At 36.6% G+C, this 72,089-nt stretch overlaps 4 protein-coding genes across 5 annotated transcripts; 1 reads left to right on the top strand and 3 right to left on the bottom strand.

The window, feature by feature from the left end:
* Positions 1 to 16,492: 16,492 nt before the first annotated feature.
* LOC113308157 (homogentisate 1,2-dioxygenase-like) lies at positions 16,493 to 20,868 on the bottom strand. 2 transcript variants are annotated; one of them, XM_026556641.1, is made up of 9 exons: positions 20,486 to 20,868; positions 20,168 to 20,398; positions 19,939 to 20,018; positions 19,053 to 19,220; positions 18,751 to 18,926; positions 18,540 to 18,609; positions 18,256 to 18,434; positions 17,356 to 17,439; positions 16,493 to 16,978 (listed from the first exon to the last, which is right to left on the bottom strand). In XM_026556641.1, exons 1-9 carry the CDS (start codon positions 20,683 to 20,685, stop codon positions 16,760 to 16,762), a joined length of 1,407 nt encoding a protein of 468 aa, XP_026412426.1. In that variant the 5' UTR covers positions 20,686 to 20,868; the 3' UTR covers positions 16,493 to 16,759. The 2 variants fall into 2 exon arrangements, with proteins under 2 accessions (XP_026412426.1, XP_026412427.1); XM_026556642.1 differs by having other exon boundaries at positions 18,256 to 18,410; positions 20,486 to 20,865.
* A 30,269-nt stretch (positions 20,869 to 51,137) lies between these two features.
* On the top strand, positions 51,138 to 56,319 carry LOC113308148 (cell division control protein 48 homolog C-like). The gene is made up of 10 exons (XM_026556630.1): positions 51,138 to 52,354; positions 52,668 to 53,272; positions 53,611 to 53,763; positions 54,311 to 54,427; positions 54,534 to 54,638; positions 55,171 to 55,236; positions 55,326 to 55,390; positions 55,517 to 55,718; positions 55,807 to 55,944; positions 56,036 to 56,319. The coding sequence occupies exons 1-10, from the start codon at positions 51,385 to 51,387 to the stop codon at positions 56,060 to 56,062; spliced, it is 2,448 nt and encodes an 815-aa protein (XP_026412415.1). The 5' UTR covers positions 51,138 to 51,384; the 3' UTR covers positions 56,063 to 56,319.
* Positions 56,320 to 59,808: 3,489 nt separating this feature from the next.
* On the bottom strand, positions 59,809 to 62,294 carry LOC113334129 (ATP synthase mitochondrial F1 complex assembly factor 1-like). The gene is made up of 4 exons (XM_026580484.1): positions 61,846 to 62,294; positions 60,894 to 60,973; positions 60,748 to 60,806; positions 59,809 to 60,437 (listed from the first exon to the last, which is right to left on the bottom strand). Exons 1-4 carry the CDS (start codon positions 62,182 to 62,184, stop codon positions 60,133 to 60,135), a joined length of 783 nt encoding a protein of 260 aa, XP_026436269.1. The 5' UTR covers positions 62,185 to 62,294; the 3' UTR covers positions 59,809 to 60,132.
* A 6,300-nt stretch (positions 62,295 to 68,594) lies between these two features.
* On the bottom strand, positions 68,595 to 69,744 carry LOC113354139. The gene is made up of 2 exons (XM_026597571.1): positions 69,225 to 69,744; positions 68,595 to 69,040 (listed from the first exon to the last, which is right to left on the bottom strand). The coding sequence occupies exons 1-2, from the start codon at positions 69,742 to 69,744 to the stop codon at positions 68,595 to 68,597; spliced, it is 966 nt and encodes a 321-aa protein (XP_026453356.1).
* Between the last annotated feature and the right edge of the window lie 2,345 nt (positions 69,745 to 72,089).

Below are 72,089 nucleotides of genomic sequence, written 5' to 3'. Positions count from 1 at the left end.
AACAGTCTTGAAATACAGGGAAACCAATTCTAAACTTTTTTGGAAGTGTGGTATGACTGATTCCAAGAATGTAAATCCATGTAAATATGAAATAAGGAATTACAGTGAAAGGATGTCAACATACTTTGAACACGAACAGTAACTCTTATCGTTTATTGTTCAAAGATATTCCTTAGTACTCAAGGTGATCCTGTGCCAAAATAAATTGAGAATCTTTTAATTAAGGTTTTTAGTTTTATATGCTTTAATTACCAGCAATTAAAAGCATATCTCTAGAGAATAAAAATTAGTAATGTGCATTTACTAATTGGAGATTTTCTATTGAGAGATTTCGGAAATATTGGACAAGCTTTTGTTGGAATTGTGAAAACCGAATTTTTCCATTCATTGCACATCTTGATAATATTTTCGGTTTGGAAATTCCTTGATGTCCAAACATCCTTGGTCTATAAATACCTAAGTTTGCATTTCTAGCAAACTATCCTAAGATCCATGCAAAATTTATTTCTTGTTTTTGGTGGAGCCGTCTATTCGGAGAGAAAAGTATCCTAATTATGTGAAATCTCTTACGACACTCTCGTTTTAAGACTTCCGTGGGATAAAGAAGCTCTACGAGTATCGTTGGTAGGAAATTAGATAATTGCAGTGTTATTAGTATTCGATTGATTTGATTGACTAACGGTTGTTCAAACTTTGATTGCACCTAGTTTGTTTATTCTTGAGAATCTTCTCTTATGATATAAGATTCACTCAAACTAGATCGAAGTATCGACGAGATCTTTAAAACTATTGTTAGATCTAAAGACAACTTGTGATAATCCACTGTTGACATACTCCGTTCTGTACGTGATTGATCACAAGAGATTCAAGTGGTATTGTGCAGGTTATTGAAGATTAAAGAAGATTGAAAGACGAAGAAGATTTCTTTTTGGTTTTCGTATCTTGTGAATTGTGTGCACAAACCTTGATCGGCTGGGATCCAACTAGAATCAGATTTATTCGATTAATTAGTTGGGTGAGATCGACATCCCTTTATAGTTTCTCTTTGAGATATATATTGATTGATTGCGAATCTATACTTGACTATTTAGATACTTAAAGTTAGATTGATCTCACCATGCAAAAGAGTTTATTAGATTAAAGGTAAGAGCCTTTGCGTATTACTTAAGATATCTTTATCTATTACTAAACAGATTTGTTGTTCCTTTACTGTTTGAAATACAATCCAAAGGAATTGTACCGGTGCGTGACTCTTGAAGTCGGAAGCACGGGGATACAAAGGGAACTAAGTAGCTAGGGGTAGTCTGCTTGGTCTCAGCTATACGAAGTTGGTTTAGATTTTGTATAACGACTTAATTCTGAAAGTATTTAATTCTAGACTAGGTCCCGGGGTTTTTCTGGAATTGCAGTTTCCTCGTTAAAAAAATCTTGTTGTATCTTTTACTTTGATTTCCACATTATAATTGTTATTATAATAATGTAAAATACACATATGTTAACTCCGTCATACTTGATAGTGATCCTATAGAGTTTGGTTATTACCGAATCTATTATCAAGTATCACACTTTGTTTGTTGTATTGTCTCGATCTTGTATCCATAGACGATCACACAAAGTGTGAATACCGAAGTTGTTGTATTGTCTTGAATTTTTCCATAGACGATCACACTTGGTAAGACGACTTATAGGTTGAAACAAAAAGATTGTGGTGTATTTGGGTACCCTCGTCTTTTCAAGCACTTCTGATAAAAACACAGACATTCAAACATCTCAAAGGTTCACAACTGGAGATAATAAAACCACCAACACATTAAAGGAGAATCAAGTATTTTTTACTCTTTCACCTTTCTCAAATCTAGTTTCTACTCATAAATTCCATTATTACTACTAGTATATCCTTTTTCGTTTATTTTTTTTAATTACATATTATCCTTTGTTTTATCACCTGTTTTCTTTATAAGCATTGTATTTGCATTGGCAATTAATTTTTTTTATCTTTCTGTTTATTTATTTCTCAGTCAATAGTAAAAGTGATTTGTTTACAATGAAGATCATCTCGTTGAATGTCCAAGGTTTCAATAATTCCACTATTAGAAATCATCTCAGGGATTTGATAAGATCCCAAAACTCTGACATGATTTTTTGTGTGAAACAAAAACTGGCTAAGCCAAGAGTAAACCACTCATAAATCAGTTTTATTACCCTAACTTTGCTTTTATTGAACATGAAGGTTTATCTGGAGGTCTAGTTTTACTTTGGAAAAATGGATTTCCTTGTGACATTGTTGGTGAATATAATAACATGATTAATGTGCTTATTCAAGCTGACCCTAGTAAGCCTGAATTTCTTCTCACTTGCAGTAGGGTTACTTTAGTTATGATAAGAAAAAAGATCAATGGAACTACATCCAATAAATTGGTAGGGATAATAGCAACCCATGGATTCTCATAGGCGACCTCAATTTACATTTATTAGATAGTGATAGTAGCGCATCATCTTATACAGATGGACGAGTAAACACAATTGTCTTTAATTATGGTTTAGAGGATATAGGCTTTGTAAACAAAGACTACACTTGGACCTGCAATAACTTAGGCACTGAAATTAGAAGATCCAAGATAGATATGGTTTTAGAAAATGATAACTGGAATATAAACGTTCTTAATTCCAAACTTTTTTACTTAACTCAAGTTGGTAGTGGTCATAGTCTAGTAGTGCTTGTGACAGATGCTACGATACCCAATTGATGAAAACCTTTTCAGTGTTTTCTAACTTGGCTAAATAATTATTCCGATGCCATTGTGATTGCTAGTGCTTGGAAAACTAGAGTCAATCGCTCATCCGTCTTTCTTCTTGTCAAGAAGCTTCAAACAACCAGAAGAGATTTATCTATGTTGAATAAAGAGCACTTTGGTGACATTAACCAAAAGTAGACAACTTACAGAAGGATTTAAATTCCCTTCAAGAACAAATGCCAGACTCAAGCACTCACAATAATCAACAAAGAGCTGAATAAATGAATAAAGTCAAAAGTGAATTTTATCAGCAGAAATCTAGAGATCACTTCATCAAGAATACGGAAAACAACAGTAAATACTTCCATACAAGGACTAACATGAAAATAACTAAAAACAACATTGATTCCATTAAAGATCATGACAACAACTGGCTGCAAACCAGAGACCAAATTGTACACCATCTCGCATATCACTTCAGGAACATAAGTGTTTCTATTATGCATGTTCTGGATGAAAGCCTTTATAATGTGTTGCTTACCATAGTTAATGTTGAAGACAATGTAATTCTTATCGGATTTCCTTCTCATCAAGAAACTCATTCAACAGTTAAGTGTATGGAAAACTGGAGTACACCTGGTCCAGAAGGTTTTCAAGCTAGTTTTTATAAGAGACAATGAGACATTGTAGAAGAAGATATTTGTATGATGGTGATTAGGTTTTTCGAACCAAGCACATTCTCAAACAAATCAATAAAACCTACATATCTCTCATTCCTAAGAAGAAAAGTCTATTCGTGCTGCATACTACAGGTTAATTGGACTGTGTAATACTTCAAATAAAATCATATCCAAGATCTTTTGTCAGAGCATTGCTCGGTCGAACTCGCAAGCGTTGATATCTCAAGCTTGTTTGTCAAGTTTAGTTGATCAAAACTATATACTTGATTTCTAATCTACTTATAGCTATGTCTCGGATTAGGATAAAAGTATGTGGTTGAGCTTTAGACTTCACGACGTTCACCAATTAAAGAAGAAGATCTACTGAATAGTTGGAGGAACTTCATCAACAAAAGGTATGTGGAGACTAAAATTTATCTATCACTCAAAAGTTTATTCTACTATATCTTCTAAAGAGACTAAGTCGTAAAGCTATATAGACTTTTACATTATACACAATTGAAATCGAGTTTATCTCGTCTATATATTTCTCGAAATATGTGTTGGAAGCTTTTAGCTTTAGCTTAAACTTCATCATCTACTTGACGAGTTTAGTTGTAGATAATTTATTTGTTGGAAACTAAAGGTTAAGTCAAAATGATCATGTGAAAATTACCCTGAACATCTTACATGATTTGTGTGAGACAATCATTTGATATTAACTTGGGAAGTTTCGTATTGGTCGATTAATCACTTGAAAATTACTTGAAGCTAGTGGTATGTGTAAGATTACCATTGTTGCCTTCTAAGGATGTTTCAATGATTAAATGAGAGTTTTAGAACGACTACCAATGCCTGGATATATCACAGTATGTATTCCCTTTTATGTGCACTGTGAAGTTCTAGTTCAGGTCCGGAACTCTTGTTTGCGAACTAATTTACCTGTGAAAAGGTCTGGAGCTATTGCTCGCGTACTCTGTTTGCGAACGACTAGACAAGGATAAGTTCGGAACTGTGGTTCGCGTACTTTGTTTGCGACGACATGACTAGGCCAAAGTTCAGAACTATGGTTCGCGTACTCTGTTTGCGAACACAGTGGTTAGGTTCTAAAATCGGTAAGTATGACTTTTCATACTCATGAACTCAGGTTCGTTTGCGAACTAAAGTCCCTGGAACTTGAATGAAATAAGGTATGCAAACTTGTTTTGCAAAACGTGGCATTATGTTCATGAATTGGTTATTGTATAAGTATTTTGTACAATTACAAACCAAACCGAATATGTTTCAAATGGTTCATATATATTTATATAAGATGATGAACATTTGAACAACTCTATTAAAACACAATTAGATTCGTTTGATTATTTATCATGATTGATTTATCATCATATTTGATTTAGAGGTGTTAGATGAATGTGGCTAAACTAGAAGTGTTCATGTGGCTAACTTCGGTTAATTTTTATTGAGCCAACAGGTTATACACGTTTAGGTATGGTTCATCCATATCTAAATATAGGTATATTTCATTTGTGTGTATCAAGCTAATACCATATAACGGTGGATATTGATTGCTTAGTTTCTAAGCAGACTTAGCTTGAATCTTAAATCAGGATTTCATCTAACGGTGAATATCAATTGCTTTGTTACTAAGATATCTTAGCTTTGATTGAAAGCAACCCCGATTTAAAAGACTATATAAGGGAGAACTCTAGCGTTTGGAAAACCTAATCCCGACACACTTGTGTGTCCTAGTTGCAAACTAGAGTCGACTCTCCATTAACCTAGGTTTTCCAAAACCATTATTAGGTTAAGGACTTGAAGACTTCATTTGGGATTCGTGAAGCCAGATCCAACTATTTTCTCTGTAGTTGCGTATTCTCTTCTTAATTTTTCTATAGTATTCGGTTTTATCTTCTATAAGATTTACTCGACATTTATCTCCGATATGTAAGGTATAAAAAGTAATCGCAACAGTTCTTCCTCTCAGACTCTTGTGATTCCGCAGTAATTTCTTCTGTTAATCGGTTAAGTTATTGTGAGGTGACTAATATTTCTAGGCTGCTCTTCGGGAGTATAAGACCGGATTATCAGTTGAGTTTCCCGTTCACCTTGGTTTATCTAAAGTCAGAAACAAAACCAGAATAGACTTATATGTGGGAGACAGATTTGTTTATAAGTCATTGACTTCGGGTCGTAGCAACTCTTAGCTGTATGTGAGATCAGCTAAGGGAATCAAGTGCACAGAGTGCTGCTGGGATTCAAGAGGTGTAAAGAACACGACTATACCTTAATCCGTGTGAGACTTGGTTAGGACTCAACTACATTCCAGTCCCAAGTTAACTTGTAGTAGGATAAAGTCTGTAGCGGCTTAATACAATGCGGTGTTCAAATCTAGATTAGGTCCTGGGGTTTTTCTGCATTTGCGTTTTCCTCGTTAACAAAATTTCTAGTGTCTGTGTTATTTCTTTTCGGCATTATATTTGTTCATATAATCGAAATATCATAGGTTGTGTGTTGTTCAATCACATGTGATAAATCCGACCTTGGTTTTTGGATAGAACTTGATTGACACTCGGATATTAGTCTTTGGTACCATCCGAGTTATTCTCATATCAATCAGTCTCACGGATTTCTATCTAGTTGATTTACTGATTGTATTGAGAAAGAGATAAAGTTCTTTGATATATTTCTTGATTGAGTCTCTCTTTTAGTTGGTGCTCTCGGAATTATATTGGTGTTTAGTCCATACAGATCGCCGAACGAAATATTGGGTGTGGTTGTTATACCCCCGTATTTTCATCCTTGTCAACAGAATGAAGCCATCAATGGACAAAATTATCTCCCCTTATCAAGCTACATATATCTCTGGAAGGTAAATCATTGACAAAGACATATCACTAGAAACCATACATTCTATGAAAAAGAAAAGAGGACATATATGATAAATGGCCTTAAAAGTAGATATGCCAAAAGCATTTTACAGGTTGGAGTAGAACTTCTTAATAAAATTTCCTAAATACTTAGGTTTCTTCAACGGTTTATGTGGTCTAATCTATCAATGAATTAACACTACCTCATTATTTGTTATGCTAAATGGATATCCTAGTGAAAATTCTACCCAGCTATAGGCATAAGGCAAGGTGATCCGCAACATTATCAAAGGTATTAAAGTGGCTGCATAATCATCAACCATTAATCATTTTCGTTTTTGCAGATGACTGCTTGATCTTCACTCAAGCAAATTTTACGTCATAATTTACTGGAGTTACTTCACAATTTCAGTTCTCAATCAGGTTAGGTTATAAATTTTGACAAGTCTGCATTTCATTTCAGCAAGTACATTAAACCTGAGGGTGTTGAAACTCTGACTCACATTCTGAGAGCCAAGACTATGATTATCATTTTTTTTTGGCAAATCCAAATTGTATTAACAAATCACATATTTACATCAAGGAAAAAACATAATTTGTAAGAAAAAAAGCCAAGGCCTCAAAAACTTACAACCTATTTAAAACGATAATATATACATTTGGATATTCACCTGAAATTAGGAAAAAAGGGCCTCCATCATAACTTATCCCCTTACCATTTTGCAAAACACAACTTCTCTTTGTCATTGCATCAACGACAACATTTGCTTCACGAAAAGTATGACCAAACCTGACATAAGCAAAACTAGCGTAAATAGAACTCCATTTTTGCCTGGCATCCACGGCTGCCATTGAGTTTGAACGAATACAGACCTTATCCATACCCTCATTTTCTAGACCACTCAAGACCTATAATAACTCCATATATCTCTGCCAAATAATTTGAGGCTACTCCTAGCCCGATACCCATTGCACCCATGACGTTTGCATCTTCACCTCGTGAAAACCACACACGCGCTCCCAACACCTGGATTGCCACGAACTTCCCCATCACAACATCATGCTCTGGCACCCTCCAGCTGCAGTCAACTGGTTTGGTCATCTTAACACGCATATGCGCCACATTAAATAAATTCATAACTTTCAGATTAAGCACATAATTAAACACTCTCTTTCTAACAGAAACCCCAACTCACCTTCTTGTTTTCATACACGAAACTATTCCTTGAAATCCAAAGCTCGGACCTGATCACTAAGAAGCGAGCAACCAAAGAACCCTAAGAGCCCGTTTCGTACAATATTTAAAAACAGTTTTTAAAAATAGTTTTCTACTATTTTTAAAACATACCCTTTTTCCTTGTTTTCATTTTCTAAAAATTGTTCGGTAAGATAAAAACTGTTTTTGAAAACAAGAAAAATCAATGAAATCACATCAAATGTAAAGACTCGTCTAAGAGATAGTGATACTGGCCATGACTCACTTGCAGTTATTCCCCCGATCTCTTACTTTGTTCTAAAAAGAAAAAGAAGGAACAAAAAAAGAAAAAAGAGAAAACACAGAAAACAATAATTTGTTGTTTTCATTTTTTTGTTTTCAAAAACAGAAAACAAATAGAAAATATTTTCTGAAAATGTCTTTACCAAACGCGTTTTCTGCTGTTTTCTGTTTTTGAAAACTATACCAAACAGGTTCTAAATATTCTGCTTGTACCTTTAGCAACCCCACAAGAAGTTACTAAATTGAAGTGTGGCAGTAAGCCAGTAACCCAAATACATCAGAAATCCAATTCTATGTTGTAGCAGCAAAGCTACAATGCCATAAAATGTGTTGCAAAGATTCCTCCGCAGCATTATACAAGCAACATTGTTAATTAACAAACTATATTTTGAATCTTCTTTTTATCCCATCAAGTATTGTGCAAGCCTCGCCCAAAATTCTCCAGTTACGAGCAACCAAAAATGGGTATATCGATTGTCTCCAAATGAGCCGAGAACCCTCAAGCATAGGATATCTCCTACAAATAAGTGATTTAGCCGATCTTACCATGAAAATGCCCTTGTAGTCTGGTTTTCATACCCTATAATATGGACCTCCTAAAGGGTTTGGAAAATCAAGAATATTCACACCTGGTTCAAGTAATCTATCTCTGCAATTGTCAGTAACAACTCAGTTGCCATCTACTAACATATCATCTACCAAAGTAGTACGATCTAGTTTCTGATTGCCAAAAATGTTAGTTACAGAATCACCCCCCACCCAAACATCATAAATCAAAGATGTGTTCCTTCCAGCACCGGGGATCATAGGAGTCAAAACTATGAATTTTATGGAAAAGTATCTTGGTTATCCTCGTATTCTTGGTCAATCAAAGCAATAATCTTTCAGGTCAATCAGGGAAAATTTTGAGAACATGTTGTCTACTTGGACTTCTACTTCTCTTACTCAGGCAGGAAAATCTACCATGATCAAACATGTCCTTAATTCAGTTAAGAATTTTCTTCTGAGGGGGACTAATCATATTGCTTGGCACAAAGTATGTAAACCTAAAGATATAGGAGGTTTAACATTTAGGGATCTAGAAAAGAGCTTTATCTAGCTTTTCTCACTATGCTAGCTTGGAGAATATGCACTGAGTCAAGTCATCAAAAGTGGAGATATTCTTCATCAAAACTTTGAAGCTAAGAATTGCTCCTATACTTGGAATTGTATTACTAAAGAGTTACAAATTGTACACCGGAATTACTTCATGGAGATTAACAATGGCAGGAAAACTAAAATTTGGTTGGACATATAGATTCTAGGCATGAATCAACCTCCAACTCCAAACAATGATTTATTTAGATTCTATGAAGCAGTTGCAGAATTACTTATATCTGACACTAATCTATGGAATGTTGATGTTCATACTTCTAGCAAAATACAAAATTTATATATTGATTCTACTAAACATGATGTGATGCTCTGGATGCCTGCTAAGGATGGTAAGTTCTCAATTAAACATATTTACAAGATGCTATCTATGTGCAATAGAGAAGTTCAAGTTGATGGGGTAACTACTAACTATTGAGCCTTCAGTATGGAAAAGTTTATGGAGATGCATTACTGCTTATAGAATAAAACTCTTTGCATAGAAATGCATTAGAGATCTAAATACTACCAGATGCAAGCTTGCTCTTTACAATGGTAGTATTGATACTTAATGTGGCATATGTGGAAGCAATGAAGAAATTATGGAGCACTTAGTATTTGAAATTCAGGCATGCTAGACCAGTTTGGAGAGGTATTAACATCGACATTGACTCAGTCAAAAGCAATTTTAGTAGTGTATCTGAATGGGTTCTCAGCTGGTTCTCCTCACGCAAAATATGGTTATATACTCTGATAATAGGAGCATGGGTATCATGGAAAGATGAAATGTGAAATCTGTATTTCAGGGAGTCTCACTTAACCCTTAGGGAAATTTCTATGGGAATGAACAAACCCATCTTTTTGTTGAGCCAGGTGGATGGCCAAACAGGGGTTTCCACTATGGTAAAGGACTGGGCGTTAGATAACTTAGCGCGCGAGTGACAGACAAACACTGGAGTTTGTAGGTAAAGCGCCGGCGTTGAAAGGACAAGCGCTGGGGCTCAAAGCTTCAACGCGGCGCTTGAACGCATGACGCTGGCGTTTGTAACAAAAATGCCAAAGGGTAGTTTTTTAAAATTCAAAATTCACTTTTTACCTCTATAAAATACCATCAATTTCAAACAATTCACTCACATCAAAATTCACTTCTCTTGAATTTTCTTTTCTAAAATTTATTTCTCAATGGCTGAAAAGGAAATCACACTTGAAGCTGTTGTTTCTAAGATATGTGGGAGTTTTAAAAAGATTGAAAATTGTAAGAGGAAAGTGCAAGTTTTTGAAGTTGCTCCAAGAAATTGTTCCGCTAAAAGGCAAAGAAGAGCTCCAGTTTTGAAAGTTAACATCAAAAAATTCAAAAACAAAGGCGAAACTGTCAAAGAGCGTGTTGAATGGAAGATACGTCCAATGAAGATAAACAGGAGGCCAAAACTTGTACTCGATTTTTGTTGAAGTTGTTTAGTACGTTTTATTATTGCCTAAGTTTATATCTTGTAAAAGAATTGGCATCAATGAATGAAAATATTTAGATTTTAAAATAGAGATTCCCACTTCAGATTAAGCGAAATTTAGGCTAACCCATATGGGATAGATTGAACTGCTAGATTGGCCAAAAAGTGTTGTAAATAAAAAAAAAGTGTGGTCTAAAATTTAACACTAGCATTTGCTAGTTCTCTCTCCTAACATTTTCTTCAACTAGCAGCGAGATTGAAACGATGAACTGTTCGGCGCTCAAAAAGTGACACTTAACGCTGAATCATCCAGCGCTCCAAAAAAGTTACCCACATGTAACAGAGAGAGAAATAAAAAAGTTGCATGAAATCAGTGTATTTGAGTCGCGTGTCATGTATAGAGGTGGTATGCATTGTGATGATGTTAGTAGCCGTACAATTATAATTAAATTAATAGTAAAAGAAAAGATAGAAGAAAAGGAGATGCTTGTTGTGTCAGGTGGAGTTCTCAAGGAATGTACTTTTAACCCCTTCTTCTTCTTGAACGAAGAAACACACATAGAGAGATGAAAAATGTTGTAAAATGGTCACATAATGATAGATAGAGAATGATAAAAGTATATATTTTTTTTAATCTAATGTTTGACGCGTTGTTCCATTCAGCGTTCCTAGCTGCTAGATTACACATACCATAGGACTTAGGAGATTGCCCTAGCTGACGTGGACTGCCAATCTAGCTGCTAGATTAGAAGACCATAGGACTTAGCCTTATTACAATTTAAACTTGCAAATAACATCAAACCACATTTTAATAAACCATAACAAAAACATCAAACTACATCAAATCCAGCGACATTCTCTTTGTAGAGTCCATAACATTCAAAATGCTTAAACTCTCTTCCGCTTTCTTCAGTAAACTTGGTCTGAGCGATGGTTTTCTATAAAACAAATAAACAACAAGTTCAGATATTTATGATGCAGTTGATCAGTGAGGACAAAGGTAAGATACTCACCAGTTCTTCGTTGGATAATCCAGAATAGCTACGGTGAACCATCCGCAAAACTTTTGTATAATGTTTGACTTCCTTAGTGATGAATGCAATTCTTAGTTCTAGGCTCTTACTGTTTCTTATGGTTTCGGTCCGCGATGCTACAAAATGTCCCAATACTCTTTCCCAAAAATAGTCATTGTTCATTGGTCTCATCAAACGATGTAAAACATCGAACAAGAGTAACATCTTCTTCCATTGTAAAGACCGGGTGCGGAATTCGAGTGTAGTAAGAATGTGCTTGAGATTGACCATCTTTCAGAATTCTAAAACATGCTTCGTAACGAAAAGGTTTTCCGTGAGCTTCCTCCCAATTATCAAGAGATGCTTGGATCACTTCATCTTCAGTTACACCGATGAACTTTTCTCGATCAATTTCCATTACCAGAGAAACAAATGGCTGGACTGTAAGCCTAATAGATTGAAAATGAGCACGCAATCGACGAGCATCTCGGTTTCCTGGGTTTCCCGTCAATGAGACGAACATTGAATAAACGTTCTCTCAAAAAGAACCGTCTTGAAAGACCATACCAGTGATTACTCTATGAAAAAAATATGCTTTGCATATAGTTATATCCTCTTCTTCAGTAAACTTGGGACCACGATTTCTAACAGACATTTCTGTAGAGTGAGAAAGATTAAGAGTTTTATAAAAGAAGAAGAAGAAGAATAAGAAGAAGATGTGATTTTGGAGATGAGAAGAATGAAATTTATAGGTCGAGAAAGAAAATCGAGTCGTTGGAAATGTAGTCGTTGGCGTTGGTAGTAAAACCGCGCAACTTTCCTTTAAGCGCCCGTTTGAATTACCATATGAGTTGGCGTTTGTAGTAAAACCGCGCGACTTTAATAAAATCGCCCGTTTGAATTACCAACGCCTATTTTTTGTTATAAATACAACACTAGGGGTGGCCTCTCAACCAAGCCAACACTATGCATTTGCGGACTTCTTATGAAGAAGACACATATGGAAGGCATTTCTGGGAATGTCCTAAGTGTTTTTTGGTGGAGTGGGCTGATTGAAGTTGAAGGACAAATAGATTCACTATGGTATTATGTTATTTAATTTGTTGTTTATTTTGTGTTATTACGATTATCTAAAACCATCAATATCATAAGTAATTTAAACTTTTCCTCGATTAAACATTGCACCATCAATTTCATAAATAAAAACATACTGCATTGAACAACCACATCATACATGAGAATAAAAGAAAACATTAAATTAAAACAACTACTACATAGGCGTCGATTCTCGACGGGTGGTGGAATTCCTAGGGCGATGTAGGGATCGTATATGTTGAGCACCCTAAGAATGTTGAAACAAGCATGGAAGTCGAAAGGACGACCGCGGTGAGATGCTGGCCACATCGCTAGAGTTCTGGGCAACACTTCATGTTCCGCTTCACCGTTGAGCTTATTTTTGTGATTCTCCATTAGTTAGGCGACGAACTCCAATTCATTCATACTAAGTACACTAAAACGATGCGACAATCCATGAGAATCACGCCCATGGATGTTCCCAGTTTCAGCGGTGAACATTCTGTAAACTTTCTTGTTAGAGCATTGCTCGGTCGAACTCGCATGCATTGATATCTCAAGCATGTTTGTCAATGTTAGTGATCAAAACTATAAGTCTTGATTTCTAGCCTATATAGCTAAAGGTCTCGGACTAGGATAGAAAGTGTAGTTGAGCTAAAGACTCCATGACAATCATCATACAAGAGGAAGGACTACTCAAGGAACTGGTGGATCTTCATCGACTAAAAGGTATGTGGAGACTTGAAGTTATATGTCACTCAAAATTCTATCTCCTACTCTTGAGACAAAAGTCGTGCTGATGTATAGACTTTCATTATACACATTTGCCATTTCGAGCCGAGTTTAACTCACCTATCTATTTCTCGAAATATGTGTTGGTAAGCTTTCGCTTTAGCCAAATTCATCTTTACCTAGTGACGAATGTCATGTTATGTTTCAATCACTTTGGAAATTGCTCTGACGAAAAATGGTATGTGAATAACGGCTATATAACGTCCTCTGAGAATGTTTCAATGATTGAAATGAGAGTTTAGATTACGTAACCATTGGTAGGATATAAGCATTGTTATGGAAACACATATATGTATAATTCCTTATTCCTTGAACCAAAGTTTGCAAACTTTGTTGATCAAGAGAAACGGAATGTGGCGTGAGCCAAGTCCGCGGACTCAGTCCACGAACTGGCGGAAGTTCTCGACCCGAGAATTTCTGCTGGAGTTTGTGAACTCCTTCCGTGAGCTTAAGTCCGCGAACCCAGTCCGCGAACTTGAGCAGTTTATATCTAAAACCGATTGTTCTTGAACTCATGTTTATATAAACTAAGGAATGCTTTTGCAAACCGTGGCTATAAAGTTCATGAACCGATTCGAGTGAATCAAACCGTTTTTGCTTCGATTATGTCTTTTGTAGTTACATAAGATCTAAGCAATTGAAGAAATCTCTAACTAGTTCATTTGAGTCATTTGAACTAGTTATGGTGAAGAATAATATGGTGGATATGAAAGTTCTCATATGGATAACCATTTGGTTAACTATTGTTGAACCAACAAATGCTAATGTTTGGGAACGGTTCGTAAACCCAAAATTGGACATTTCATTTGTGTGTAACAAGCTAAGTTTTCGATCCAATGGTTGAGAAATATTAGCTTGAATCTAATCAGGTTTTCATCTAACGGTGAATATTGAATTCTTTGTTACCAAGCTAACATTGATTGCAAACCCTGATTTGAAAGACTATATAAGGGAGAACTCTAGCAACTGGGAAACCTAATCCCCACACCTTACGTGTGATACTAGTTGCATAGCTAGAGTGGATTCTCCTTTAACCTTTGGTTTCTTCTTTTAAAACCAGGTTAACGACTTAAAGACTTCATTGGGATTGTGAAGCCAAACCGATACTATTTTTCTTGTAGTTGTGTGATCTGATCTTGCATCTTCTATCATTACGAGTACGATTGTAATAATTGGCTCGAGATTTATATCTCCGATAGGCAAGATAGAAAAGTAATCACAAACACTTCCTCTCATCGTTTGTGATTCCACAATATCTTTTTCGCTGCGTCGATTAGGATTATTGTGAGGTGATTGATAATACTAGGTTGTTCTTCGGGAATATAAGTCCGGTTTATCAATTGGTTCCTGTTCACCTTGATTTATCAAAAGACGGAACAAAACTCATAGGTATATTCGTGGGAGATGGATTTATCTATCACCGTAGACTTTTCTGTGTGATACATATTTGTTTATTAAAGTCTTCGACTTTGGGTCGTAGCAACTCTTAGTTGTGGGTGAGATCAGCTAAAGGAATCAAGTACGTAGCATCCTGCTGGGATCAGAGGTGTAGGAGCATAACTGTACCTTGGATCAGTGTGAGATTGATTGGGTTCAAGTACAGTCCAGACCGAAGTTAGTTTGGAGTAGGCTAGTGTCTGTAGCGGCTTAATACAGTGTATGTTCAATCTGGACTAGGTCCCAGGGTTTTTCTGCATTTGCGGTTTCCTCGTTAACAAAATTCTGGTGTCTGTGTTATTTTTTTTTTCGCATTATATTTTGTTATATAATTGAAATATCACAGGTTGTGTGTTGTTCAATCAATTAGAATATCCGACCTTTTGGTTGTTGATTTAAATTAATTGACACTTGGATATTGGTCTTTGGTACCATCCAAGTTATCTCTCTAGTATTTGTTAAAGACTCGCAGATTTCTATTTGCTTGAGTATATATCAAATCGAGAGATAGAGATATAAACTCTTTGATATACTTTTTATCTAGATTGAGTCTGACTGTCTAGTTGATTCTCTAAAAAGTATATTGGAGTTTGTCCATACAGATTGCTAAGCGAAATATTGGGTGTGGTTGTTGTACCCCCACTTTTTTATTTCTCCCAGAAAGTCAACGTCGAATCGGCTACATTACTCATGACAACATCTTCTGTGTGAAAAACAAAGGCTCTACAAATAGCTAAATCCTCTTGTTAAGTGAATCTAACACCACGAACTCTGGGAGGCATTTTTGTAGATGATTTGAGAGTGAAGAATGTGTAGAATGTGTGAATTTGGAGTTGAAATGAGAAGTATTTATAGAACTCAAAAATTATAGCCGTTAGATTACAAGAGTTTTCAGCCGTCCAGAACCGTTGGCGCTTCTATGAAAAACGCGACGCTGGAAGGACAAGCTCTGGCGCTTTAATCAAGACCGCGCGCAGGAAAGAAAAGCGCCAGCGCTTTTGTCTCAAACGCCAGCGTTTGAGGCAAGCTCGCCCGACCTATCATCAAACGCTCGCTACATCCTCCAACTCAATGAATAAACCAACAAATTTGTTGATTTGAACGTCCATTTTCCATGTTTGTCGAGTCCATAGTGGGAACAAAACGAACAAACTTGGTAGTTTGTTCATTCCACAGGAACTGCTCTTATAAGTCTATGTATAAGATTCGTTATCATTTAACTTCTCACTTGCATGATACAAAAAGCATTTTCACAAGCACTAGTTTCAACAGATATTCTAGACGGATACCTCCTTTAGAAGGGATATAAAAATTAAATGTTGATGCATCTCTCGACCATGAAACTAATCAACTCGATACTGGTATTGTTTTGCGTGATGATACAAGTTTCTGTCAGGGCATCAAAAGACAATATGCAAATGGAATATCGAGTCTAGAAATAAATGCATGGCTGTATGAGAAGCTTTGTTATGGGCAAAAAGAAAGCAACAAATAAGGATAAGGATTCACGTTGAAGCTGATACAAAAGTGGTCATTCAATCCATTGCTCGAGATTCATTACTCATTCAATGGGAGAACCGGAATATTATTAAGGATATCAAACATTTCGCCTAGTGATGATAATTAGGTAGCAGATTCCATTGCTAATACAGTTAAAGAGACTGCTTCTGCAGTAGAAGCTTATGATAATTTCTCTGTTGCTATTAGTAGTCTTCTGGCAAAAGATCAAAACTCCTCTACCACCTGAAGCTAATAAAATTTCAGTTTATCCAAAAAAACAGAACCACAAAGAAGTATTTCCTTGAAAGCCGCAACAATACCAAGACTCATATTCATGAATCATGCAAAAGAAAAGCACAATCTTTATTCAAAAGCTGGATGTTTTCTTCTCCGGGGTATATTTGCTATTTACAAGCATCATATATACACTGTTTGTACTAGTCGCAACAAGGAAGTATCGACTAGAGATACAATGTCAATAAAATGTTCCCTACAATTCTAATCTAATAAGGAGAAAATCAGCTGCGTCTACTTTGTATCTCTTTGTTGTAGAAATGTGACCCTATGCTGAGACTTCAATTCTTATCTAATAAAGGAGAAATTTAGCTGTGCTTACTTTGTATCTCTTTGTTGTAACAATCCGACCCTTCGTGTGAGAAGTAAGATTTCAAACCCATCCAACACTGATAGTAGTTGTGATCCATACGAGGAGATTCAAGGGCCCATGGACAGACTCTAGGAATCAAACTTGATTCAAACATGAAAGCCATGGTTTCTGTTATTTTGGATGGTGTTTCATCCGTTCCACGGCTCACTGTTGTCTGTCAACATCCAAATAGAAAATTAGAGTGTCCTAGCGAGCGAGAAAGTTAAGCAAATTTTGTTCAGAAGCCGAAAACAAATCTCAAGAACTAAAAGGAATCGTTTTCTGTTGTTTGTATTTTCAATTACCGAGAACATGAGAATACTTCTAGTATAATTCAATAAACTGAGTAGTTTGCTGAAATCATTTATAAACAAACATGTTTTGTAAACAGAGAAAAACGTCACAGATATGGCTAATTTCAGGCTGTATTCAAAGACTACTTTTTCAAACGAATTTAGGAACAGCCATCTTTCGTTTTGGGAAAACCGAAGACTGTTAACTGGATTACAAACAAAAATCCTGCAGCAGTCACTAGTTTGGAGAAATTTGTACCTCAAATGTATTTGTATCAGGTCCATGAGGAGTCATGCAGCTATGAAGACTTGCTCCACCTGGGAGAAATCCATCAACTTTAGCCTACAACCACCTCAGAAAACTCACGTGTGTTAGTCAGAAAATTATGCACTGTTAGAGCAACTGCAGTGGTGCGATCAAAACCAAAGATCAAAGATCAAAAAAAAGATCAAATTTTGGGTTTAGTCCGTGTTGTCACGTAACGGTGGCGATTAAAATTTGGTCGCGCGTAATTTAAAGATCCGCCCCAAAAAAATTTCATCGGGCGTATCTCAAATGTTCGCCCAATCAATCACCAGGCGGACTTTAAGTTTACGCCTGTCAAGAGGCGTACTTTAAGTTTACGCCTCATTTTTTTTTTTTTTTTTTTGAATTTGAATTTTCATCGGGCGTAATTTAAATCTCCGCCCGTTAACAAGCGTACTTTAAATTTACGCCCAGCAACAAGCGTACTTTAAATTTACGCCCGACTATATTAGGATTTGGTATTTGGTCGCGACCAAATATGGTCTGGAATTTGATCTTTGGCTGGGATTTGATCTTTACTCCGTCCCACTGTGTCACGATCTCATCCCAAATTTTTGGTTATACTCGCCCACTGTGGATGCTCTTAGCACACTAATATTGGAAAAAAAATATATAACGAGCTAACATAGGAACTAAAATGGCATATTAACATAGAAGAACCCTTATCCTTATTTCAAGAAGGAGCTATACATTATGTATACAGTAGTTCATGGTACTAAGATGCCATCTTCTGGTCAGTTTCCAACCAATATATGCTAGAATGGTTGATCTCTCTTTATTTTTCTTTATTTTTCATAAATGACAATCTTATGGTGAATTCATTCCAGAAGATTAAACAGCGTGAGGCTTTACCTCATATTTTCCATATACCAGACCCATGAATTCACTCATACAATTGCGATGGTAATATGGAGGGCGAAATGTGTGCTCAGCAACCAACCATCTAGGTGGGAAAATAACATAATCAAGCAATGCTACTCCAGGTTTATCAGTTGGTGCAGTCAATACTGAAATCAGTGGACATAGGTATACTGTTAAAAATGAAAGAAATAACTTAAGGAGGAAAAAGAAGGGAAAGAAGATGACTTTTTTCATGATGACTTAATCCAGATAGGTGAGACCTGTAGGATACCTACCTGTGTTTACTGAAGGATCACCATGATCTATCAAGACGGTGTTAAATGGGCAGAACTTATGTAGATCATACTGTAGGCACATCATGAAGGAGATCTCAAGATATTAGTCACAACTATTTTGTTAAGCTAGACAAATAGAAGAGCTAAAATTTCATGAAAATTCTAATGTAATGCCGATACAGCGAAGGATGCTATTGGCACGAATTCTCACCTTATAAGGTACATAATTCCCATGCCATGCTACCACATTGAATGGCGAAAAATTCTGTTTTGCAGTGAATAATTCACCCCCAAATTTTTGGACAATAATGTACCCAGGATGAACTTCATCTTCAAACCAGGCAGTGGGTACAAGAAAATCCCTTGTAGCAGCAAGACCATTAGCACCTAAAAAGAAAATCATAATATATGCTTCGTAATTGCAGCTTCAAGTTGGAGCCATTGAATAAAACCTCGAATGGATGAAACAATTTGTATATTTGCCCCCGGTGAGATGCTCAGTAAAATCAATACCTATTGGGCCTAGATCGGGAAGCTGAAAATGAGTACCGAAAACCTCAGCCACATAACCACGTGAGGGTCCATCTGGAAGGTCAATAGAAAATCGGAATCCTTGAGGCAAGACAACTATTTCACCAGGACATACGTGCAATTTCCCACACTCAGTTGTGATCGATAATCCTGGTTAGGCAACAACATTTTGAGATATTAATGTTAGTAAAGTACTTTTAACAAGAAATAAGTAGTCATTCTTAGTTGGTTACATGACTTCTAGGTAGACCTATATAAGTTGCGACCTGCTCAGAACTTTCTGCAGTCCTTTAGTTCTATGGTAGCTAGTCTTACGACAACCTCTCGTTGATAACAAGATGTTACATAACATTGATACTTCAACTTAAAAATTGAAGTTACCACTTGGACACAAGAAGATCATTTTAAGTGCTCTTCCACAAGTCACATTGGTAACAAGCTGAAGCAGACAAATTTCACACACCACAAGGAGTTTGATAATGTCATTGAGAGGCATACAATAACTATCACTTTTTTCATCTTATTTTCGTAGAAGTATTAATAGTCAGACATAAGTGCAACCCATTTAGCGAGGTACATATCCTGTGAGTTTCAATAAGATTAGCAAAGCTTTTCACTCCCTGGAACTCTAGGGTGCACGCTCTTTTCGTGCACGTACCCACTTAGATAGCTTAATCACAGTTAAATGGACAACCCAATAGAGTGAATCTGAAAATCAACAGTGATTAGAGGGTTGCGTCTAGTTGTGCGGGTAACCCCCGAGCAACTAGTGTGGTCTCCATCATTCCCAGAAACTTAGGCTGCTTTCAAACCAAAGAGGACAATGAAGCAGTTCCCAAAATTTAGTTCAGATTCAAGAGTTACTTACTTCCTTTTTCAGGAACTATCAAGAAGTCACCATCAGCATTGCAAAACGCACAGTTTTCCATTGACTTGTTAGCAGAGTACCTACACGACATAGCATGCATCTGGCTATCAACAATTTTCTTCAAAAATCAGCCAATCATAGAATTCTCTCAATCACTAAATTGATAATACTAATTCCAAATATAAAAACTGCACTTAAGAAGGAATTCCAATTAAGAAGTAGCACTTACATGTGAATAGCAAATCCATGACGAAGGAAAGAGCTCCCGGCTCCACAAATCGTGTAAAGCCCATCGATAAAATCAGTTGGTGAATCAGGAATCTCTTCAGGCTTCCACCTCAACTGAGTAGGTGTAGCAGAACTTGTACTTTGATTAAATTCACTCACAAGTTTCTTGTGAGTTGGAGTTCGAGGTTTGAATGGCTCATGGGTAACTGATGGCTTGATTCGATACAACCAACTAAACAACAGATTAAAGCAAAACAACATAAATTACCTAATAGAAATTCAAAAGATGAAATCTTGAAATGAAACTAAAAAGTCAGACCTTCTTTGATTAAGTTTACGGGGAGCAGTAAAAGCTGTGCCTGAAATTTGTTCAGCATAGAGACCAAATGGACATACAAGTGGGTTATTTTGTCCTTGAGGTAAAGCTCCTTGAATCGCTTCAGATGAGAAACTGTTACCGAATCCAGATTGATAAAGTAATTCCTTAGCACCAGTAGAAATCTGTTCTTGTTTTTCCATTTTTTGATCAAAAACGTTAAGTAATTTAGGGCAGTAAACTAGAGGAATAGAAAGAAAAAAAAAAGACAACTCAAGTTTACATCTGATAAACCTGCCGGTAAATTATATCGTCGTATCTGGATTCTGGCAATTAATTTGTATTATCTGCTTCATTTGTCGGGGAGTGAGGATAAGGAAGCATGATGAATCTAGGATCATTAGCGTGGTGTAGTTGATGACGCAGACTCACATGGCAAGAATTGTGATGGTTTACGACTTGAGAGTCTGACACCTAGTTTGTTTGCGGCTGACTCGACGTCTGGGTCTGAGTCAATCTCTGACTCGCGCCGAGTCAGCAGTTAGACTGTTTGTTTTTTAAATTTGGCAACTCTTGACTCGGCATCTGAGTCAGACTCAACCCCTGACTCGGGCCTTATGGAGTCAGGTATAGAAATGTTGCTGAGTGGATGGCCCAAACCCCTGATTCGTTAAAATTGACAAAAATGCCTTCGACGTTTTAGCATTTCCTTTCTCATTTTCTTCGTTTGTTCCGTCGGAAGCAGATATGGGAGATGAAGAACCAAAACCTAGATCTATTATCAACTGATATCTCCATCATTTCTCTCAACAAATCCACTAATTTCTATCTCCGTCGTCACTCTCATCTCATCTTTCCATCTTTTTCAAATGATCTAAAAGCTTCTTTTAGAATTATCATCATCTTCAGGTATAATTTTTCATCCATATTTATTTTCATATGGGTTTTATGTGATTTGGAACATGGGTTCTTATTCATATTTTCTTTTCAAACATGGGTTTTATTTGATCTAGAACATGGGTTTTATTGATTTAGAACATGGGTTTTTATTTATATTTTCTGGTTGAATATTTGATGGTGTTTATGAAAATGCCAAGGAGAAAATCATAACTGATAGAAAATGGGTTTTTCCTTTTTATAGTTAAGATACTTGGCCATACAACCAGGGATTTCATTTTTTTTTCCTTTTATACTTATTTATGAGCTGTTTGTGTAATTTGTGGTGATTGGAGGTGGTGTGGGTGGTGATTTGGTGGTATACTATGTTTGGATATTGTTGTCAGTGTCAATCTAGTATGGAAAGTGTGAAATTTTTGGAAGACGAGAAAATATATATGAACAATTTACGCGATGAGATATCTAGTCTCCTTTAGATTTTATTGTTTCTTTTATGTTTTTAGGACTTAAATCTTTAGATTTTATTGTTTTGGGATGTGGAATATGTTAAATTCCATTAAAAAGGAAAGTTGCTTAGGGTGCAATGGAACAACATGTGATGTTCTAGTAGATGTTATGGTTTAAAATGTGGAACAGTTTGCAATGGAACAGTTTGTGGAAGACGTTATGGTTTAAAATGTGCACAATGGCATTTTCTGTCAAAAAAAAAAAGTCAGTTGAGTCAGGTCTGACTCACAAAACAAACATGTTTTCTGACTCAGACCTTAATTGATTCAGATGCAGATGAGTCAGGTGATTTCACTCAGATCCAGACGATTCAGATCCAGATGACTCAGATGAGTCAGCCGCAAACAAACAAGGTGTGAGTCTCTGAGACATGTCACTTGTTTCTACAAAACTTTCTAGTGCCAACGGCCGAGATGAAATGCAATAGCTATAATGTAGTCCTATTGTCAATGGCGGGTACCATAGCCGTGTCCTCTTTTAAAGCATCTTCAAGGGAGTTTTTCAAAGAAACCTGTTAGGCCAGTTCCTATAGGTGTGGCAAACCAAAAAGTTTGCCATTTTTGCACCCACTATGGAGCTGGCAAACCGCCACTTAGCCAGACCAGGTTAAGTTTCTACCGATTGGTCGAGTCTCGACCGCTCGATCAAGTCTACACCGTTAGGTGTTTACTACACCTCCAGCGGCTCTTATAAGATCGGACAGTCTAGTTTACATCGCTGAGTAGAATCTGATCCAACGGCCATAAATCTTCCCCCTATAAATACCACATCCCTCTACCATTTTAACTCACACTTTCTTCCTATTTTCTTAGATTTTTCAATGGCTCAAAACATGTTTATGGCTCAATTCATAGAAGAGCAACATGCAGCCGAAAATCAAAGAGTTGCACTTCGAGCTAGTGTGCAAAATGAATTAAGAAGAGAAAATAGTTGGAGAGTTGCACGGCAGCGCAATTTTAGCACGTTAGAAGATGAATATATCTTCAGGAATTATGTTTTCTACACTAATCATCCAATCCATGATGGCGCATTACGGCTTATTCCATTTTGGGAACGCGTTTTAATGAAATTTGAAGAAGAAACAACGAACCTCAACAATTGCAATTCAATGGTGGTGGGTGCCCGGTTCTCCATAATTTCCAAGAATGTTAACAAGTATATTTGTATGATAAGGGAAGAGGCTCGAAACATGAGAAGTGGTGAAACCCTGCTGGAGATTGGTCAAATATGTCGTGCAAAGTGGCTTTGTGACAACGGAGAGAAGTTCCGATATGCAAACTTGTCCTAACATCCTAGAGCTGTCAAACGGGGCAAGATAGGGTCAACCCGGCCCTAGCTTTCCAACCTGTATTAGGGTTAGGGTCAGCCCTAACCCTAGTACTATTCACGAACAAGCTCAAAACCCCAACCCTAGTCCTAGGAGGGTCAGCTCTGGCGGGTTAACGGGTTGGCTGGTTAATGGTATCTATTCAAAAATGAAAATAAAAACTGACTTTGGTAAGGGTCGAACTTAGCTTAGGCTTAGATCAATTTGGTGTTTAGTTAACAGCCCAACCACTGGGATGTGAAGTGGACGTCCATAGTCCCACTTAATCAACACTATAACTAGCGAATGCACTTTAGATTCTTAGGAACGAAACCCTAACATTAACTGAGCACTTCATTTTTCTATCATTTAATTAGTTTAATGTCGGTGAGACTAACCACGGTTTAAGTTTTTTTTCCCGTGGTTGTTCTCTTTTTCTCATTTGTAAACAATCCTCTATCACTTAATATCTATTCTCCTGTCTCAATTTTATATTTCAACTTTTACAGTCGATAATTATATATATATATATATATATATATATATATGAGAAAGATCTGCATCAATTTTTCATCATTTAATATTTCCCTTGCCATTGATCACTCCTCCGCTCTACTAAAATCAACTATCAGGAATATTGAAAGCACCTGCATAAAAAGAATAAAATATGCGCTTATGTGTTTATTAAGATCTTTCTTTGTTATGCTACTCTTCTTATAGATTTGGGGCATCCTGAATAGATATTTGATTAATGAATCAAAGTTTTTATTTGATTTATTGATTGATATTTGAAACCTAAAATTGTAATATATGTTTGGTTAGATCTTAAATTAACTAAATTTATTGATTTAAAATGAACTAAATTGTAATATATGTATACAAGTCAGGGATTTTAAACAGTTGGTAGGGATGAAGGATGTATTTATTAATTTTGACGGGTTGGCGGGTAACCCGCGGGTTAGACCTAGCCCGGCTTGTTTTCTAGTAGGGTTGTATATGCCAACCCTAACCAGGCCCGTTTAGACAACAAGCCAAGCCGGGTCGGGTTGAAACAAGTCGGGTTAGGGTCAACCCGCGGGTCGGGTTACAAATTGACAGCTCTATAACATCCATAATACAAAAATCCGTTCAATCTCGGGATAATCTTCAGCCGTGTTTATCCCCTTGGCATGGTAACGGCTCAAAAAAGCCTTCAACCCAGACACTCTTAATCCATATGAGTGTAAGTCTCTGGATTCTGGATTTCCTCCAGTATCATTTGAGTACAAGGGGAGTAATTGTTTCCATCTTCCTTCTGATATCCACTTTAATTGGTTAAATTGTACTATTTCACCCTCACTTTTTATTCCAGTCAACATATACAAATCTAACGGTGTGAACCCTAAAAACAACATGGTCATAAAATTAAAGTTTGTATGTGGAACTAAAATTTGTATCAAACTAAAAAATTGAATCTCTAAAAATTAAAATTTGTTTCTAAACTAAAAATTAAACTATTGAATGGAAGAAATAGAACTTACCACACTCAAAATCCTTGAAAAAGAACGTATTTGCAGTGTTCCACCAACGTTCACAAATAACTCGCACAATTTAAGTCCTGTGGTTTTTTCCTTTCATGAAATATAAACGCTGCCAAGGATATCTTCTCAAGGATTCTCGAACAGGTTCGGGGAGTAACTCATAAATTTTACTTAGCTCAGACCACCCACCTCTTAATTTAGGTAACAAAACTCGCTCGGGATGGTTACATAAATGCGTAGATGTTACACCAGATCCAACTAGTTGCCTAACATTAGCGAACTCGTGTTGTTTATCCTGAACCCATACGATATCACTATATGCAATAGATTTTCCTTTTTCTTTCCTGTTTCTTTTCCTTTATCTATCTTTTTTGGAACTACTCATTTTAAAAGATCGCTCTGGTCTGCTCTCTAGAGAAGGGAAGAAAGAATTTTTTTTTTGTGAATGAAAACTGAAGGGAATAGGGGTATTTATAGGCGGTAGAGCACCGACCGTGGATGGTCGAGATTAAACCGCTAGCGGTGTAATCTAGACCTGACGGTCTCTAGACTCGATCGCTTATCTTCCCCATTTTGGCGCGGCCAGTTTGCCAGGCCACCTGGCTTGGCAAATGGGTGGGTTAGCCACCCCCCATAGGAACCGGCCTTATAGGGCTCCAAGAAAAAGTTTTGAGGGCTCACAAGATGAAAAAACATGAGTTTCCAAATAGTAACCAACAAATCCCCTTGTCCAACTATTTTATGTATTGGCTAAAATTCCCTCTATGAATTACTCGATTTATAGTCAGTTTCTGAAAATCATAATATCAAGATTAGTGAAGGAAGAAGAAAAAGTTTGAGAAAAACCTAGAAATTTAGGTTTTCTCAATCCAAATGAGTGGCTCTAGTAAGATTAGTGAGGTAGGTGAATCTTCATCTACCAAATCAAGCAAAAATCCTCAAACTCCTATAGATAATCAAGAATTTCTAACTCCACCACAAGCTCAACCAATACATGAAGAATATGAACAATATTATGAATTTGAAGAACCCAAAGAAGATGAATATCCAGAACCAAATGCTCAACAGAGTGAGTTATACTTCTAACTTAACTCCAATAACAATTTTTTTTGCTTTTAATCGCATGAAGTACGTAGAAAGTTGGATTTTTTTGTTTTTTAAAAACCCCCAAATCTGAACCGTAAGTATCATACGGTATGGAAAAAGTTATCGACCAAACCGTATACTAAAGATACGGTTTGGGAATATGAATGTTCCAAACCGTAAGCCATTTTGAACCCAGTTCATACGGTTTGGAAATATGAACTCCAAACCGTAGCTACACATACGGTGTGGAAAACCGCCGTAGATGCATGCAAAAAATTAAATGTTATTCATGATTATACGGTGACAAATCCACACTGTAGATAATCCCAGGGTAATATACAACACGCATACGGTTTGTTTTCCATACCGTAGCCTAGGTTACGGTATGGAATTCCCCATCGTATGTTATCTTACGGTTTGTTTTCCAAACCGTATATTTCTTTTTCCAAATGCATATTTTTATAATTTTGCTATATTTTTCATATTTATAGCTCGATCTTCTACTTGAACCAATGGAAGATCAACCTGTGGCTATGGATATTTTGTCTGAAGATACAAGTGCTCACTATGCCAACAACTTTGAATTGAAAGATTTAAATGATGCAAAGAAGTGGGCTCGAGAACAAGGGTTGAAGAAGAAGTTTATCATAATCCAAAATAAACAAGTTAAAACATATAGCTTTCAAATGGTTTGCGAGTCTAGTGGGAAATATGAAAGTCATCAAAGAAAAGGTTATGAGTATCAACCAAAGACCACGAGGAAAAAAAAAGTTATTCATACAAAGAAAACTGGGTGTCCTTTAAACTTTTATTTAATTTCAACCAAGACAAGAAAGTGTGGTAAATGAGTGAAGTTAAATCGGGTTATCATAACCATCATATCCCGAAGAGTTTGCTTAATCATCCTTATCCGGCAAGGCTCAACCCCGAAGAAAAGAAGCTAGTAAAAGTGTTAACTAAAAAAATAACAAGACCTATTGATATTTTTAGCTAGTGTGGAGGTATTAAATGAAAATAACACACCTATCTTGTCTACCATCTACAATGAAAGAGAAAAAAATTAGGAATAGGAAGATAGACTACTTATGCAACAACTATTGTATTTGACGAGAAAGGGCAACTACTCGGTAGCCTATGACGTAAATGAGAAAAAGGAGGTGACACATCTTTTAATTGCTCATCCGGAATCCGTAAGGTTGGCGAGATGCTTCCATCAAATACTTTTCATGGATTGCACCTATAAAACGAATAAGTAAAATATGCCGATGTTGAACTTTGTGGGGCAAACATCTACAAAAGCGCCATTTAGTGTCGGTTTTTGTTTATTGAGAGACGAAACGAAGGAGAGTTATTTGTGGGCATTAGGAAAGGTAAAGTTATTGTACCAAGAAAGTTATACTCCTAAGGTATTGATCACAGATACAGAGAAATCATTGATGTCGGCGATAGGACGTGTTTTTCCCGACGGACATCATCATCTTTGCACGTTTCATTGATGGAACAATGTGCAAACAAGTTGCAAGAACATGATTCAACCACCAAGGAAAACCGTGATGGAGATGATCAAGAAACTCCCGTTGGATAAACAACAAGAAGACAAAGAGAAATTTGTTGAAGATGACAAAGTCGCCGCGGTTAAATGGGCTAGCTTCCAAGAAGAGTGGGATAAGTTGACATGGTCGACCACGGAAGGAATGTATTTTGCGAGGGAGCTTATTCTATTTGCCAATTGGGAAAGCTACCCGGAGGTGATAGCATATTTGAAGAATGAAATATTGGATCCCCACAAGGAAAAATTCGTTAGTGCGTGGGTAAACAAGCATAAACATTATGACAACTCTAGGATCAGAATCTCGCAGCAATAACGTCTCAGCGAAATTATTAACAACACAACACGACAGTGTCGTAGAACAACTTCAAAAACGACATAATAAATGACATCAGCCAAATCATGAGAAAAGTGTGACGATTCTGCGAAAATAAGGAAGTTTGCGAGATTGGTATTTGTAAGGTTGCGAGAATGTCGCAAACCATATCCGAAAATAAATGACAGATTAGCTGTCATCCACTATGTAATTTCCTATAAATAGCCATTCAGTTGTAAAGGAAAAGGGAGAGAGATCTTTTCTGAGTGAGAAGCAAGTAAATAGGAGAGAGAAAATCTAGAGCAGTGGTTATTCTTGATTCCTTTATCTTTTCTTGTAAGATTGTTCAAAGATTCATCAATAATATTAAGATTGTTAATCCAAAAATGAGTTGAATGTTAATGAAATCTTGTGAGGGGTGTAGTGTAGGATTTCCTGCAACTACATAATGGCGCTAGAAACAGAGACTGAAGGTTGAAAGTTGAAGATTGTTGTTGAGATCGTTCAAATCAAGAAAGTGATTAGACAAACCAGTGAACCAGTTAAAAGAAAAATGATTAGATTCAATGAAGATGACAAAAGATTGGAGTGTAATATGATAACAAAAACAATGGTTAATGAATTCCATGAAAACATCAAAGGAAGGATACATAAACGAGATTTTGAAGGAAGGAAGGTTATGGCGGTAGAAAAGACATCACCCTTGAAAGATTGGGAAAATCAAAAAATCATATTCATGGCAGCAGAAATACCAAAAGAAAATTTGAGCCACACATCTCCATTGGTTGTTACAGTACCTATTACACGAAAAGAGAAGGGGACAACAACAAAATCCACAGAAGAATGGATATTGAACAGAACTTTAGTCGATACAGGAAGTTCAGTGGATATAATATTCTATCATGCGTTCAAAGGAATGGGATTCAAAGATGAAGAAATGTCTTGTTCAACATATCTTGTTCATGGCTTTGGAAAATCCACAACAAAACCTAAAGGAGAAATAGTGGTGCGAATTCCACTAGGAGAGATCGAAACACAAGTGACACTATGCGTAGTGGATATGGAATCACCATATAAGATGTTGTTGGGGAGGCCATGGATACACGCAATTAAAGTTGTAGCATCAACGTTGCATCAATGCATCAGGTTCCCCATGCCAAATGGAGTAGGTGAAATTAGAGGAGATATTGACAATGCGAAATTATGTTATCAAATTGAAGTAAAGCATTATGAAGGACGAGCAAAAAAACGACAATTTCGCAGAAAAATAGCAAAGGAGGCAAAGAAAGAAGAAGAATTTAGAGTGTACATGATAAGAGCAAAAGAAGGTAAAGGAATACCCAGCGAAATTTCGGAGGAAGGAGATGGACCTGCGAAGATGATAAAAGAGCCAACACCAATGGGAGAACCCAAGGCCAGTTACACTGCGGCAGAACCAACAAAAGAAGTAAATGTTGGGACTATGGAAGAACCCCTAATACTGAGGATTGGAACCAAGATGGATGCAGAAGAGGAAAAAAGAACTGTCAATCTTTTACGGGAATATAAAGATATTTTCGCAGGGAGCATGGATGAGATACCTGGAATAGATCCTTCAATTGCATGTCATAAGTTGGAGATTAACAAAAATGTGAGACCATTTAAACAAAGAATAAGAAAAATTGCAACGACCTACCATCCTCAAATAGAAGAAGAATTATAGAAAATGCTTGAGGCGGGAATTATAAGAGAAGGTAAATACCCAGAGTGGATAGCAAACATGGTTGTTGTTCCAAAGAAAAATAAAGGGATAAAAATTTTCATAAATTTCACTGATTTAAACAAGGCTTGGCCTAAAGATAGTTTTCCATTGCCGGATATTCCTCAAATTGCGGAATCAACAGCGGGAAACGATAGAGTATCTTCTTTAGATGGGTACAAAGGTTATAACCAAATCCCTCTCGCTGAAGAAGATCAAGAGCATACTGTTTTTTCCCTCCAAGAGGTTTATACTGTTATACAAAAATGCCGTTTGGTTTGCGAAATGCAGGACCAACATATCAAAGAATGGTAGAGAAGGTGTTCGCGAAATGGATACACAAAACATTAGAGGTGTACGTGGATGACATGTTGGTGAAGAGTAAAGAAGCCAAAGATCATGTACAAGATTTGAGGGAGATTTTTGAACAGATGCGGCATCATAACATTAAACTAAACCCTGAAAAATGCATTTTTGGGGTTGCATCGGGAAAATTTTTAGGCTACATTGTATCAAAAGAAGGAATACAAGTTGATCCAGAAAAGGTACAAGCAGTTCGTGACATGCCAACACCAGCAACGATAAAGGATGTACAAAAATTGAATGGACTTTTAGCTTCGCTAGGAATATTCATTTCGCGATCATCAGACAAATGTAAACATTTTTTAAATATACTCAAGAAGGGTGCGAAATTCAAATGGACTGATGAATGTGAAAAAGCTTTTCAAGGGATCAAAGAACACCTTATGAATACATCTATTTTACAAAAGGCAGAACCAGGAGAAGAACTATTGATCTATCTTGCGACAACATCACATGCTTTAAGCGTTGTGTTATTGCGAACGGACGCAAGAGTGGAAAAGCCCATTTATTACATCAGCAAAACATTTAATGCCGCGGAGAGGAATTATTCAAAGACTGAGAAACTAATTTTAGCATTAGTATACGCCGCATTTAAACTTCACATATATTTTCAAGCACACAAAATAAGGGTGCTAACAAAAGTACAAATTGAATCAGTGATGAAGAATTCAAAAAGATCAGGTAGGGTGGAGAGATGGAATGCACAAGTAGGACATTTCGAAATCAAGTATGAAATATTATCTTCACCAAAATCATAAGTTGTCGCAGATTTCTTAGCAGAATTTCCTTTAGAAAATGATGAAGCAATGGAGGAGATGATGGATATAGAAGAAGAACATGGAGATCCAAAAGACTTATTAACAGAACCAAATAGATGGGAGATATTGGTAGATGGATCATCAAATGGGGAAGGCAATCGAGTTGGAATTGTTTTAATTCACCAGAAGGAGCGAAGATGGCTTTTTTCATTCAGATTGGAATTCACATCCACTAATAACGAAACGGAATATGAAGCTGTGGTACATGCCTTAAAGTTCGCAATAGAAATGAAACTAGAAAATGCCAGGATCACTAGTGATTCACAGCTAGTTATTCGCCAAATAAAGGGAGAGTACACTACAAATGAACCATCTTTGAAGAAATACAAGAAGCTCATTGAAGAATTGTCAGCGAAAATCCCAAAGATAAAATGGAGGCACTTTTCAAGGAAGGATAACAGACTCGCAGACGCTTTTGCTTTCATCTCAAGCATGATGACAGATCCAACTGCGAGATGCATAAAAATACAGACACTTCTGTCACCATCAATCAATAAAGAAGAAGAAGAAGCGAGCGTAATGATGATAGAAGGTGGAGAAGAAGAACAAACGAACAATATCGCAGATTGGAGAACAAAACTTCATGCATATTTGGAGAAAGGAGAAACACCAAGAAACATATTGGAAGCACACAAGTTGAAAATCCGCACAACAAATTATAAATTAAGAGATGGACTGCTATACCGAAAATCCTTTAGTGGACCATCACTCAGATGTTTGACACGAGAAGAAGGAGAAAATGTGCTAAAAATGTTACATAGTGGGGATGCTGGCAATCATAGCGGGGGAATATCTTTGGCACATAGAGCCAAAATGCAAGGCTATTACTGGCCATACATGCACGAAGATGAAAACAAATATCAAGACGTTGCGAAGATTTTCAGCGGCACGGAAAGAAAATACATGCACCTGGAGCACCATTGTCATCTTCAACCAGTGTATGGCCTTTTGGAAAGTGGGGCTTAGATATTGTGGGGTCATTTTTACCAGGATCCGGAAAAAGAAGATACTTAATAGTCGCAACTGATTATTTCACAAAATGGACAGAAGTAAAGGCAGTACAGCATATTCGCGACAAAGATATCTTTACATTCATATTCGAAAATATCATTTGCAGATTCGGAATTCCCGCGCAGTTGGTATCTGATAATGGGAAACAGTTTGAAGGACAGAACATAGAAATGTTACTTAATGCATTTATGATATAATGTGGAAAGTCTACTCCTCTGTAACCACAAGCTAATGGACAGGCAGAGGCAACAAACAAAACAATTGCAGATATATTAAAGAAAAAATTAGAAGGACATCATAGAACATGGTGCGAACAAGTACATAATGCAGTATGGGATTATAACACAACTAGGAGAGAAGCTACTTGAATGTCACCTTTTTGTTTAACATACGGAGTCGAAGCGGTGTTACCAACAGAAGTTGTTATTCCGACGACAAAGAGAGAAGCTTGGGAGAAAATTTTTAGTGCGGGTTTGATCTTAAGCAAACTTGATGAGTTAGAAGAAAAAAGAGAAAGAGCTTTCCATCATATGGAGAATTATCAGCGAAGATTAGCCCGAGAATATAATAAACTTGTCAAAGTACGCGAATTTCAACCAGGATATTTAGTTCTGCGAGAGACACCAATATATCAGCGAGAAAATGGTGGAAAGTTAGCGAAAAAATGGGATGGACCTTACATCATTAAGGAGATAGTTGGGACAAGAGCTTATAAATTAATGGATCCAGAAGGTAGAGATGTTGGTCATAGACTTGACAGACCATGAAACAGATTGTACTTAAAGAGATATTATCCATAAGAAGCTTTGAGAAGTTACGTATGACGCAACAAAACCATTGCAAATAAATATTCAATGAAAGAATATTTGCGAGATTATTCATATCAAAACAAGATCATGATATGCGAAACTTTCGCAGAGATAATCAGGGAACAATGACAAAAGAGAAAGGGGCGAACCTTTATGGCGTACACCCTAGTTCGTGAATAAAATTTCGCAAGAGGCAAATGTAAGACCTAAAGTACGTCATATAAGGGGGTACCTGTTGCATGGCTCAGGGAAAGGCTACACCGCCCCTGGAACCTGAGTCATGGAGATTTGGGGTCAATAAAGCCCATCCGGGAGAGGCACCTTGGATTCTCAACTTAAGCATATGACTTAGGTTGGGCGACTAAGGTAATAAGGACTCTCCCAAGGAGTGCAGAATCTGATCAAGGCGTCGAGGTACACGGTTGAGTCAAGAGTGCCAGGGGCGTCTGGAGCGTACCTTGCCATTCTTGACAAGTCTTGGCTTATACAACACTCGGCCCGAAGAAAACCCCACTTAGGGTGCAGTCTCGTAACCATAAACCCTATAGGTAAAAGGGATAAGAGGCTGCGAAAACAACTGGTTGTTGTTAAGAACGGATGGGAGGAGCCAACCTTGTATGGTAGAGGTACGCCTCCTTGAAGGGGCAACCAGGGGGGAGATAAAGGCGGCACCCTCCATTAGGGAGCTGATAAGTGTCTTAAGACGCAAATGTCATGAGGCTTTTTACTCGCAAGGGTATTAAGGCTTATCATGTTTGTGCGACAATCCTGAAGAGGCAATAATACTAAAGAGAAAGATAAGATGAGATCAATGGGTTTTCGCATGAAAGTGCGAATACGTCCTGCGATTTCGTCGCACGACGACAATGTCATGGGGCTTTATTTTCGCAAGAATATTTAGGCATGTCATATTGTCGCAAGAATTCTGAAGAGGCAATAATACAAAAGAAAATTTTAAGACAAGATCAATGGGTTTTTGCATGAAAATGCAAGGACGTCTTGCGATTTTGTCGCAATGATAAGAGGTGGCATAATAAGACCTTTAATTAGGAAGGCAAAATAAGACCACATGACAAAACAAAATATTTATAAGTATTCATAATAGATCATTTCTCGCGAGAAAGATAATGAGAGGAAAGTATGGGAATCAGTAAACAAGAGGCGTTATCTTTCTCGCCAGCAAAATACTAAAAGAGAAAATTAATTCCAAAGTTGGTTGAAGAATATTATTCGCAAGAAATAATAAAGATGAAACATTTCAAGAAGATAAAACTAGATAAGAAACTCTTCGCCAATGTTCTCATTATCGCCAGCCTTTTCTTCATTTCGATTCTGATCTTCACCAACAATAATTTCTTCGAGAGGGACTTCTTTTTCGCCGCCATCTTGATTATCGCCAGCAATTACTTCTTTAGAAGGGATTTCTTTTTCGCTTACATCTTGATTAACACCAGCAGTTGCTTACTTAGAAGGGATCTCTTCTTCATCTTCCAAAAGATTATTCTCTCCACCACTTTCATAATCATAATCACTGTCAGCAGGACGAGGAATTTCATCATCATCTACTTCCAAAGGTTCGATTGATGTAGGAGGAAGAGATTTGGACAATAAAATATCATTCACAAGAACTTCATCCCGGAGATGAACTTGACGAAGAAGTGCTCTCTGATGATTCCTATCTTGAATATCCTTAAAGTAAGCAAGATAATCAAGTCTTATTTCTGCTCGGTCGCGAGAACCAGTAAGGACAGAGACGAGTAGTGCATTTTCTTTGCCAATTTTGGCATATTTAGCCCCCAAAACAGAAATGGAGGAATGAAGATTTTTCTCAGACTGCGAAAAGTAGAATACAAAATTTCAGTAAGATGAAGAACTCAAAAAGATATGAAAAAGAAAAGATAGTTAAGGCAGTCAAACTATTATGACTACCTTCCTTTTGCGAAATAAGGTGTTGAATCAAGGACAGACAATTATTCTCCCAACGGTCCATCGCATCATCAAATTTATCTCCAATTAAACCTTTAAATCGAGACTGAAGATTTTTCTCTTAGAAATAAGAAAGGCATTTTTCTTCGCAAGTGAAGAATAAGATTCTTCTAATTTGGAATATTGTTCTTTAAGTTGGTTCGCCTTTACACTTAAAGCTATTCTACCTTGAATGAGTGTATCTCTTTCAGCGATAGATGACTCTGTTACTTCTTTAAGTTCATTTCTCAAAGAGCGAATAGATTTTTCTTGGTCATCACATACTTTCTGAAGGATGCTAAGTTGTTGCGAAGATATCGCCATCTTGTTTAAACAAGTTCGCTTCTCTTGAGATAGAGTTTTATTCTCATCTGATAAAGTTTCCATCCCTGGATTAGCTTTAGTTAAAGAATAAGAGAGGCGAGATATTTCATTACTTAATAAATTTTGCCTCTGAACTAATTGGGTATTTTCATTGGTAAGATTATTTATATGATCAATAAAATATGAATAGAGGTTATCTAATTGGTTATATTGATCCGTCAAAATCTCTTTATCAACACGGGATTCTTCAACAACAGATTCAAATTGATATCTCTCCATTATTCGTTTCTGGTTTAAGGCTTAACATGCGAAAAAAGGATTTCAAGGAAAATTAAATATGGAAAGGATAAAATCATTAGAAAGGCAAATTGAATACACGGATAAGGAAATCATACCTCTCAGTTCATCATTCTTCTTGCGAAGATTGTCGCGATCCAACGAAACATTCTAGAGCTTTTGATTTTCGAGACGAAGAGCATTACACTCTAAAGTCATCATTTGGAGATTCTTATTCAAGGTTTCAACCTCTTTTTCCAAAGCTATTTGCGAAGCAGCTCTATCAGAGCCAAAATACTTACTCAGAATTTCGCAAACACCAGACTTGATAGGATCAATGGGAGACTTCTTAACATCATCCAGAACCTCAGACAAAACTTTGAAAGCAATATTTAAAGGAAGAGGCTCAGGTAGAGAACTGGTAATGATAGAAGATTGGGAAACATTATCAATAGGAGGAGAAGAAGTTTCATTCACGGAAGGATTAATAAGGGGGGTTTCAATCATTGAAAGGTCAGTTGAAGGGATGAAATCTGAGGCAACCTTTTCGCGAATTGGAGATAATGGTTTAACTTGCAAAGATGTCGCATGAAATTTTGAAGGGATAAGTAAGTGAAAGGGAACAGAGGTTTCAACGATTTTGAGGTGACGAGATTTCTTGAGAGGTCTGTTAGCATCCTTATCACCCTGCGAAGCACAATCCAGATAAGAAACAGAGGCAACAATATTGTTATTAGAAAAGAATAATGTTTCTTACTACCTTATGATCCGCAGACTTTCTTTTGTTTACAACAACCTTATGCTGCGATTTGGGAATATTAAGGTTCTGAACCGTAAATTTGGTATTAGAGACGTTTTTGCTGAAATAACAACAGTATGGGAATCACATAAGCAGCATCAAATAAGGCAATAAGCAAGATCAATTTCAGCAAAACCCATAAAAAAGAAAAAGGAAAACTAACCTCGATGAATCCATGGAATACACCAGCAGGAAGATTAATTCGTAAAAATTAAAAAAGAAAGAAAATTACGAACAGTGAAGATCTACAGAGGGAACAGTATGGGAATCGACAAAGAATTAAGAAGATTGAAGAAGGAAGATAGAAGAAAAATTACAACAGAGGAATTTACGGAGAAAATGATGAAGTTGCAGAGAAGATGAAAAAGAGAGTAAAAAAGAAGAAAATGGAGAGTAAGAAGAGTATATATAGAGGAGATTTTCGGGAAGATAATCACAATTAATGCGAAAAGACGTGAGCGGTTGAAAAACAGCGGTTACAGAAGACGTGTCAAGAAACAGATGAGAGAAAGGATACGTGTGATAAATACAAAATATGAAGTGATGGATAGCTGCGGCATTTCTCACATCATTCTCTGCTTCGCAGACAAGACATGAGAAGAGGCAAGATGTAGGATCAGAATCTCACAACAATAATGTCTCAACGAAATTATTAACAACACAACACGACAGTGTCACAGAACAACTTCAGAAACAACATAATAAATGACATCAGCCAAATCATGAGAAAAGTGTGACGATCCTGCGAAAATAAGAAAGTTTGCGAGATTGGTATTTGTAAGGTTGCGAGAATGTCGCAAACCATATCCGAAAATAAAGGACAGATTAGCTGTCATCCACTATGTAATTTCCTATAAATAGCCATTCAGTTGTAAAGGAAAAGGGAGAGAGATCTTTTTTGAGTGAGAAGCAAGTAAATAGGAGAGACAAAATCTAGAGCAGTGATTATTCTTGATTCCTTTATCTTTTCTTGTAAGATTGTTCAAAGATTCATCAATAATATTAAGATTGTTAATCCAAAAATGAGTTGAATGTTAATGAAATCTTGTGAGGGGTGTAGTGTAGGATTTCCTGCAACTACAACAACCAAGCCACAAGAACGATGGAGTCATCTCACTTTCGATTCAAGAGGAGGATAAATGGGTGTGATGGTGGTTTTGTTATGATTTTTCAAGCTATAGAAGAGGACTTTAAGCGTGATCTCGATAGAGTTAATGAGGATTTTGAATTTAATCGATCTAGAAATGACACTTTTTATTTGGATAACCCTTGGCTTCGAGGAATTAATCTATATGTATCACACTAGGCGATTAAGAATATTATGAAGGAAGTGGACGCTTTGAAGAAATTTATTCCAAGTGAATGTATTTGTCCCAACATGTCGTCATTGGGCCTTCCATATAGGCATATTATAGCTAAGTACTCACCAAAGGTTATCCCAATCCAAGACATCGATCCTTTTTGGAGACAACTTAGCTTCGGTGATCCGTTACCCAATGAAGGTTTTGGAGAAGTGTTTTGCGACATCGAGGCGCACAAAGAACTATTTGACAAGTATGATTCATTGTATCCTGCTCAAAGACAACTTTGGTTGTATGAGTTGCGGAAATTCAACCGCCCCCACACGTCAAACGATATTCTTGAACAACCAAGGGAAAGTGAAAGGGTAGGCCTCCATCTCAACTAACAAAGAAAGAACATAGGGTAGAAGCCAAGAGAATAGTTGAAGAAGGTCCACAATTACCGGCTTCAATCCAAAGAGATCTTTCGGGTTGTGAGCGATTGAACGCCTTGTATAAGGAGGAAGGGGCATTAAAGGAGAAGGTAAGGCTATAAACAAACGTAAATTAAATGAAATGGAAGAAGACGGCCAAGTCGAGCTAGTGAAGTGAAGGTCAGAGGCCCCAAGAAGACGATTATTCCATGCCAAGAAGGCTCAACAACGAAAGTTGCTTGTGGAGTTCAAATCAAAGAGACGATTGTTCCATCCCAAGAAGGCTCAACGACAAATGATGGTAGTGGAGTCCAAATAAGACTTGGTAGTGTAATTGGTGTTTTTAAGAAATTAGCCAGAAATCGAGGTAATGATGTTAAAGGAAAAGCACTGATGGTCGAGCCGTCACAAATCATCCCATAAAGAGTTGCTAGGGGTGAGAAAAGGACGGTTTATATGGAAGTAGGTCCTATGATATCACCCCCTATAGATGAGGAAGGTAATTATATTCGACCTACGTACACAATATTCAAATATTATATGCACTTTTTACGACATTTTATCCATGAGTACGTTAAATCCACCAACGATGTTGAAGGCGATGGAAATTGTGGATACCATGTGTTCGTAGATCAACTTGGACCTTTTGAGGATGCTAAAGATTGGGGTGACGACCAAATTACTAGATTGACAAGTGAATATTGGATGTCAATGCCAATATGTGGCTATCCACTAGCCAACTCATTCCATTGTGTTATTCATACTTTCTCCTATGGATATAGTGCTACATACGCACCAACAAGACGTATTTTTACCGAAGAAGTGTCACCAAGGAGAGTCATCATGGGGTTTGTGTCGATGAATCATTTTATCGGCCTCCAATTGAGAGAAGATTTCCCATTACCTCCATTAAGGATAGGAGATGGTGGTGATGGCGAAATACCCAAGGGTTGGTGTAATCGGTTCGAGGAAAGGTTTGAACTTTGGAGGGCATTCCAATTGTCAAGGGATGCCCCATGTGAACTTGTTATGAGTGACGAAGAGGATGAATAAATATAGTGAAAGCTTTTGTATGCTTCATTACGAATAAAATTTGTATTTCAATTGTGTTTTTTCATTCATTAAACCACATTACAACCATATTACATAAGTAAATCATTGGAACCCTCTACTCGTACGACTATCCAAGAAGTCCTTAAGGATGGCGAAATGAGCTTCATAATTAAAATTGGAACCTTTCCATTTTCTCCATTCCTTTTTAGCTTGAGCTACGACTTCAACATCCGTTTCACCTCTAAGTCGAAGTTCATTACAAATACGAAGTAATCCCATATATTCTTCAACTTGTTTGCGTATGAATCCAAATCGAACATTCAAATCAACTCCCTCACGGTTATTAGTATTACCGGTATCGTTACAAAAGTTTTCATAGATCTTTACCCAATAACTAACACTCACCAAACCATCTTGCCTTCGTTCTTCTCCTCTCTTCGGATAACATAGTATGTAATTTTTGCAAATAGACAAGTCTTCATCCAAAGTGAAATTGGGTTTAGCCATTTGTAAGCTTTTTTAGGAAGAAAATAGATTTGGAAGGTGAGTTTGTGATTTGGGATGAGTGATATATATAGGTGAACTTAAAAAGAAGATGTATAACAAATATATTATTCAGTAACAACCTAAATTAGTCTTCTAACGGCTCTTTTTTCCAAACGAATTAAAAAAAATACATTTTTTGTAACAAAATACGGTTTGAAATAGTATATAAACCAAACTGTAACATGCATACGGTTTGAAAAACAGACCGTAACCTAAGACTACGGTTTGGAAAAAAAACGTAAAACTGTCAGTATTTTCTTTTGGTAAACATACGGTTTGAGTTTCAAACCTTAAACATACCCGAAAAAAAGTCTTTGACTGAAATACGGTTTGAAATCCAAACCGTAACTTTATTTTTTTCATGAGTTTACTTACGATGGTTATTTCAAACCGTATCCAGCCATACGGTTTGAATTCCAAACCATAGGTGCAGAAATAAAAACTCTAATTCCCCTGAGTTTACATACGGTGTTTTTTCCTAACCGTATCAATACCTACGGTTTGGATTTCAAACCGTACACTTTGAAAATATAAATCTAATTCCCATGAGTTTACATCCATTTTGCACAACATAACACAAGCTATGGTTTGGATTTCAAACCTTATGTTTCGAAATATAACTCTCAAATTCCCCCGACTTTACATACGGTTCATTTCCCACACCGAATGTAGTCTTACGGTTTGAAATTGTCACTGTAGGTTTCACTTGTCTTTCAAAAAAAACTATCCTTCTTCAATGGTAAATCCATTCCTCGCCTGCTGCTTCTTTTATCTGTCAAGCCAAGTGCCAGCAACAACAACTCATTGGATATTGACTTGGATAAATAAATAACTAAAGGTCATTCATTCAAGCTAAATTTAGAGTCTTAATACGAGAAATTCATAATCCAACCTAAAAAAATTCATAATCCAACATAATGGAAATAAATCCATGTCAAACAACTACCATAACTTAGCACTACTACAAATCCATAACCTAACAACCAAGTCACACTCCCTAACGATGACTTCTAGCACCTCGACCACCACGACCACCTCGACCACGTCCACCACGTCCATCTTTTGGTTGAGCTGTAGTTTCAACATCCTCTTGAAATTCATCGGGAGTAAAAGAAGAATCACCTCGCTGGCTACCAGACCCACTAGAAGAAGCTTCGCTAGATGAAGACATGTTCCTCTTGGTAACACTTGGTTCAACATCATCACTTGAAGCACTCGAATCCTCAAAGAGATCTTCTTTATCAGGGTGAGGTATGTGTTTAACTTGGCTTCACAGTTTCTTCATTTGTGGAACCGTCATCTTTTGGTTAGCAGTAATGCAACCGGTAATGTCCTTGACAACGACCTTACATCTAGAGGCCTATTTACATACCAAAGAATATCACAAATTTGTATATAACACAAAAACATGCATATAAATAAATTCGAATTTAGTAGTGTAATAACGTACCATCATCAAGGATAGATTCTTCCAATAATTCACTAACTTCACTAGCTCATTCTGTTTTTTTGGACTAACCTCTTTGTCTTGATGTTGCAGATCTTCCGGATCCTTATTAATCACATGAGGATGACCCCACTCATAAAACCAATCCAAGTAATCGACATCAACATCTTTAGTTCCAGAAGCTTCTAACAAAGTCCTTTTAAAATTGTAGTGGATTAAATCACGACAATTCCAGTTGGCGGTCCCTGGTGCTGGATCATAGACCAAATTCATATTACTCGCTGAAATGCTGGAGTGTTCTGTGTCCAATGCAAAACCTTCTTCCCGAACTATTCTCTGGACGAAACCAAGTTGACGAAGAACTCTACGAGGATTAAGAATCATGAACCCAGTTGGATGATACAATGGTCCATTGTAGCTTGCCACATTTGAAAAATTACGTCGGTCATCTCCATTATCATCGAGGTCTAGATATGGGTCAAACACCACATCGTCGGTTGTCATAGTATCCATTTGATACCTTATTTCAGCTATGTATTTCTCTTTATGCTTTTGTTGAACTCCATAATAAGGATATCTATTTCCTGTAGGTAAACCTGCATGCCACTCCCTATTCTCCTTTGGCCTCAAACTAGGAAAATGATCATAAACCCACGACTGCACAAAAACATAATAAAATTATATATACTTGGTTACGCCATAATCCATATAAAATTACACTGCAAAAAATTGAAGAAAATAATTAAAAAAAAAATGAGTACCTGAACAATACAAACATTTCCTGCAACTTGGAAGCAATTCTACCTAGAAGTTTTACCAAGAGATTCAAATAGGTAAGCAAGGGTAGAAGTGTCCGACGAGTACCGCGGCACGCCGTTAGTCATTGCATCAGTATAGAGTGTCTTCAACAACTGTAGATAGCAAGCATTGACCCTATTACCCGAAAGAGCGGGGAAAATAATGGTTCCAAGAGTATACAACAAATAAGCTATAGATATATGTCTAATACTTGCTTCGTCCATCAATCCTTTTTTCTCCTTATCCAAAGAGCCTTCAAACTTTTCCCTTAAACTCTTCAATTTAATCTTTCTCATCATGTTAGCTGATTGTCCTTCTCCGTCTTTTTTGGGCCTCTTTTGTGATTGTATGGTTCCAGCAGAAGACCGAACTCTTTTTCAGCCACAGACTTGGTCCATCCAAGACACTCAAAGGCTAATTCATAAAGCTTTTCAAATGACATTTGGTTGTCAAAACCCTCAAAGACATCTTTACCTTCCACGGGGAGCCCGATAATTTGAGAAACATCGTTCGGGGTGATAGTCATCTCGCCGAACGGAAGGTGAAAAGTGGTTGTTTCTCCCAAAAATCTTTCCCTAAATCCGGAAAAAGTAACAATATCAAAATCCTTTTGCCTATACTCAATTGCAGGCCATAACCCCGAAGATTTTACCAACTCTATAACCCTTTCACATTCTTTATCCAATGACCAAAAAATGGTCGTTTGACGCTTCAGTTTAGGGACCCCTGTTGTATGATCCTACAAAAACATACAATAAGTTTAACGAAACTGCAAAATAAGTTCTATAATAAGTTTGAATTGGGAAAAGTTTATTACATATCAAAAGGAACTCTTAAAGTTGCTAACAATCAGTTCAAAACTGTCCAAAATGATTATTTCAGAGTTGAGCAGATCGAAATAACGAAATACAAAAAGTATATGATCAAATTTTCATTTGTCTTCTACTAATCATTGTTTTGTTAGTTTAATATACAATCAACAGGGAAACATTTTTACCTGTGCATCACAAACTCTTGCAGCCCATCAGGTCTTATAACTAAATAGGACCTTGCCTCTATCTCTAGGCTGACCCCAAGCAGTGCCATCCGCCTTCTGTGGGAACAACTTCATAGCTTCGATGAATTGTTTTGCAGAAGGTGGGGGTGCATACTTCTGTCCCTCCTTTTTTTCTTTTGCAGGTTGAGTAACCGAAGGGCCGACACTTGTACCTTCTTCTTGAATCTCAGCAATCTCTAAAGTTGGTTGTTCACAGATCAGAAGTGAACGGTCATTATTCTATTGTCTTGGTTCACCAATGACGATACCTTTGTTCCTTTGTTTAGCTCCCAAAGGAATCTTGTTACGAGGGGTAAGATTCCGCTCATGACTTGGTGATACTTCTTGCGTTCTCTTCTTCTTTACCTTATCCCTTGGTTGTCGATTCCTAGAAAATGTCAAGAACTGTGTAAACAAAGCTGAAAAAATCGAAAAATTGGGATACAAACATTGTATGAAAACACTACATACGGTACGAAACACAATCCGAAACCAAAACACGGTGTGGAAACCAAGCCGTATATAAATCCTACGGTAGGGAGAACACATCGTAAGCAAATCCAGTTCACAATATGGTGTGGAAATTGAACTCTACGGTGCGGAAAGTAGTCCACCTACGGTTTGAAAAACACACCATATGCAAATCCAGTTCAACATACGGTGTGGAACTTAGTACCTACGGTGCAGAAAGTTTTTAAAAATAGTGTTATGTTACGGCATGGAAACTAAACCGTATGAAAAATCAGTTACATATATGGTGTGGAAACGTCCATATACGGTGGGGAATCTAGGTTACAGAATTTGCTATCAAGGATTTTACCTACGGTTTTAAAACCACACCATAAGCACACCCAAATGACCATACGGTATGGAAATTGTATCCTATAGTGTGGAAATCTAAAGGTACAATACGTTTTGAAAACCAACCCGTATGATGTAGCAGTTCACTATACGGTTTGTTATTTTAAAGATTTTAAACCGTACGAAAGTCTACGGTGTGGAAAATAAGAACTCCACACCGTATAAAGTTCAGAAACAGTTTTTGAAAACCCTAATTCGATCGAATCTGTGTATTCATACAATAAAAATCAATGAAATAAGATGGGTATTCGATTTTTACCTTAATGATGTCATTTCGGTTGGATTAAGTGGCGTTTCACCTTCTTGATTGTTTAATTTTTCATCTTTACCAGATTGAGCATTTGGTATTCCACGTGATGGATTAACTGGTTGATTCTTTCGATTCTTCTTTCCCTTAGGATCATCAGTACGTCCCATAATCTTTATAGAGGTTTTAATCGACGATGAATAATTTTGATAATCGACGATTAATGGAAAGAGAAGCAATGGAGATCAATGGGGGAGAAGAAGAGGGTGAGAGGCGATGGAGGTGAAGGAATAGAATAAAATTGATTTTGGTTTCTTTGGTTTACGTTTAGGTATTTAAGGGGTGAAGGATATTTTAGTATTTTTCAATATAGTTTAGGTCCCTTTTATAATTTTTTAGGACACTAGAATCCTTAGGAGCCCTCAAAACTTTTTTCTTGGAGCCCCTATAATAAGTTTCTTTTCAAATTCCTAAATTCTAGGCCATCTAGGATTTTTGTACTTTTTGTAAAGAAAAATATTTCAACGCGGATGTGAAAGACAATGTGAGTATGATGTGGTGGGTTGGTTCCCTTTGGTTTATCCTCTAGTTCCAGATGTTTTTATGGATGATGTGATAAATCCTAGTCATAAATCTTAACCAATCAATACAAAATTAAGAGTCTTGTTGTTACGCGACCATTCGCGTGAGAGCGAAAGTGAACTCGCGTCCATTAGCCGTCAAATGATATATCTCCAGCTAAAAACCCCGATATTTATGTTATTTTTATATATCTTTTACACCTGTACATATATTTATTTATATACAGTCTTCGGTAGCACATGATTACCATTGATTTTTGTTTTTCCTCACTACGATTGCAATGATCTCTACACCGACTATTGAAAAGTAAGATTTATCTCCACGATAATCTCTCAACACTCATGAGTAATATTCAAAATCGTTAATGGAGATAAAAAAGCCAATCCACAATCAATTGTTGAGGTACAAATCCACAGATGTAAATGAAGGTTATTAATTAAGTTTCGGATCTCTTTAGCATTTTTGGGTATTAAAGTATTTCGCATTTTTCTACCCCGCAACCTATTTTTGTTATCAAATTCTTGTAGATACAGTAATCTAGCCAATAACCTTGATTATAATCCAGTCAGGATGCAAGTGTTCGAAACAAGAATAAAATAAGTTAAGTGGTAGTGGTTGTGAACTTTTATGACGGTTAGGTTGAACCTAAATTTGGAGGCAATTATCTAGCAAGCAGGATATTTTTCTGCAACACCATGAGTGTCGAATTGCACAAAAAAATTCCAAGTGTCGCCGTCGATTAAATGAATACATGCAAAGAGAATATTATTCCATTACAAAATCACTTGATCTCCAATGTTGCTGAGGTTTGGGTTTGTCGATTTTATGCATATAAGATATGCATATATATCGCAATTTGAATGATCATCTTTAAATAGAGTTTGGGAGAAATCAAAGGAAAACTCTTGATATACAAAGGACTAAATAAGAATAAGAATAATTATAAAATATTTACGGATGCAAAAGATGAAAAATATTGGATAAAATAAAATAACATAAATATCGGTATATTAAGATAGAAATCTCATATGACAGCTAAGTTCATTTTTGCTGTCACGCGTGACCGAAAATAGAACATAAAATCAAATAAAATATTTCAACCAGTTAAATAAATCCAAATGGATTACAAAACATCTACTTATTGGAGAAAGTTTTCTAAACTATAGGGAATATTTGGAGTTGAAAGGATGTTTACCTACACGAACCATGTAGAAAACACATCATAATCTATTGGAGATGCTCTTAGCATCCATGATATATTATTGTTACTCCTGGGAAAATTTAGAAGAAGAAAAAATCGAAAACCATTGGGATTCAAAGTCATGCCTATATGTGGCCATTAATGATGGTACTCGTGCCTTTGCCTTTTAACTAGCAAAAGGTATAATTATATGATTCTCATTATACTAATGATTTCGAGCCAAAATCAATTTAGGTTGAACCGAATGCATACCATGTGATATTAAAATGTTGTTAGATGCAAAGCTTTAATTTGAAGAACAAGTATTACTTGGATTGAAAACATCTTGACTAATCTTCAACATGCAAAGGAAAAAAACATGATTTTGTGCATCATTACTTAGGGGCTTTTAAAACTGAAAGGGGTTAGAAAAGAAGTACATCAAAAACTGCCACCAACGCCACACATATTCAATTATTCATCACAATACTCACACATTCAAAAGGAATGACGGGAATACAAAGCATGTTAAAACTAAAGAATACTAGTTGTGTATATGTATGTGTTAAATTTTTCTTTCCATATTCATTAATTTGTCAATATACATATATGAGGAGGATCGAGGGACAGGCTTACAAGGACAATATCCACCAACATTTCCTAACTCCAAATCTAAACTTATAAAGTTATCGAGATTATGGCACACATTAGACAAATACGACTTAGATTATACAGTGAAGCATGCAGATTCCCAGTGACCCGTTTAACAAAGTTTGACTCTTAAAGTAAAATCCTAAAAAATCTCGATGCATAACTATGTTACAAAAACCTCAGACTTATATTCTAAAAAATTAAATGAGAGAAAGAGGAGACAAAAGTTAAAGGGTGACCAATGTTCGTTATGAAAATAATGGTGGTGGTGTTGAATGTACTTTAAGAAATTGATGGACACGTACATGTTTTAAGTTTAGGAACTAGATATGGGAATATTAAATTATCAAGAGATATAGGACCAAAAATCTTAATCAAGGTTTTTTGTTAGACTTGATAGCCAGAATCGAATGTCATATAAAACAAAATTGATTTTGGTTTTGAAATGACGAGGGTACTAAGTACACCATAATATTTTCGACATCGACCTATATGACACACACCTTGCCTGATCTAATGTAGACAATGACTGTCAAGAAGATAGCAACCACAAGGTGTACACTTGGTATATAGAATAGGTATCAAAACTGAACCTAGTTATATGGATCGAACCCAAGTGTTTTGATTAATGTGAAAGTATATTTACTTTTAATTATAACTAAAACAATAATTATAATTGAGGAAAGGAAAGGAAAAGTAAATAACACAATAAGATTTTGTTAATAGTGAAACCGCAAATGTAGAAAAACCCCGGGACCTAGTTCAGTATTGAATACTCTCGGAATTGAGACGCTATACAAAGACTATTACCAACTTCGTGTAGTTAAGACTAATTAAACTAACTCCAAGTTACCTAGTTCCTTCAGTATCCTTACACCTATAATCAATCTGGCAAATGCACGTGAATCCTAAGATAGAGTCCACTAGCTTAAGTTTTTTCACTTGTTGTGGAGACTTCTTACACTCAACTCCTTTTGGATTGTCTTCCTAAACGAACTAATTTGTATTCGGTAACCACTTTATCAATCTCAAGAAGTAAATCTGAGACTTAGTTAAGTTAAAAAAAAGGTTCTTCCATTCAAATAATATAAACTCCTCTGTTCGGGTTAGATCAACCAAGATCTAGATTGTCAAGATAATCAGATCTAGGTTCACAACATATCATATCTAGATCCTGAAGAGAACCACCAAACGATAAATCGTCAAGCTATACGACAAGTTATATGATGTCTATCAAAGATAAACAAATATATGTTGGATCTCAGCCTATCAAGTGTGTGCACGAAGTAAATCACAAATATCAGAAACCAATAAGAAGTCTTCTTGTCTTCAATGTAGCTGCACAAACAAGCTTGATTCCATTGTGATCGATCACATACATAACATAGTCTGTAAACAATGGATGATCACAGGCCTATCATTGGATCTAAATACATATCTGAACTATATCATCCTTGATTTTATTTTGAGTAAACTTATGTCGAAAGAGAAGGATCTCAAAAATAATCAAACTAGGTGCAATCAACTATCTTCTTATATATTCATCATATGTGCGGAAATTATTTCGGCAAATTTTGCAAATATGTAACATTCAAATAACATCAAGGGGCTCAACATATATTGCAATTCACGACTTCCACCTCATGTATGTTGATGATATCCTCATCACATACAGATCTTCAACAGTAAGTAACCAAAATCTTAAGAACCAACTTCACTTTTACTCTACCTCAGCAGGATAATTATTCAACAAAGTGAAATCAACAATCATCCATCACCCGAGATTACCTCAAACGATGACAATACCGCGTATATACATAAAATTCGTCGAACAAGGAGAATATTTGGCTCACATGTTTGGCTATAAAGGTAAAAAGATGGATAACTAAGTGCTTAAATCCAGCAGACAGGTTAGTACTGATAAAATCTTCCTTAACCTCTACTTCTAATCATTTGATGCAAACACAACTTCTCCTAACATATGTACGTGACAAGATTAATTGTATCACTAGAAACTTCTTTTGGGGATACGACTCCTCTGTAAGAGAATTGCATCCATTGGGATAGGATAAAAAAACCAAACGAAAAACTCAAGGAGGGGTGCGTCAGTATCGAATAGGCTTCAGAAACAATGAAACATATAATAAAGCATTACTTATGATGTGAGCTTGGTTCCTTAATAACCAACCGGACTTCATATGGGCAAGCCTCTATAGGGAAAAATACCTCAAACACCAATCCATCTTTACCCGAGACCACACCATAACCAATTCAACCATGATGCAAATAATTAAATTTTTCAATATCACCACCATCAAGCACCATATCTTCTACAATATAGAAAATGAAATAACAACTTATATCATGGCAAATTGGATACCACAGGTCAACCCACTTGACTGTTGTGCCAGCCTTTACAAACTATACCTGATATTATTAAAATCATTCTAACCAAAAAATATTTTGTCTCATACCGTGCCGTTACGGCACGGGTTATTTCTAGTGACTTCAACAAATAACAAGGTGTTGAGAATATTGAAAAACTTGTTTAAAATCTTCGAAAGCCTATAGATCTTTTTCAACTCCTTTCAATAATTTTTGAGTTGAAACAAGAAGATCAAACATTTTTCTGACCTAACATTGAAAATAACTAAACAACAAAAATACAAATCAAATCTTTTTACTCAAACCAAGTTTCACATTTAGGTTAACGATATTTAACTAAAAAGAAATGTTGAATATCATTTTACTCAAATAAATTATCTAGTTAAAAGTATTAGGGTATGCTAAACACAAATCCAGATAATAAAATCGGCTTATTTATTTTTAATGAAAATATAATCAAAACCTAAAAAATTAACTTAAATAAATCACAGTATAACTAGACTCTGAAAAAAACCGACAACCCAAGAATAAAAAAATTAATGATAAAAACCACTTATATCTTTTGGTCTTCTTCAAAGGATAGCACAGCGATAAACCTTGCTCTGCATACCACTTGTTACGATCCTCTTAATATTAAAACTCGTAAATCAAACAAAAAAATGGTAAAGGTTTACAGGCAAACTTATCGTAGATAATGGTTTAATTTGAGGATAATCGGCCTCCTAACAGTTACTTCGAGTATAATCAAACTCCAAATTAGAGAAAAACTCTAAACATAATTCATTTACTCTGGATAAATATTCATTATGATGAGACTCTTTATATAGAGTTTACATAGACACATTTGCAAAACCAATTCTCAAATAAATCTCTCATACAAATTAGGAGTTACGGCATTCCCCACTAACCTAAAACTACGTACTGACAACTACTAATTCAAATGCCTATTAATTAGGCACACTAACACGTTGTAATTATTAACACTAATCCTAATTAACCAAAGTGGTAACCATAGCAAAATCCTTTACCCAACATCAAATTTCTCTGAATACTATCGTGCCCATCAAAAATTCGGTTTGTGGAAAACTATGGATGAAAGTTCACCTACCTTTAGCATTCTCAACAAAATTTGACTCATAGATTCCAATATCTACACTATCTGCAACTCAGCTCCAAAAGCTGCCACCTATATTCTTTTGCATTGCCAGATCTCCATTGCAATCTGAAAATTATTATCCACCAACCCCCTAATTACCAAAGCACCACTCATAATTTTCCAATTTCAATAAATCTTCAGACTTTAATCCAAAAAATTCTGCAATACAAGGGCCCTTCTGACCTCTATATCTCTTTTTGTTTCTTCTTCTGGTCCTCATGGTTAGTTAGGAATGAGTTCATATACTGCGACATCCAACTCCAACCGACAAATATTTGCCAAATGACGTTTAGGACAAAAATTCACTTGAGTGGTAAAGATTCTTCCTCCACATTCACCAGATGTACCGCCTTTGGTTAACCAAAAATAGAGACACAAAAGTACAATAATGATAGTAGTAGGAACCACTCCGATGCTAGATTGGATCAAAATGCACGAACATGGCGGCAAAAGGACATTCGGGACACACAAGACTGGATCCATCTGCAGTTATTCATTGACGACGACCCTCACAGCTATAAAACAACATCTAAGGATCCCCACTTTACTCATGGCTGAAACTTGAGTTATGTTGATGACGACTAGAATGGCGATAAGTAGGCCAATGAACCAAAGTTTGCTTCCACCCAAACTCAGAAAACCTAGCTTGTTTCGTCAAAAATGATATGGATCCTCCTTGGTATATCTCATGCATGATAACAGAAATCAAGCAGCGAATAACACATATAACAACCATTACAATAAAACACAATTACAAGGAAGACAATCAAGCGGCGGATGGACTGACAAACCATGCCGCAGACAAAAGCCAAATGGAAACCTTTTCAACCATTATATGAGACTACATGATCCTAATTTTTCTAAACAATATTGTATTAATGACGGCGTATCCTCGTGTTACTTAATAATATAAAATTTTCTTTATGTTTGAAAAGAAAAAGGAAAAACAGTATCATAGGCACAATGAGAAAAATAATGGATGTGAGACTTGAGACCAAGCATCAGGGGCGGAGCCAGCCCATTGCAAGGGTGTGCATGCATTTCCTGTCCTGCTGGTTCCAAAGCCTAATTTGAACCCAACATTTTTTTTCTTTTTGCTATTTACAAACCTAATATTGCTTATTTACACCTTCTAAGAAAATTTTTTGCAACCCCAAACTAAATTTTCGTACCCTATTTCAGAGATCTTGGCTCTGCCGCTGCTAAGCATCAGGTTCACTGCCACAGGGATCCCAGCAAGTAGGCATAATATAATTTCAAAATGAGTCTATATCTGAGAAGCACAGACACTGACACGGGACACGGACACGACACGACGCGGACACATAAACTGGCAGAATCCAAAATCATCAGGACATTGATACGTCTATATGTACATTAATAAAATGATTTTTATATACTAAGATCATAGTGATATAGTATATCAAATACATTAATCACGTAAATACATGAAAAAAACTCAATTTTATGCCGTTATGTTAGCTCATATATACAAAAATTAACTATTATACTGATTTCCTTGACACACTAGGTTACCAAACTATTAAAATAGAGGATAGATTTTTACACGCGTGCCGTGTCGGTGTCCTACGCATGTCGTGTGTCCGTCGCGCGTCCGACGCGGACACGGCGCCAATACTGATGTGTAGGTGCTTCACTAGTCTATATTGGAATTCTCACCGATGCAAGTAGTATGCAACTCACTCATAGTAGCTATTAGCTGCTTTGGGTTTTTATCGTTTGCGGCCGAGTAGTAATTAAGTGAGGATGCTCTGAGCCGTGGAAATAGCATTACAAGTAAACCCTAATACAGCTTTGGCTTCTTAAATCTCAATCCGTCGTCCTACACCCTAGAAGAAAGGGAGGTGGAGTTAGAGCTTGTGGCGCTGCAATCGTGATAATATCGACTCCAGGTAAACCCTAATTTAGTTTTGCTGTATCTAGGATTTGTACTTTGTAAAGATGACTAAGGGTAAAGGTTCTCTTCCTTCTACAAGTCCTTTTGTTCTTCGTCGGCGAATTGAGTCATGTAAACTTAGTAAATTACGAGTTGATGAAATTGTTGAACGTCTTCAGACTAACTTCCCCGATTATAAGCGTCAAAAGGTTGCTCCATTTACCAAATGTGTCCAACGAGCATTATTAGTGCAACAGGGAAGAAGAAATTTCTCTGCATCTCCTTCTATAAGAGGTAGTGATTATCACGATGATGATGATGACGACGACGTTGACAATGAAATTAGCTCTGCTTCTCGAAGTCCTGCTCGTAAGAAATTTAAGAAAAAGAGTGATGAAAGTGAAGAGCGTCTTTGTCGTACAGAAGATAAACACCTTCAGCGGAGGATGAAGTTTAAGGATTCTCCATCATCTTCGGTGTCTTCTTCATCAAGTGATGAAGTTTCGGAAGAAGACGAAGATAGAGATGATTTGACATCTGAAGATGCAATTTATGGGCTCAAATTTGAACCTGAAGAGGATTTGATGAAGAAAATGCTTAGGGATAGTTACACTCCAAAGGGTGAGAATTTAGAAAATAAGAATATGGAAATTGAAGTTGAAACTAAATCAAAGAAGAAGACACAAATGATGGGGCCAGGTAAAGGTGAAAGAACAGGGAAGGGTAAATTGAGGCATTTAAAGAGTGTTGGAGATGCTGAATCCAAGAATGATGACAGTGAGGTAGTCAAGGATGGGCCAAAATTTAAGGATATTGGAGGATTAAAAGGGATTCTGAATGAGTTGATCGATGAGATAATTTTTCCACTTTGCCATCCAGAATTGCCTCGGCACTTGGGAGTTAAACCTCTGGCTGGGATTTTGTTGCATGGACCACCTGGATGTGGGAAAACTAAGCTTGCTCATGCTATTGCTAACGAAACTGGAATTCCATTTTACAAAATATCGGCTACTGAAGTGGTTTCTGGTGTCTCAGGTATGAAATTCCATTGTTACGATTGTTTGATACAAATTAACGTGTCAATCTCTTTGTAATTTGTCTTTTACTTATGGCTTTTGGTCAGCAGTTATATATCTTACGAACATAGAAGACCACTCAAGCAAACCAGAAAATACACACGCTCCAAGAAACAACTATTAGTTAATGAATCCTTCAGTACTTGTTCCTCAATGTTATGTGTCCTTCTCCTCCTTTGTAGTTTGATTGTGCCATTAGGAATGTTTGGATTTAGCTCAATGAGTTTCATATTTGGTTTCTTAAGTCTTATTTTACATACTAAATGCTTCAGGTGCATCTGAGGAGAACATACGTGATCTGTTCTCAAAAGCATATAGGACTGCTCCTTCTATTGTATTCATTGATGAGATTGATGCTATCGCTTCAAAAAGGGAAAATCTACAGAGGGAGATGGAAAAACGAATAGTGACGCAACTATTGACTTGCATGGATGAGTCATACGAAGTCCTAGGAACAACTGACGCAGTTTCAGGCTCAACAAATTCTGGGAAAAAACCTGGTTATGTTCTTGTAATTGGAGCCACAAATAGACCTGATGCTGTAGATCCTGCACTCAGAAGGCCCGGACGATTTGATCGAGAGATTGTTTTGGGTGTTCCAGATGAAAATGCACGGGCTGAAATCTTGTCTGTGCTATCTCGTAATCTTAGACTTGAGATGGGTTGTAATTTTGATCTTGCAAAAATTGCTAAAGCTACACCGGGTTTTGTTGGAGCTGACTTGTCAGCATTGGTTAACAAGGCTGGTAATCTTGCAATGAAAAGGATAATTGATAGCAGGAAACCTAATTATGAAGACACCAATGTAGACTGGTGGAGGCAACCGTGGGAAGCTGGAGAGATGGAAGGGCTCAGCATTAGCATGGGTGATTTTGAGGTAATCTCAAAACTAACAATTATTTAGCGCCAGGTATAAATTCGGTTACATTTTCACATGTGCAAACCCATGTATTCTTATCTTATGTGGGGTAAATTATTTTACTTCTTTGAGTGCATGACTACCTCATATTATTCACGGTGTTGTTGTTTCTTTTATTATTTTCCTTTGTGCCAAAAAGTTCAATCTGCAAGAATGCTATTACACCTCATACCATAATGATTCTTTTCCGTGTATGTCCGCATTATATTTTTCCTTGAAAAATCGTTGTACGAAAAAAGCCATAGGTTCATTTAAGTATGACATATTTTATTTATCTTGTTTTTGCGAATGTGCAGGACGCAGTAAAAATGATTCAACCATCTTCGAGAAGAGAAGGATTTTCAGCTATTCCTAATGTTAAGTGGGAGGATGTTGGAGGGCTGGATCTCTTGAGAAAGGAATTTGACCGGTATATCGTTAGCCGTATAAAACATCCCGAGGAATTTGATGTAAGTTGTATGTTCAGTGTCATCCTTATGTGCAACATTAAGTGTCTACAATAACTTAATACTGATGTGTTACGATTTAATAGATACTCCTCTCTGTACGTGATTGACGTATTCATATTTTTGCACTCATATCTATGTAACACTGAAACCAGAGCATGAAGTGATGATCTGCAGCTCTATGTCTTCTGGGGGCATGAAGCTCTTATCCACTCACAGCCTTTCCTATGTATACTATTTATTATATGTTTTGGGAAAAAACAAAGGGAGAAAGATAACTTAAGCATCAAAAAGAATACATTGTCATCATTTGCCTAATTATTATATATTTATGCACTTGTTTTATTTTTCGTCTAAATTCCATGTACTTCTTCTTATAATATTACTTACTGCTATGTTCTTTCATCTGCACCTATTCATTTGGTCGAACGAATACATACTTAAGTGCGATCCTAGTTTTTCCACCGCAAATTTTCTGCAATTTGAAATGATATATAATCCTTGGTTTATCAACATTATTTTGAATTTATCATTTGCTCCAATTTTTTAGGAATTTGGTGTAGATTTGGAGCAAGGATTTTTGCTATATGGACCTCCTGGTTGTGGTAAAACTCTAATTGCCAAGGCTATAGCAAATGAGGCTGGAGCAAATTTTATACACATTAAGGTCCCTCCTCCCTCCCGTATTTCCTTTTTTGTTGTTCCTAAGAATTGGACATATTTTAGTTGTTTGTTTCGTTCTAAATTACATTTTAACTTTGATCACCAAATAGGGCCCTGAACTTTTGAACAAGTATGTAGGAGAGAGTGAGTTGGCTGTTAGAACAATTTTTAGTCGTGCTCGGACATGTTCTCCATGCATTCTTTTCTTCGATGAGGTATGCAGACTCTTATTGCACCTTCTCCAATGTCTGTTTGTTATGTCTTATAAGGCTAAGCACACCTGATGTACCTATCTAAGTATGGCACAAATCCAGTAACTTTAACTGTCACTTCACTTGAATAGTTGATTTGTATTACCTACTTACGTTCATAACCGATGTTGCTGAGCCTGATCATATGCTGTAAACATATTATTTTTAACCTACATGTCATTGTTAAAGTTGGCGTACTTTCAAATATAAGAAAAATGAACGCTTTCTTTGTGCACCACTCATTTGTCATGTGCATCTTGCAAGATATTTTCCCTTTTTTTCTATGTATGTATGGTTCAGTAAATTACTTGCTGCCAGTTGTTGAACTCAACACATTTAGGCCCCTTTATCTCAATGTTTCAGTCTCAACGAAGTATTGCGTTTATCTTTAGTTGCTAGAAGGCAGCCATCTTCAGTTGCACGCTAACGGCAACTTGGCAAGACTTGCATAATTCCTGATTTTGTAACTTCCAAAAGACGTTGCTATTATTTTCAGGTGGATGCTTTGACAACAAAGCGGGGAAAAGATGGGGGATGGGTTGTTGAGCGACCTTTGACCCAGGTTAGATATATTTTAAAGCCAGTCTGTTACATTTCACACTTTCGACATGTTATCTTAAATGGATTTGGATCTTTGGTTTGCGATTTCAGCTACTCATAGAGCTAGATGGGGCTGATAAACGGCGAGGCGTTTTTGTGATTGGTGCGACAAACAGGTTTGTGGCTTTTAACTTTCTTACTTTCCTGATCCAGAAAAAAGAAGTGAAGTAAAAAAAACAACAACATACAAATAACTTTAGCTCTTTTGATATCTAACATCCTGCTGTGGTATGTACCTGTAGACCCGAGGTGATGGACGAAGCTATCAAACGACCAGGGCGACTGGGGAAACACATGTATGTCCCTCTGCCGGGTCCTGAAGAACGCGGGTTAATTTTAAAAGCCATTGCCAGGAATAAACCTATCTCGGAGGATGTAGATTTGGTTGCTATTGGGCGCGAAGAAGCTTATGAGAATCTAAGTGGAGCTGATCTTGCCGCAGTGGTATGCATACACCCTGCTCTAAAGTTGCATGAATTTGACATCCAGCTTATTATGTTCTTTCTTATTGTTTCGATCTTATGCTGTACAGATTAATGAAGCTGCCATGATTGCCCTAGAAGAGAAGCGAATGTCAGGGGATGGCAGTCTTGAAAGGAATAAATGGATGATCAACAAAACACACTTTGATCGAGCAGTGGAGAAAATTGCGCCATCTGTTTCAGACCAGGTCACCTATTTCAGCTTTTTTTTATGATCGTGCTGAGTGAGATTAATCTTTCTTGTCATTAATCATTGAATTTTTTGTTTCCTGAATGCAGCAACGAAGATATTATGAGAAACTATAAGGCATTCAGGCGGAGATGAGGATGATTATACAACTGAATATGAAGAAACCAATTTTTTTGTTGTCATGGAATTGCACACTTTGTGTTTGTATCCCAAGTGTAAAAATGAGTTATAATTTGGATCCAAGTCCGAAGCAGAAATTTTGTCCTAGGTTCACCATGTTTTAAGGTTCAAGAGTTAAAGCATATGTAACCTTATTCAGAAATAACAAAAAAATAATTTGGCACCAAAAATTAAAAACATTCGTTGTTCGTCACTAGCCCACCTAAATTTTGTTGCCATTGATAAGCATATATTGATGGTCTCGTTGTCTCTGGTACCCTTGCAACTGAAGACATTTTGGTCTATCGCTGGATTATCAACTGATGCTAAGGTGGTGAAATCTTGCAGCTTTTTGATAAACTCTAGGCGGTGGTGACATCTCAAAATTTGATAAAGTGTAGGCATTTATCTAATGCTCAACAGGTTGATAGATAGGTGAAGTTCTTGGTGCCTCGATTGACCAAAAGAAGGAATAAAAGCAATCGATGGGAAGAATTTGTAAGGGGAAATCGTGAAGTGCCAAACCAAGACCAGAAAAGATCTGGAGATGGCTAGACGGAAGACTAATACAAGTATGGGGAAATTAGGGGGAGACCCAAAAAAAATAATATTCTCGTTCTCAGGCCCACAATTAATTTTGTATACCGTGACACCCATAATTATATGAAATTATTATATGAATCAATACATAACTGGTTATGCATGCTATCTTTTCAGGCATAACTCGTTATGTATACTATCTTTTTCAGGGGTATAATTGACGGCGCAATTTGGACATAACATATCTAAAAATCCGCGCCTTAGAATTTTACAAATTTTATATCGTTGGAAATCTTTTTAAAAGAGCTACGCAACGAGTACAAACAAGAATATCAATTTTTTGTTTTTAACGAAAAAATCGGAGGTGATCCTCATTTTAGGGAAATTTTTTGAAAACTTGATACTTAACCATTATGCAGTCACCAAAAACGATGCATAACACATTCTGCAGACGCATAACGAATTATGCAACCATTTTTTCGACTGCATAACAAAGTTATGCATCTATAACAAGTTATGTAACCATTGTTTTGGTTGATTTTAGCCGTACATATAAAAAATTGATGCATAATGCAGTACGCATCCATATTTACGGATGCATATCAGGTTATGCATCTATTTTCTCGATGCATAATGCATTATGTAGCCATATTTTCGGAAGCATAACAGGTTATGCAGGTTTTCTGGACTGCATAACAAGTTATGCAACAAATTTTGTAGATGCATAACAGGTTATGCATCCATTTTCACGAATGCATAACATGTTATGCAGACAGTTTCTCGACGAATGACAAGTTATGCAGCCTTATTTTTTGTTGGTTTCAATACTAAGAAAAAAATAGCTGCATAACGTGTTATGTAACCGTTTTCTGGACTGCATAACAAGTTATGCAAAAAAAAAAGTTGTAGAACGTGTTATGCATTCAATTTCGGGAATGCATAACAAGTTATGTAACAAATTTTTGTAGATGCATAACCCGTTATGCATCACTATTCACACCAAACAAGTAACGTGCAAGTGACATGCACCCAACTATAAACAAGGTAGTTAATAAAACTAAAGTCGAGTCGTGGGTAATTGCTGTTGGAATGAAGCAGAGTCTATGCTTTTATGCAAACCCCATTTAATACCATTGTATTGTGTACTCCTCCAAGCAATCCTTCATAATCTGTGTCTCCACATTCTCCAACAATAAAAACCATATCCGACAGTTCTATTCCCCATCTGATATATAGATACCTGAACAATAAAAGAAATCCTTCAGGAAATGATACACTAGTTATACGAGTATGCGTCAATCATTCTAACACTGACACTTAGAATGTTAATATGTCCAGTCATTTTGTAGGACATTAATGAGGAATGGATATCCGGAAAAAACACATTTCTGTTATGATGGACTGAAAAAGCAGAGGTTGAATGATCCCATGATTCGTGGTCCCGATGGATACATTGCAAGGTATAGCTTGTCAACGAAGTCACTATTGTGTGCTAGGTACTTTAAAGGCATATCACTTCTGAACTTGGCAGATATAGCAAATAAGTTCATAAACTTGCGCAAAAAACAGTGGTGAAGGTCTATAATCTGGCTAATCCAACCAATCCCATAGTAGATTAGATCAGAAGAATAGTGCAAGATTTTTAGGCACCATGAAACACTTTACATATAGCAGTTAATATCCTATCCTTGTAGAACTAATATTCAAATCGAGTGAAATGTGCCAGTGGAGTTTGTGGTGGGTGGTGATCCTTCTATAAGCTTACTTTTTCTAAATAGGGGTTAGTATCCCCGATAAGCCACATGCGGACTCGACCAAACTCACTGAACACAGCTATTATACTTTAAACTCAATTATAACATGGTTTATGCCAACTTAATCAATTAACGTTAGCAACGAAGTACATAACAATTAAGAGAAAGCATCACAAATAGCAATTCACATTGTTCAGTTTATCATTTACACCTAAAGAACAATAGAGCATAAGCACAAACTTAAAATGCTTCAGGAAAGAAACACTAACCTGTACCAGCAGCGATAATGGCTTACCTCAGTTCACGATTACAGGAAAACCACTGCCTCATCTTCACTAATCATCAATGCCTCACCTTCACTAATCGTCACTGCCTCCATCTTCTAAGCATAAATCTTGGTGAAAACCACCACTCTCCAATTGGTTTTCTTCTCTGCTAAAAAATCGTCTCAATATCAGACCCTAATTCATTTCTAGCACTGATTCTTAATCTTCATCTCATCTTTACTAACAACAACAATTCCTTCTTCATCTCTGTCTAGCAATTCCATACTTCGATTTCAAGCAAAACCCATCTTCGATTCAACAATCAACAGCTTGAATTTCCTCCTTCAACAGCGAAACCATATCAAAACCAATTCTAACACCCGTAACAGCAAACCCATTTTCCTTCTTGAATTCAAGCATCACATACGAACCCTAATTTTGTATTTCAACCTCAAACCTCATCAATCTCTCCCTACGACGAATCAATAGAGCTCATTTCACTGTATAACCCCATCAATCTCACGATGGTGATGGTGATGCAGAAAATTGGGATGTTCATGTGTTTGTGGTGCGAGAGAAGGTTGAAGATCAATCTGCTATGCGATGATACAAAGGTTGAAGATTAAGATGGTGATGAAGCTGTGTAGATCAAGAGAACAACAGAGAAGATGAGATCTGAGATGAATCGGGTGAAATATGTTAGTTTGGAAAGAAGAAAAACGAAAACATAATTTCTCAAAATTATGGGCCCGTGCATAATTTTATCACAGAGAATGGGTGTGCGTATGAGAATTTCTGAGTGTAGGCTTCACAGTGGGAAGAATTTGTAGAATGGGTCTGTCTGTAGTTTTCACTACAAGTATACTAAAAAATCTGGAGCTAGGTGGAGAATGGAACTCGGTGAAAAATATTGGGCCTAGCTCTTACCTAGCTAGTGTAGGGATTTTGCTGTTGGTTGTTTTTGGTTAGCATAGTTCAGCTCTTGTCTGTAGCCTGTAGGTTTGTGGCTGTGTTTGAACAAGCCTTTTTACTTTGCAGAGTCTTCGGCGCTCTTGTTGCACTAGTTAAGTGCTTTCCCTTGCTCTGTACTTCTAGCTTTTTCTTTTCAAAAAATGCACAGCCTTTTTCAAATTTTAATCTCAAAAAAACAACAAAACATTAGCATGATAAATATACTAGTGCAAGAGCAATATCATTTACACCCTCGTATGATGGGGTCTGGTGGTCTTAGCTTTACAAAACAACACTAATAAAACTCCAACCCAAGTGATAAAATTATGGGACACAGTCAAAATTCAATTGGAGAAAAAATAATGAAGCTCCAGAACCATTGCGTGCCTCTGCCTTATTACCTAAACAAAACCGAACACCGGAATCTGGCAGCAGGTGAAGGTACTCGCATTCCAAAGCTCCTTCTGGGGGTGGTCACCAATGGGTATAATAGGGGAATGGAGATCTATCAGCAAATCAACCCACTGGCAGATCCAGTGCCTTCAACACATCCTTGAACTCAAAATCGCGAGTCTGTTTGTTAAATTGTTCAACTAGTTTGTACCTGGCATCATTCAGATAGAAAGCTTGAGTGGTCTCAAGAAGCCATTGAGCCTCCACGTCAGTGAGCTTGCTGGTGAAAACAACATCCCCACGGACGAGCACCATATCCTTGGTCTCTGCAAATTCTGTGAAATATGTCGCTGTGAAATAGGGTGCTGCTTGAGTTCCTCTTGCCTTGTAATCTTCAAGACCAGTGAAAATAATGTGTGGCATCTGCACTGAAAAAACAGTTTTTTTCAATAAAAAGAAAGAGGCAAAATGTAACAAGCACAAAAAGTTTCATTTTCTTATCAAGTATTTCGAAGAACAAACTGATAATTGCATTTTCAAGATATAGCATCCTGCATTTGCTCTAAGGTGGTATAGACTTCCACCCATCAATAGTTGAGAGATAATAGAGAAATAAATGGATACGATTACCAGGTCAAGAGAAGCTAAAGTAAGAACTCATTTTCGAGGTTTAACAAATAGACGGTGACCATTAATATATACAACAAAATTATAGGAATTAGTAGATTGAAGTCGAACCTTGAACGAACATTGTTACATAACCACTTCCTTTCCATAAAGGAACGACAAAATGCCGGCTAGAAAAAAACAAGAGAAGACATGCAGTGAGTAAAACTATAGAGCCATGTGAAAATTGAAGCAGAGCTACAGAAAAAACTGTTTACCAAGTAACTGCTCTTTGCTTCATTAGGTGATACAATTTCGCCTTCATCGTTACACCAATATGACCTCTCCCCAAGTGATACTGAAATATGAGACAAAGGAACAACTCTTTTCATTACTCATAAACAAAACAGAAGTGAAGTGCAACCCTTCTGATGATAATACAAGTATATTAACATGAGGTGTAGTGGACGACTTTCAGAATATGGTCACCAGACCAGTATAAAGACTGATAAACACAAAATGATAAATTGAGTATAGGTTGCGTATCTGACAAAGAGTATATAAGCAATACTAAGGAACCACATCTTATACACATAAATACAAGATTTTGAATGGCGGCTTACTAAGTGTTGTCAATTCATCCACTATGTTGCATCTACTTAGTGTTAAATTGCTAATTGTGCCCTATTGGTGCCAAATCAACTAATGCTTCTTTCCATGTGATGAAGTGCCTAGAAATATGGTGATATCAGCACTGTTATCACTTCAGCCAACTATCGGATTTATACAATTGTTTAGATTTAATTAGAATACATGCCACTGATCCATGGATAGACACAGGATTACAATTGTGGCTTGTTGTTTTTCCATAAGTATCTTCCCTTACTTAGGTTCCATCCATAGAGACAAAGAAAACAGTGGAGATGCCGTCCACGTATATAATGGTTGGGGAGGAAAGCATGTGAATATTCAACCAAGGTGTCAGATTCTTAAGTTCATACAGACTCATGGCAGAAACTACGTCAGTGCCGAGACAAGCAAATGCTCATTAATCTTACAATGCAAATCTGGCTTTTAGAAACTCAGCTATTTTAGCGCTTCTCAGTTACCACAATGGTAACTTCATTTAAATCTTGATCAGAGTAAGAAAAAATAACCAAACATTTCCATCAAGAGAGAATAAATAAATACGACACAAAATATCACTAGAAAAAGAGTTAGAGAAATTACATCATCCCAAATGTCAGCAAGATCTTCTGGTGAGAAATTCTTGGCTCTCTCAATGTCAAGAATTGAACTCAATGTTTTCTGTTGCAAAGGCGTGAACCCAGATGCGAAATTCGAATAATCTCTAGAAGGACCAAGTGAACCCCATTTCATGTTATTTCCTGGAATCATTTTCTTTAGATTCTCTTGGGTATCGGGAGTTTGGACATAGCTTTGCAGAGAAAAAGTGTTATAAGAGTGTCTTCCTAATGAAGAGGAGGAGGAATCAAAATGAAGAAGAGTAGTCATCGAAGATATCAAACATCTTGAAAATCTTGACGAAATCAGATTCATCATCGCCATTTACACTGTAAATTAAGTATAAATAAAATAAAATTCAGATTCTAGTAACTAAAAACACAGGGAATAAACCCTAAAACTTAGAAGAAGAATGGAAGACTCTGAGAGTGTAAGGAGAGAACAAAGAGGAGCTTCATATTGGACGCCAGGGCCAGGAATGTCGTGGACTCTGCTAGTTGGGCTTGCGTCTCGATTCAGACTCGCAATTTCCAGCGTTGCGTCTTGATTTCTGGACGGGACTGCCTAATAACAAAATATACAGAAAATGGGTAGTATAGCCAAAAAGGCTCTTTTTCTGGGCCAAATGGACAGTTAGAATTTGGTCTGGATCAAATAGCCAATGAAATCTTTTTAGTGTGGAGAGACATTACTACCCTTTTATAACCATTTTAACCCCACGTTTTCATCAAAACCACCCACGATCTCCCTCTCTCTTCACTAAAACCACAACGTCCTTCATCCCCACGTTTTCACCCCAGCGTCCTTCATCTTCATCCCCACACCAGAAATCGTTTTCATCATCTTCATCTTCATACCCAGTTACCAGAAATCGTTTTCATCTTCTCTTTAATTTCATCGTTTTCATCCACTGTCTCACAACAAATTGAGGGGAATCAGTTTCATCCACCGTCAACACCACCATCAACAATACTAGAAACTGTTTTCATCCTCCGTCTCTAATACACAATTAACTCTACAACAATGATTTCAGTGAATTAGGGTTTCAATAATTTCAGTGTATTGGGAGATTTTAGGGTTTCAATCGATCTGTTTCAGTGTATTTGGAGAGTTAGTGATTCAATAAGTTTCCACATAATGTCTCCTATAACTCGTAAGTTTTCAAACCCTAACTCTTTTTTGTTATTAATTTCAGAATTGCATGATTAAAATTTTGAATTGGTTGTTTTAATTTTTATTTTGGTTGTTTTAATTTGCATCTGGTTTCATTAAGTATTAAACCAGTTTAAAACAGGATGTAACTGATTTGTTTCACTGTGAAATTGGTTGAAGTGAAATTAGATCTGGGTATCTGATTTGTTTCAGCAGGGTTTAAACCAGGATTTAACTGGTTTCATCTTTTGTTAATCTGCAGTGTATATTGTTTCAAGCAGATTAACACTGGATGAAACCAGTTTCGTTCAGGTTTAAAGATACATCTGCGGTTAATATAAGACTATTAGTATGTTGTGAATGGGATGTATGAAAAACTATGTTATGGATTGAACGAAATTGGGTTTGCATTTGGCTACGAAGTGATGCTCAGCAGGTGTTTGAAACTGGGTTTCATCAAATTTTAAGTTATAATGTAAATAACTTGTTGGTGGTATTAAATTAATGATTAAAAATGGGTTTGCATCTTGTTATTTAATTGTTTTTAATTGTTAAATTGCTTGAATTGAGATTGGATGTAATTTGGTTTTCATCTTGGCTTGAATCTGGTTATATCAACTGTTTCAGCAGGTTTACACTATTATGAAACTGATTTCATCCAGGTTTAGTTTGCAGTGTATGTTGTTTCAGCAGACTAAGACTGGATGAAATCAGATACATTCAGGATTTTGCTACTTTTTAAAGTTAACTTTTGAAGATCTGTATTAAAGTTAGGTCATATTTTAGCTTCATGGCATAAATCAGTTATTCTGGAACCTGCTGAAACTTTGTTTCATCCAAATTGTTGCAGGAAGCGGTAGCAAGAAAAGTAAGAAGAGTGATGTTGCTGAAATTACATCCAAGAATAAGCATGATGTGAAAGTGGGCGGAGAGTCTAGCACAGGGGATATGGAACTTGTGGATGCCGAAATGGATGAAGACAAGTTAGAGAAAAAGGAAGGGAAGAAAACGTTCCGATCAAACCTGAAACCGACAGTTGAAGTGCTGGAAAAACTGGTATTTACTGAAGCACAAGAGGCTGTGTTAAGGAAGACTAAATTCTGGAACTTTATTGAGGCGATCAAACAAGGTAAGGTGGGCAAGGCTGAATGTAGCAAATCTCCAAGGGCGTTAGAGTTCATCATAAGAAATTTTGACCCGAAAGAGTTGGCATTCAAGATTGGTGATCAAGTTTTCAAGACCGATGCAAATCATCTTGCTGCTGTTTTCAAAATGCAGAGAATACGTATGAGTGAACAAGATAAGAAACTTTATGGACCAAAACAAGACCCAAGTTTGAAAACTTCTGAATTTTACAAAAAATACTTTCTTGAGCCAAAGAGAAGGGATGAAAAGGAGAAAAAGAAAGATGAAAAGAAGAAGGCTGGATCCAAAGACAAGAAAAGGAAAGAGAAGAATACTGGGGACAAGTTGGATAAGAAATACATTGTCGAAGGAATACATACTGCTATGAATGAAGAAGGAACAGAAGAAGACTTGGCGAAACTTTTGTTGTTGTTCATGTTCTGTACAATATTCTTCATAAACACTGGAGGTATGTATGTCCACTACAAGTATTTGAACTGCCTACAGTCAATCGACACCATTAACAAAGTATCTTGGCCCGATCTCATTCACGAGCATTTAATGCAAAGTGTTAAAGCTGTATACGAGACACCATACTCTATCAATGGTTGCAGCTTCTATTTGCTGGTGAGTATCGTCTTCTATCTTTTGAATATATTTTTTTCTTACGTTAAATGTATCATGCAGTGAGTAACATCTTATATATTATCTTTTGAATATATTTTTGTTTTTGCAGTTATGGATTTTTGAGCAAATGAAAGGCATTAACAGGAAAGACAACAATGATTTATGGCCAAGGTTTGCAAGATGGGACTTGTATAAAGTATCTTGCGAAATTGAGGGGAAGCTTGAAACTCTTTCAAGCAGTGAGGTAAAAATATTGTTGTTATTATAACTGGATGAATCCAGTTACATCTTGTGTTGATGTTGTTTAGATTCATTTTTAAAATTCTATCCCCTATTATAACTGGATGAAACTAGTTACATCTTATGTTATAAAATGATGAAACCCATTATCTACCAAGTTTCATCCTGTGTTATTAGTGGATGAAACCCAGTTACATCATGTGTTATGATAAATTTTATGTGTTTGCAGGTTGTTGACTTTGTTGGTAGCTGGAGTCAAGAGGAGAAACAACTATGCTTGTTTGGTGATGAAGAAGAAAACACAGATGAAGATGATGTTTCCAAGTTGAATAATGAACTAGCTGAGAAGGACAAGATTATCCGTCACTTGAATGACGAGTTGGAAGCAAGGAATACAGAGTTGGAGGCAAAGGAGGCTGAGTCTGAAGCAAAGGATAAGACAATCTCAGACTTGCAAAGTGAAGTGGAAGCCTTGAAAGCGCAACTCAAGCCTCAACCGGGAACTCAGCAAGCTTCCTCTCAAGAGATTGTTCTTTACACCACACCTGAAGACTATTTCAACCTTAACATCACTCAAGAGATGAATAAACCTGTGGAGGAGGATGTTCCTAAAGACGACATCACTCAAGAGATGAACAAACCTGTGGAGGAAGCTGACAATATTCCCGAAGCAGAACCTGTAACACCAGTTCCTAGAGCAGAACCTCTAGCACCAGTTCCTACATCAGAAATCAACCAAGAAGAAATTGTCGTAGCAGAACCTCTGGCAGTTATTGGATCGCTTGAGAATAGAGTGAAGAACGTATATAAAAGGGCTAGAAATAACAAGTTTGTATCAGATGATGATGAGCGTGCAGAGAAGAAGCAGAAGGACGATAAGTTGAGGAAGTTAACAAGGAACAGCAAGTTGTGGAAAAATTACTTGATGAGTGGAATAAGACAAGCTGAAGAGAAGTTAATAAAGGAGTACTTTGTAACTGGAAAAGTAAGGTAAGTATCCGCATTCTTTCTTTTTTTCATTCTAATTTTCTTATTTCTGTAAAAGTACTGCTAAGTTTATACTAAATTATATGAACATCTTTAAATGCAGCGACTGCGTTTGGAAGTCCAATGGAGGTGTATGTATCAGTGGATTACACATCCAGCAACTTGTTTTCAATCAGCCATTGGTGAACAGTATTTTGGAGTTTAAAATCGAAAAATGGAGACAATTGTTTCAATATGGCGGTGATACCAAAGGATACTCCAAGTCAATATTTCTCAGCGCGCTTGCATGGGTAAACATTTTGAATAATACATTTTAAAATGAATGAAATTAGGTCTGCAATTTGTTTTCATATAACTTTTAAGTTAGTGTAGGATGTACCTGTCTTGCATCTATTGTTTGAAATATAATTCTCTCACTAGTGTAGGATAAAACTGAGTTTCATATAGCTATTATATATAGGATGTAACTGGGTTTCATATGATACCTGCAGAAACTGGTTTTCATCTAGCATTAATGACAGGATGTAATTGAGTTTCATCCATTTAAAAAATATGGATTAACTGGTTTTGATTCAAATTTGTATTCAGGCTGATGTTATTGCGGGAGATGAGTTGGACGCTGCAAAAATGATAAATGCTGAACTGCAAAAGATTGATGTCGAAACGCAACACTTGTTCATCCCAATGCTGAACGAGAAAGAACATTTCACATTGCTTCACCTTGACATCCATGGAAGAACTTGGACACACTACAATTCTCGCCTAGGTTCTTTAAACTATTTAAAAGAAGCTCAAATGTTGGCAGAAAGAATAAATCATCTCTTTCAAGTTCAAATTCAAAGTACTAGTATGGATGACGTTGATGTCGTCGTTCAATCAGATTGTCCACAACAGTGCGAAAGGTAGGTCGTTAACTCTTTGAACTGAGATTATAACATACAAACTGAAACGAAGTTTGAACCGACATTACATATTTTTTTCCAGATCGTTAAACTGACATTACATATTCATGTGTCTTGCAGTGATGATTGGATGATGTATGTTATCTACTACATGGAATGGGCAATGACAGACGGTTACTCCTTTGAAGGCAAAGATACTATTGGAGAGGAGATGGGCACAAGACGAATCAATCTGGCATATGAAATCCTAACTGATGAGAATAGCTGCTGGAAATTTTGATGTGTTTAGGTTGTTTAGAAATTTTTTATTAATGTAGTTCATTTGGTAGTACTTTTTTTTTTGTTGAACTATGTCTTCGCATACAGTTGTGATACGTGGATTCGTCTTAATTAAAATATGAACTCTTTTACTGAAAAATGCCTATACTTCAATTTCATGATGGTTGTGTTTGAATTTGTTAGCCATAAATGATTAAATTTGCAGGTTGAAAATGTAACCAGGCTTGGATGAAACTGGTTACATCCTAGCCTGTATAAAACTTCAATTTTTTTGTCAGATTGTAACCAGGCTTGGATGAAACTGGTTACATCAAAGCCTGTATAAAAACTGTTTTCAGAGTGTGCAGGTTGACAAAAAATAGTTTTTTCTGTCCATATGTGATGGGTGAAATCCAGTTTCATCCTGGCCAAAAATCTCATTTTTTCCCAGAATAGGCAGGGTGAAACTGGTTACATCCTGTACAATTAAATTTGAATCTTCGCAAACATTCAAATTTTACAGTGAAAAACTGAAGGGAATGTACAATTAACCAATCAACATAAGACTAAAAGATATATACTATAAAAATGAAGAGAAATACTTGAAAAATAATTCCATAAGATATATTTTTATGAACAAAAGAAACAATCCAAGGTAAATACTAGTTGCGAAAATATAATTCAAGGTAAATGAATCTTAAATGTGCAACAAGAGGCTGCAGAGAAGAATAAACTAATAAATATATCATGGTAAAAAGCTAATAAAAGATATCATGGTAAAAAGATGCACAGAAGAAATGAAGGCTGGAGATGTTCTTAAGCAGGTGCTTAACGTTGCTTTTTCGCAGGAGGATGAGGACACGTCGTCTTGTTATGATGTGCCTAAGTATGGCAGTTACCGCACGTAATTGGTCTCTTGAAACTTGCACTACCTGTGTTAGGAATCCGCTTCTTCTTCGGCCTACCATGTTTTTTTCCTACAACAGTTGGTGAGTTCACGAGATCTCCAGTAGCAACATCAATAGGCTTGTCGTAATCAGGAATGGTCTTGATAGGATGATCATACGAAGCACGGAAGCTAGCAATGCTGAAATACGGATTAATGTACTCGTAAACATTGATGTTATTTGAATGCATACACGCAATAGCGTGATCACAAGGGAACTGCTCAGTAAACCAAACCCTACAGCTGCACTGAAACTTCGCAATATTAACAGCATGCGTGTGCTTTCCATCAAAAACTTCCCACTCCATGTCACCAGACTTGGTTATTATCCACTGGACACCAGCACGAATGGAAGCCAACACTTTTTTCTCTAGCCTGGGACAAATGAATCCTTTATACGTCGCCCCCTTCCTCTTCCTTGTACTCATCTGTTCCATAATTTTAAGTCTGATCCAGTTAACAAGTGTTGCAATAGGCATACCTTTTGCTTCCTTGATCTAAGAGTTAAAGGACTCTGCAATGTTTGAACACATGTCACCGTAACGACAACCCAGACAATGTGCATTGGACCAACATTCCACTGGAATCTCACTCAAGAATTTGTGAAGACCATCACATTCCATATCCTTCAACTTTTTCATACCCTGATCAAATCCTTCATGAGTCGATGAATAGAAACATTCTTTGAACAAACCCATCGCAACACAATGCTCTCCCTTTTTCTTGTTGGTCTTACTGCGGACATTATTCTTCAAATGCTGGTAACACCAAGCATGATAGAAAGTTGGGAAAACATCACGAATCCCTTGGATCAAACCCTCATGGCGATCCGAAATAAAAGTTAGTACACGAGGACCCAAGATAGATTCTAGTTTCTTCAAGAACCAATGCCAATTCTCAACAGTTTCAGCTGATACGATACCATATGCCAGAGGAAATATTCCTACAGAAACAAAACAAACACAAAAAGAAAAAATCATATCAAACTGACTGAAACTGCTATTGTACAGAATGAAACTAGTTTCATTCTCTAGTCTGACTTCACCAGTTAAGGATGAAACCGGTTTCATCCAGTGATAATCTGACATAATTTTTTTTTATGACATCAAAAATAAAAGAAGACGTACCATTATTCACATTCTTCCCGGTAGCCGCCATAAGACAACCCCTAAATTTTCCAGTTAGGAAAGTTGCATCCAAGAACAGTACCGGGCGACAATATTCGAAACCAGAGATGCAAGCATCGAAGGCTAAGAACAAACTCTTAAACTCGCCACCTTCAACAACTAAATCAGCCCTACTACCTGGATCGTGTTTCTTCACGGCTTCACACCACCATCTCAAGTCAGTGTATGATTTAATGTCCTCGCCATATAATTCCTTGAAACATAATTCTTTCCCGGCATGCGCCTGATCGTAGCTCACTTCCAACCCATAATCACTTTTGAGTTCTCTAACAATATCCCTGGCTTTCTTGTTGGGATTCTGTTCAATCTGCTTAAATATCAAACTCTTGATAAGTTCGCGCGTAACCGGATCATCCTTTGTTCCATCACTATCACCAGCACAACATTTATGTTCCCCGTTATAGGCCTTGAGGAATAAGTGACCCTTCACATTGGAAGTCTTGGGAGCTGCATGGAACATCCATTCGCATTCCAATTTCTCCTTGTAATAACATTCCACCGTATATCGTTCTGGATCTCTCTTGACGACTCTCACCCTGCGAAAAAATGGTTATATTTCTCAACAATAAGACGAGCTTCATCTCGTCCTCCATAAAAATCTTGACCAACATCTTTTATAATAAACTCCCATTCAGCCGCCTTGCAAGATCTTTTAATTGCCAACTTTCCATTGTATGTACGTTCTTGAGACATGGGGATATCTTGAGAAGAAACAAGCTCTTGAGAGGAAGGAATAGGTGACTGAGCTAAAAGAAACTCCGTCATTGTAGATGTAGGAGTAACTTTACTGCTGCTCGGAATATGACAAGGATTAACCAACTGAGCTCTGCTAGGGTCTGGTGCTAAACGAAACTCGCTCATTCTACTCCTGCTCGGAATATGACAAGGATTAACCAACTGAGCTCTGCTAGGGTCTGGTGCTAAACGAAACTCGCTCATTATACTGCTGCTCGGAAGATGACAAGGATTAACCAACTGACCGCTGCTAGGGTCTGGTGCTAACTAAACTCGCTCATTCTACTGCTGCTCGGAAGATGACAAGGATTAACCAACTGATCTCTGCTAGGGTCTGGTTCTAAACTAAACTCGCTCGTAGTAGGTTCACGAACAAAATCAGGAGCACGAAAGGAACACATTCAAATAAACGAAGCTCCAAGAAAGACAACTGGTTAACAATACACAATGACAAGAAAGAACAGAGCTTCACATCACTGTCAACAACATTGCTTCTCCCCTCACAGTCAAATACAAACTGAATTGAGAAAATGACGAGAAAATGACGATCGTAGTAACTTGGTATGGACACGCATCGGTACCCCGGATAACCACACAGAGAAAATGACGATCCATCTTCAAAAGGAATATATAAAAACAAATCTTCTGATTCTGGATGTATTCAATTGATAATATGTAAACAAATTAGCAGCAGTACATACTAATTCAGTTCACATCACAATTGAACACACAAACTTCACATCTGTGTATATTGCATTGAAAATCAGATTACTAAACCCTAGAAAACATGATTCGAGACAAACGCAAATAATGGACAAATTGAAAAATTTACCAGTCACATAATCAACTAAACCCTGGATATTCAAAATCAACAACTAAAATCAAAAATTAACAAAAATTAATCATCAACAACTAAAAATTGCTTCAAAATCGACAGAGAAACTTCAATTGGACAAATTGAAACTTACCGATTAGACGCTATTATAGAAAGTTCAATTGCTTCAAAACTAACTCAGAAACTTCGATTAGATGAAACTCCAACTGATGAAACTTAGATTAGATGAAACTTGGATTCTACAAACGTATTAAAAAATCGCTAATCATCATGATTGATAAACGAGATCTGAAGACAAAAAACGAGCTCTGAATTGCCGATTTCTGTAGAGCTCTGTGGGAAGGGAGGAGGAGGTTCTGCAGAGCTCTGCGGGAAGGGAAGAGGAGGTTCTGCAGAGCTCTTGTTTGGTGATGAAGAAGAAAACACAGATGAAGATGATGTTTCCAAGTTGAAGAATGAACTAGCTGAGAAGGACAAGATTATCCGTCACTTGAATTGCCGATTTCTGCAGAGCTCTGTGGGAAGGGAAGAGGAGGTTCTGCAGAGCTCTGCGGGAAGGGAAGAGAAATTAATTCTCTTTGAAAAGAAGGGTTTAAAAGGTTAGGGGGTATTTTAGGTAAGAGACATTTTTTTTTAATTTTCCTGGGCCAAATATCCAAATTGGCTATATAAACAGAATATTTCTGATTTTTGGCTATATAAACATTATCAAAAGCTAAGATTCTATATGACCCAGGAATTTTGTGTGCAAAATATAATACTCCCTCCGTTTCGCAAAAAGAGATGCTATCACTTATGAAACATTAATACTGATAAGGAGATACGGATACAACATTTTTCAGAAAAGTGGGGATATGGGATGTTTCGGGATACGTGTATTTATAAAAACAAGTTATATAATGATAGTTCATTCTAGTGAAAAAATCATGTAAAATAAAAATCAGATACCATTTGAAATATTAAAAAAGATAGATTGAAAATGTTTAACATCTCGCTCACCCATTAATATTGTTTTCATCAAATATCATCATTTCTAGTTTTATCCTGTCAAGGTCCTCTCAAGGTAAAGATTTACTACTTCAAGTTCTCCCATATCGTCAACATCAGATGCATCTTCACTAATATCTCACATTCTACTTTATCTGATTCTTTCCGAGAAGATTAATTAATGTGATCAAACATTATATTCTCAACATTTTGGGGTTCAATCTTATTTCTCTTAATTTAATGGATAA

The sequence above is a fragment of the Papaver somniferum genome, chromosome 1 (assembly GCF_003573695.1).
Source record: "Papaver somniferum cultivar HN1 chromosome 1, ASM357369v1, whole genome shotgun sequence".
Taxonomy (NCBI): Eukaryota; Viridiplantae; Streptophyta; class Magnoliopsida; order Ranunculales; family Papaveraceae; genus Papaver; species Papaver somniferum.
Note: the sequence above shows the minus strand (reverse complement) of the source record. Positions and strands in the feature narration are given on the sequence as shown.

Bases quoted from the DNA above. Each gene is read 5' to 3' on its own strand.
- LOC113308157 (XM_026556641.1), bottom strand. From the start codon at position 20,685: ATGGAAAAACAAGAACAGATTTCTACTGGTGCTAAGGAATTACTTTAT. The intron at 20,019-20,167 runs GTAAGTGCTACT...TATGTCGTGTAG, and splicing joins CATGGATTTGCTATTCACAT to GTACTCTGCTAACAAGTCAA. The intron at 17,440-18,255 runs GTAAAGCCTCAC...AGGTGGTTGTAG, and splicing joins TGGTATATGGAAAATATGAG to GCTAAAGTTGATGGATTTCT.
- LOC113308148 (XM_026556630.1), top strand. From the start codon at position 51,385: ATGACTAAGGGTAAAGGTTCTCTTCCTTCTACAAGTCCTTTTGTTCTT. The intron at 52,355-52,667 runs GTATGAAATTCC...TAAATGCTTCAG, and splicing joins AGTGGTTTCTGGTGTCTCAG to GTGCATCTGAGGAGAACATA. The intron at 53,764-54,310 runs GTAAGTTGTATG...CCAATTTTTTAG, and splicing joins AACATCCCGAGGAATTTGAT to GAATTTGGTGTAGATTTGGA.
- LOC113334129 (XM_026580484.1), bottom strand. From the start codon at position 62,184: ATGGCGATGATGAATCTGATTTCGTCAAGATTTTCAAGATGTTTGATA. The intron at 60,807-60,893 runs GTAAACAGTTTT...GTTTTTTTCTAG, and splicing joins AAGCAAAGAGCAGTTACTTG to CCGGCATTTTGTCGTTCCTT. The intron at 60,438-60,747 runs GTTCGACTTCAA...CTGTTTTTTCAG, and splicing joins TGTAACAATGTTCGTTCAAG to TGCAGATGCCACACATTATT.
- LOC113354139 (XM_026597571.1), bottom strand. From the start codon at position 69,744: ATGTTCCATGCAGCTCCCAAGACTTCCAATGTGAAGGGTCACTTATTC. The intron at 69,041-69,224 runs GTACGTCTTCTT...TTGTTTCTGTAG, and splicing joins CGGGAAGAATGTGAATAATG to GAATATTTCCTCTGGCATAT.